This window comes from Strongylocentrotus purpuratus, unplaced genomic scaffold (assembly GCF_000002235.5).
Source record: "Strongylocentrotus purpuratus isolate Spur 01 unplaced genomic scaffold, Spur_5.0 spur5_scaffold_6, whole genome shotgun sequence".
NCBI lineage: Eukaryota > Metazoa > Echinodermata > Echinoidea > Camarodonta > Strongylocentrotidae > Strongylocentrotus > Strongylocentrotus purpuratus.
In genome coordinates this window covers 12,957,459-13,029,547 of record NW_022145612.1, presented here as the reverse complement: position 1 = coordinate 13,029,547, position 72,089 = coordinate 12,957,459, and the positions used below count along the sequence as shown (strand labels likewise).

Below are 72,089 nucleotides of genomic sequence, written 5' to 3'. Positions count from 1 at the left end.
TGTGATCCACAGTCTGTCACCTTACTCATTAGATCAACTGTATGAAAACTCCAAATTTGTTTTGTTTGCAATTTTGTTAATATAGAAAATATGCCGAATTCAACGCCAAGATAAGGAGGGGTAGAAGGGAAATCTGCCGATTTCGGGTATTTCGAGTCGATTTTTCTTATTCCTGTGCCAGGTATCTTTATGCTCCAATTTATAGAAGAAAAAAAAAGGAGCTTACTTCTTGTAATCGACCGAGAAGAAAAAGAAAAAAACATTGCATCTGTTACCATAAATCAATAATCATGAAGATTTTACGTAACTTTAGAAATTAAGATTACTTGGAAAGATTACTTCATGCATCATTTTTGAGTTATAACTAAATTAGCTAAAGGTAACGATCTGTTCTCTCAGGCATAACAAAGGATAGATTTACATTTCATCATACAGTTCGTGGTTATCGAGGTCATGTGTTTTTAAAAGCTATACGTCATTAAAGAAATTAACGGTCTGAGCAATAGGTTGATGAAAAATATCTTCGATGCCATCTTAGCTATATAGACACTGACGTAATCTGACATTTTACTCTTGGTATTCTGGCCCATCACAATCAAATATGACGTGATGACATAAATTATGATATCAGAATAGATAATGTCGCCAATTAACCATGTAAGTATCTATGCTCGGTTCCAATTTAGGAAATTAAATTCATTTTCAAAGCATAGATTCCGGATAAATGGAAAGGTCAATAAGGTCGTTAACATGATGCAATAATGTGCGTTAGAGTTGTTTCCTTCCGGTTTATAATCATAACAATTATTAAATCTGAGTATTATACAAGCTGGTTCTATGTTTAAAAAAGAAAAAAAAAAACTAACTTAACATTATCCATGCGACTTTCTCATGATTTCACATCACTTAGAAATAACGAATTAGATAAGAAATGAAAATGTTGGTGCTGGCAAATAGCGGCAAAAATAGAGAATACAGTTAAAGGAATCATATGGAAAGAGAGAAAAGGGTGTGGGTAGCTTTATGAATAACTGTCGTCATAGTAAAAATTTGGCACTATTTAATATCATAATCATGCGATAAGTTTTTCACACTATCTTCACACTATACTCAATTATAAAATGTACAATACATTCTATATTGTAATACATAACGTATTCATAAATTTAACATTGCGGGGGAGAGTGAAGGAGAAGGGGGTGGATGTGAGGGAGAGTGTAAAAGAGAGACAGAGAGACAGAGAGATAGAAGGAGATAGAGGAATACTAAAATAATGAGATCTCCCAATCCCCCTTTTATTTAAAGGAATCGTTTAACAATGTTAAATCTGAGATACACGGACCTACACTGTACATGTTACCAGTGTCTGTGATATGGTGTAATATTGAAGCCCTAAAAAAAATCGCGCTTCAAAATGATCAAGAAGTGCCTCAAGAAAGTAAAAATCTTTGAGTGACCGGTTTTACCATACTCGTTTTCCTCAATAGACTGTAGTGTTATGAAAACCGTCCGGCGAACGGTTTTTCAAAATTTGTAATTTCCAATCATTAATATCTTGATTACCTGTATATCAGAGACGACATCTTGTTTATATGTTACTCGCGTCACACCATGTGAGCGATCAGGTTCCTGAATGACCTAAATGTTTATAATTATCATTGCAGCATGAGCTAAATCAAGAATTATTTCTAAAGGATCTAAGACAAAGTTACCGGATCCCTTTAAGGGGTTCAATGTAGGACAGCTTTGTTGTCTAATTATGAATTTACTATAATAATTGTATATTTAATACGAACCGCAAGCTTTGTTCAAAGGAATGTTCCAGATACAAAGGCCACATCAATTGACCTTCTACTTACCGGTCAACAAACCCAGGTGCGACAAACCAACTTACCCTAAAATATTCAGGGGAATTTTATTTATATATGACTGATTATACATGCTCAAAGAATTTACCCCTGTCATCCAATATCACTCAAGTTTTCGATCTTAAAATATGCCACAGGCAAGCCGGTCCGTTCTTCCGGCATGACTCATAGACTTATTCACAACACATTTTTTCCCTTTTGGGGCTTTTCTTACTACGACTTGGTTTGATTTTGTGTTGTTTGCCCCCGTGGAAAACGATAAGTTGAATTTCGCCTTCGGTTGTTTGAACTACTTACTGAATGCAAGTGAAACCGCCAATATTTATAGATTGTCAACGAACTTGTCAGACAGGAGAAGCAGAAACCACCGTCGGATTATACCCCTCAAAAACTCCTTTGTTATTCAGGTTAGGGAAGAGAACCTCCATTCTTCTCACCGACATGCGAGAGCATTCTTTTTGGTAGCGAACAAAAGATACTTACATGCTCGAGTGATTTATCTGGTTTTAATATTTGTTTTTCGTCTGCATCCTATTGTAAACGAGCTGTCAATAAGAGTGCTCATTTGGTATTATTAGTGTTTATTTCGAAATAGCTTTTGTCATTGAGTAGATTTGTAGCATTGTTCATTGTATTTTTAGTGGTCTATTCTACATGAACAGAACATGATGTCATTGGAATGTTGGACAATAACGAGAGCGGTAAATCACAAGAAATGTTGTCAAAAACGAAGTAAAAACGTAGTAGATGAACCAATTTACAAACAAATCAATTTCAGAAATCCTGGCTACGTGAGGACATGTGGCAGGAATCGGGATGTTTGATCTAAACTATATGGAATACTTTCCGTTTCTCTCGCTCCCTCCCTCCCTCCCTCTCTTGTTCTCTCTGTCTCTTCTTCTCTCGATTAAAAAGGTATCCTCTCCTTGCATTTTATTCTTTTCAGAAAGATAAATAATTTTTCGGAAAATAATAATATATGCATTGTTGGATAACGGCTCATTTTGATGGCCCCTAAACATGCCGCTTAACACGAATTGTTTTGTTTAAACATATTTGTGGCTTACACCTAGTAAATAAAGATCGATTGATCGATCGGTAATTGGAATGAGGTCAGACAAAATCTTAGAACCCTTTGAAATATTTCAGCCCCCCCCCCCCCCCAAAAAAAAAAAAAAAAAAAAAAAATATATATATATATATATATATAATTATATATATATATTCTGATGCCTCCCTGGATGTGAAAATGGACATTGATGATCAGGATGATGCTTTCAAGTGTGCAATAATTTATTGTATATCTATGAAAAGGGCACTCTTGAATTATGTTCGACTTACACTTCCACATCATATCCAGGGATTCAGACCTTATCACATATGACATCTCAATAGACTTCCATTCCTCTATCGATACTGAAGAGTCCTGATCAATAACAGCTGGTTAGAAGAGTTTGGAAAATCCTCTCAATCATAACCGTTCATTTCAACATAAAGCTAACTGTTAAAGCGAGCTATGCGACACAGGGTGAAAAGGATTTTTGAGCTATTAATGTGATCAGAACAACTTTTTGCATTATTTTATCCTTTAACTCCCATGCGTGGGTAATTTGTCTTTAAATTTGTGTTCTTTTTTTGCTTTCGAGTGGTAGGACTTTGCCATATTTAAGGCTAAAAAGAAAAGTTTTGCGTCAGCGCGGCGGGGGGGGGGGGGGGGGGGAGGTGGTCTTTCAAAATGTTATTTGCTGCCCATCGTTTATAATGTCAGACGTAATTTAAAACCTTTATTGGTTCATATACACAAGCGGCACGAGCTACCAAGGGCCTGGTGGCCTGGGGAACACACCGTACATTTCAGGTGCCTCTATCACATTTTCTTTGAAAAATATAATACGATGTATAAGCTATGCTAAAAGATTATGAAGGTTTTTTTTTCCATAGACATTTTAAATTTTTGCCCAACAAAAATGTTGACCCCCTTGCCATTCCCCCGTTAAAGATTTTGTATACGCCGCTACTAGCTGTACACTGATACATAAAGGTCACGCACAGGTTCAACTTCAAGACGTATTTTCTTTTCAAAGACGAAATTGACTTGAACATGGTATGCGTCACGGCTACAGTTCACCCCCTTCCTCAATTGATAACAAATATTCAGGCATAATTCAACCACTCTGGGTGCCTCAAATTAAATTTATTTTCCTTCTTATGAGTATTGTTACTTGCCCCCTTCCTGGAGTCTCTTTGACAGCTTCATCATCAAGGGGCATATGTAGATGATCATCATGTGCATCATCGTTGTTATAGGAATTTCTCATGTCATTATGGTTGTGGTTCGGGAAAGATTCAATGACGCTGAACGAAAATATTATAAGGTGCAACAGCAGTGGCGTATCCAGAGGGATGGACTCCCGGTGGGGTCACTCCCCTGCAAAGAGTGACACGTATGACCGTTACCACCAATGCATATAACCCCCTTTTGCGGTCAATTTCAAGGACATTTTGTGAAATTTAACCCCCTTTTTTACGTCAAAACAAGGACAAAATCGTACTTTGGAATACCCCTATTTATAAGATTGTAAGGACACTTTCGCAAATTTACCCCTATTTTACCATATTTCAAGGACAAGACTCGGCTCCGAGAATTTTTCTTCCCGGTTTTCTCTTTTCCCTTCCCGGTTTTCTCTTTTCCCTTCCCGGTTTTCTCTTTTCCCTTTTCCTGACGGTCCTGACCCCTTTTTATCAATTTCGGGGACACCTGTGCCCCCCTATTTTCTTTATTTCGAGGAATATTTTGTCCGCGGACATTGCTTGAAATTGACCCCTTTTTCCGCGATTTTGGTAACGGTCATGCGGTCCGGAAGTCACATTGAGTGACCCCACCGGGGATGGACTGTGGGGTGAACATCTGACCAGAGGGGGGGGGGGAGTATGTGTCTGGGCAACGCCCTTCCCGGTCCTTAGACCAGTTTCAAGATGTAGGATTTTCCTTGGGTCAAATTTGGGGTTAACCCAGCTTCACTCTACACTCGAATTGCTAATGTGCCAACCATACAGGTAAAACTCGTAAGCACTTATATTTAATACATTGGGTATAGAAAAACTATCAAAAGAAACTGTTGAAATGTCAGGAAATGTTATCCCTCACATAGTTTTTATTGATCCAAAAATATTTTTTGTTCATCCAATAAAAGTCTATGGAAATATTGCCACTGAAAATGTTAGACAGACAAAGAAATATGCTGGTCACCCTCTAGTTTATACAGCTTTCAAAGAAAGGAACTCTGTGCCCTCTAACAAGCAAACGTCAAGCAAAACATAAGCAACACATTATCTCCAAAATGTACTCTGCATGGTATGTGTAGGTGAACATAACTTTCTCTGTTGAGATTAAAATTATTATTTAAACTATAACTCAATCCGGATTGGTTGGACAGAAGTCCTTAATTCACGCAGAGCTGATCCGCCGTTGACTAACGACTCCCTATGATCTCCATGTCTCCTCTCCGATTCTCGCAGATTGTTCTGATTTTCATTTCCCGTTAATTTGAAATGGTGATGAACCCTGCCTGCAAGGAAATTGAATTGATGATCATGATAATAAAAAAGCAGGAACTCGGTCGTAATCCAAGTTGCTGTTTCAAAAACGTATTATCCAAAAGAACAGATTAAATGAAGAATATTTTTTTTAAATGGGGGTTTTCATGATTCTTTTGTGACGTAAATTATAAGTTGATGTCGTAAACTAAGGATGAGTACTTTTAAAAAGATGTACTTGACAGAAAGTCAAAGAAAATTTTACAAAATAATCCTATTGATTTTTTTCCTTAAAAAACAAGCACCTGTATGAAAATTCACTGACATTCGACAGAAGTTTAGTGTGTAGGAATTTATGATCATAATAGGTCAAAATTCTTCTCCTTATCGATTTCTGTTCATTTTTGTGGGCAATTTAGCCGAGTCTTCATATTGATGACTCATGCCAACTTCATGACTCATTCGGTAATGTTTAACCCAATATTAAGATATTGAAGTGGGGAAAAAATATAGACAAAATGTTAATGATGTCTGGTTATCACACCGCAAGAATGGATTTAAAAAAAATCAATTGTGACTGAAATTAATTATTGTAACACGATGTGTGAGCTCTTTATTTGTAAAATAAATTATCTTCCAATTTGCAAGCTATACAAAATAAAGATGTATCCATGAGCCAGGGAACGTTCTGACATGATCAGTGGTTATGTTTTGATCAAATTGTCTTCTGACTTTCCTCCTTTCTTGATCGTGTTCATTTCTATTACATACCATCCATCGGTCTCTTTTTCACACAATTCAAAATTACGTCTCAATTCAGGAATGCCTATCTTGATATTTTGTTCATCATTTTGAAAAGGATTACAGGTTTTGTGATTTTAGTCGCCATGACTACGTCGACGTAATCATCATGCCACATAATATGAGATTCAGGTGTTTTTGCACATTCCAGGACCAAACCAAAATCCCCTAGAATTCAGACAACAAGGAGAACGTTGACAGCACAAATCCCCTTCTTCTTTTACCTTATTTGTTTTTCTTCTTCTGCATCGGATCTTGAATCTTGCGAATTAAATATGGAACAACACGTTTACGGACAAAAAATACGCATTGTACTTGTGCCTTTGTAAAAGGAGAAGGCGTGGGTAGCTATAGAGTATCATAACCCTAGGTCATTTGCTTCTTTGTAATTACATACCTCCAAATGAGTGGGATGGGATATTTTATACTTATTTCGTCTGGATGAGTGGGATAGTTATTGATATTCCCGTCAATTGTGATTATCTCCTTCAAACTCTTATGCTGGAATACATATGAGGTAACCATTACTAAGGTCTAACACTACATTTGTTTGTTTATATGCGACATGTGAGGAAAGAAAACAAAAACAAATATAAAAACGAAACGATAGCATAAAGAAACGAATGAGGGAAATGAAAACGAAGATCTGAAATCTCCATTAATTTAGGAGCCACACAAGATAAATGATTCTTGGCATAAATTCCAGGGTCATTTACTGCCGTAGGTACAGGCGCACTTGAGCATGCCCCCCCCCCCCCCCCTCCTCCTTGAACTCCAAAATAAGGAAAGAGGTTTAATAAGGAAATGGAAATAAAAACAAACCAAGAGGGGAGAGGAACATGAAAAAAAGCCGATCGTATCCCTTGCTCCACCAATGGTCTCATTAATTCGCATTTACCCATCTAGTAAGACACCTGCTACCCCCCCCCCCCCCCCCCCCCCCCCAATGATACCAAAGCCTATCCAATGGCTAGGCCCACGCTACACCACTTGACTCAATGTCAATGACATCGTTCTGTGTTATTGATAAATGCAATATACTGTGTTACTGGGTGGGCAGGTGGGAGTATGTTCTATTTAAGTATATGGGTTAATCCTTTGAATTTAACTGGGTTATGACCACATAGTCGGTGTGAAATATAGCGTAATGTTCCTTTCTTACTTCAGTTCGGTATTTGAAGTTTGTTGTAAAAAAAGTTGATACATTATTGGGAGATAACCTTTGAGAAAATGTAGGACTTTGTTAGCAAATAACGTAAACATATCTAGTAATATTCTTTCTCTATTTTTAGCACATACAGTATAATAATATGACTTGACAATTTAATGTGAATACAATAAACGGCTATTAAAGTGAGAACTGTAAATACATGTACATGTAAGTTCATAAATCACAAAATGAGCGTGGAATGTTCATTCATCGAAGCATACTGAGCAAGGGCTCATCTGTACTGTACTTCATGACTGTAATGGAAGAAAACACGCGCTCTTTAAATATCATCGCTGTAGATTTTCAAATGTCGTATAGATTAAAGTCAAATACCCAATTACTTGAACAATGTGATGAAAAGGTTACCACGGTCATTGAAATAATTATTATAGTACTTGAACATGCCGATAGGTTGGCTTTAACACAACACCACCATTAAAGCCCCTCTGAAGTATGTTTATAGTCGAATATTGATGAAAGAATACACAATTTAGGTTTTCTGTGTACAATAATGAAATTAATGTATTCTTTTATCAATATTTGTCATTTGTTTGGGGGGATCTTTGCAGAAGTGTGTCTTAAATGACATCATCTTTCACATCATGATAAAATTTAATTAAAATTTTGCCATCATATTTTCGGCGAATTTGGGGCTCCTAACACTTTAGAGGGGTTTGCATCATAAATTTAATTGAGTTAAATTGTTTTTCTCTCTGGTCACTGTTCATATCTATATCATAATATGATGTTTCAGCCATACAGCCACGGCGAACCACAATTGAAATGTCTGTTATTTACTGTCATACTAGTAACCGTCCACAGTAGCAAGGAGTTACTCATCACATCGGCTTACACTAACCCCGTGTTTAGAAAAGTGCAGGAGTTTAGAGTGTACGTTAAAGATAAACTTGTTAGTTCTGGAAATGATAGAAACTCATTTCTCACAGAATCCAACTTAATTTACATTGAATGTTCAATAATACAAATAAATGACTTGTGCAAAACGATTTTGGTAGAAAATGTATAGGGGCTGGGTACAGAGCATGGAAAGAAAAGGAAATCAATGTAGGCCCGACACCAAGTGCTTAACACAGATCACTACTATGTGCAAATGAGAGCTGTGGTTTTTATTGAAGATGATTTCCAGCAGGTTTTTGAGAGTTTGTTTTTATTTTACTGGTTCAAACAATCAATCTACTGCAGGTTGGCAAGCAAGAATTAATTACAGCCATGTTCGAATTTTCACACTGTCATGATTGAAGTCAACATCGTCTTAGCGTCCCCCTCTCTAGAAATGCAGTGTTCACCCAAGGAAGCATAAATGTGTAACTCCCTGGTTCACCTAAATTGTCTCCCTCTCGATTTTTTTTTTAGAAAAAAACACAAGTTTTACAACCTGTCTAGAATGGTCATCTGTCTACAGTGGCCAGTTTTCCTGTTTCCAATGGTTCGAATACATTTGTGTGATTGAAAAGAAGAAAGGAGTAATCGAGATGATGCTTATGATCATACCTTAAAAGTACTACCCATTTGCAGGCCTAAGAAAAATGAAAAGGTTAAATTCCACCACCGGAATTTGAAAGACAATACTATTTTAGAACTTCCCTCAAAACGAAAGGGCTTGAAAATGTCTTTTTGTGGGAAAATAACTTGCAATCCTTTTAGTAAACAGTCTGATATTCAAACCCTTAATTGCACCGAATGGTGTACGTTTTTTTTTTTTTTTTTTTTTGGGGGGGGGGGAATAACTTGCAATCCTTTTAGTAAACAGTCTGATTTTCAAACCCTTAATTGCACCGATTGGTGTACGTTTTGTGCTGCGCAAAGATTCAATCAGTTTAATTTTGGCCATTACAAGAAGTGGGTTAATGATGGAGACACGTGCTAATGTATCCTTTACAGCACATTTTATGTATGTTTAATAGTGCCAAAGAAAAAAATGGAAGTCAGTCAGTCACTGATAGCGTCTGACCATGAATTACTCTAGGAAGTAAACGAGTTTCCTTGCATAATTTGAATACTAGGAGTACGCGATATATTCATAATTCTTGCAAAGTTATAGAGGTGTCGTGGTCGAGTGGATACGTCATCGGACTGTCGATCACAAGGATCGCGGTTCTATTCCCGCCGTGGCACTTATGTCCTCTGGCAAGACATTGATCTATAATTTCCACACTCAACCCAGGTGATGGAAATGGGTACCTGGCAGGAATTAATTATTTGAAATGGCAGAGGGCCGTAATGGCCGCCTTGCTAAAGCCAGGGTAATAATCGGGCAGCGCCAGGAGCGTCACGAATGGCGGACATATTATAAGAAGCCGTTATTATTATTATTACAGAAATCTATGTTGGCTGCAAATGAAACATAGTACCTTCAACCTAGAGCACGAGCACACCATTCAAAATGATATCACCTGACTGGAATTTATATTGTTTCTACACAGGCTTGCGTCTCTCCATTAATTATTTGACCACGCCCTTTTAATTATGTTCAAGATATCTGACATTGTATGGACAGCGACTCACCACGGTGCATCGTATGGAAGATTTCTAGCTCTGTTCAATATCGCGATGAAAAGTAGAACAAATTATGTGAGAAGTTGATGTTATTACGTCATAAAATGTCATTAGAAAAAAATGCTTTGTTCACAAACAAATATCAGACCTGCATCTCCATGCCAGGTGTCCATATTCCGTGATTAGAGAGGCGGAAACATGTAAAGACGGAAACTGATATCTAATGTCACGTACAGAGGAAAAAGGTGGGATCAATTTATGATTACATCACCTGAAGGTAGTCATTAAAACATCCTGTTACCGGGTAGTAGGAAGTCTTATGTGCAATATAGTCGTGTAATGAAGGACAAGGCACTTAAAGTACTGTGTCTTCTAATTAAAGGACAATTAGTGTATTCTATAAACATGATAGAGAAGCTTTCAAAAACGAAATGCGTGCAGCTGAAAACACATGACCCCCCCCCCCTCCCTCCACCCATTCTATTTCCCCCTCTCCCTCTCTCTCCATTTTTCTCTATATCCATTTTTCTTTCTTTTTCTCTCTCTCTTCCCCCATCTCTTTCTCTCTCTCTCTATTTCTCTCTCTCTCTCTCACTCTCTCTCTCTTCCCTCTCTCTCTCTCTCTCTCTCTCTCTCTCCCCCCCCCCCCCTCTCTCTCTCTCTTTACTTTTGATTTCAATCACAAAGTGATATTTAGCTCTCCTTGTTGGTCAACTTTCTATCTTTTCTCTTGCTTCGGCATGTGTAAACTCCATCATCTAGAAGTTTGTTGGTGTCTAATTCAATTTTTATTTTCTCTGAATCGTATGTCTTCGGGTTCATATTTTCTTTAATTTTTGGTTACCATGGGAAAAGAATAATATCTTCTTAATCTTCTTCATGCTATCTTGTTTCGGTTACATTATTCTTTAACGTGATCGAAATCCGGGTCACAAAACCACCGGATTCATGATTTATGAAATATTTGCAATTAAAAGATAATCAGATATTAAATAATTGTTTTCCCTTTCCGTGATACTAAGGAGAAATCCTGTTCATTTATCATTAATCAAGAAGCGAAACTCTCTTCTTTAAATGCTACGAGCTACCAAATTTATAATTCGCGTATGCTATACATGTATTAGTTATTTCTAGAACCATTGTGTAGTGTGTAGGAATTCATCATCCACGACACAAAAATGCAGACAAATACAATTAAAATAAAAATGATAAATAAAGGCAATTTCTAAACTATTTCAATCTTTGGCAAACCCGTTTGATATAATTTACCATTCAAGAAAAGTGAATTACTATACCATTATGAAAACACCAAATAGTCAATATGTTGTCATATAACTATATCTCAACGATTCTACTAACAGCATTATAATATATCGAGCAATTTACAAGCTTCTGTTCATCTGCATGAGCTATGTTCCACCCAAGGTTGCTTTTCCAGTTTAAACAAAAACAAAAACAAAAAAACAAAAAAATAATTTCTACGCGGCAAACCGACAAATTTTTAAATTAATATTTAAATATTCTTCCGGCAGAAGTCACGCGAAAATTTCGTCATGCGGTTTGAACAGCACATCGTTTATGGAGGGGAATAATAGTTGTGAAGATAACGAAAACAAAAGGAGATAAAAATGCCTTTGTTTCAACTCTATTGGTTTTGTTTAATTGTATGATGTTATTGACCTTTTCGAAATTAGATTACGTCATATCTAAAGGTTTACCAATACTATACCAACTTACTTTTGGAGAACCCAAAAGCTAATACGGCATGTACTAGACGGGTAAAGGGGAGGGGGTGAAACGGCCAGGCTCTGCACCCCTCCCCTCCCCTGAGAATTTTTAAACTACCACTATTTGGACATTTATCCCATGATGTCAACCAGATGGTTGTTCAGGTTCATGCTTTGTTATGCTGTGTCATGTTCAGGTTGTGTATGTGTTCCCCTTTTGTTTTGTTGTGTTTTGTTCTAGACTCGTATGCCTACAAGTAAATAACGCGACATTATTAAATTGTTTTAATTTTTTTCTTCAAAATTTTCCATAATTTAATGCATTTGCAATTCACTAATTTGTTATATTTTACTATTCTATGCTATTTATTTTTGTAAAATCACATAGATCTTAATTTTTCAAATCCCTTTTCCCAGCATCCATGTGACTTCAAATCTTACTGTTGTAAGTTTTTATCTTGATTTTGTCTTTGACGAATAAAATAATGATAATAATATTAACAATAATGCTCTTTTCGTATTTCCTATGTCGTATGTTTGATTGGAGATATTCCATTCCAGATTATTGACGGATTGTTTATATCGTTTAATGGGTCAATGCTGTCATATATAGTATCAAAATGCAGAAACTGGAAATTTTATATTCATAGCCGGTTGAAACTCTTGAAGTATACTGTCCTATGCATATAATAAATGAACATTAATTTCGTGGTCTGATCTCTGCCATGACATGATATTCAGGTGGTATCAAAATGGATTGTGTTCGTACAACAACGTATGTAGAATTTTGTCTCCTTGGTACAACCAATGAGTTAGAATTTCGGTCTAACTCCTTGGTACATACAACAGATCGAGGGCATAGGCTAGTTATTCTCCAACGTGTCTAAAGAGGGCGTATTACTGAAAAGTCCAACACTCATTGAGCTGGCATATTTATATTTAAAACAAAATATGGAATCCTAATATCAAAGTTAAGCATTACATTATGATTGATTAGTTATGTTCTGTTCTACGTGACTCGAAATTGAGTATAAAGGACAAATCACTATGTAAATGTTTAGGTAATTGCGTCAAATCCCATTTGACATTCTAGTAGCTAGAAATTAGTCTTCATGTGTGTGTGTGTATGTATTGTAGTTTCCATGAATATAGTAAGCATAGCATACTTTTATTGGTTTTATTTAATCCAACAGGACAGATATATATTGGGGTCATGGCCATGAGGATAACCTCTACTATAAAAGTTTTCTATGAAAATGCTTTATTTCCAGGGATACAGACGGCTCCTATACTTATCGAAGACTTTTCCTTTTTATAAAAAGAAAAATGTTATTAAGAAAGAAACCTGGTGAAGGGTTTTGGCAAGAAAATGCAAGTGCGCAATATTATTGACCACAAAAACGCAATTCCTCAAAGACATTATTTATATTTCCGTTCTTAATTGAGTTGAAACGATGAACCTAGAAAGAGTAGGTCGCTTGCTGGAACCGAGTATTCCTCGTAATCGCTTCTGAGTAAAAAAAAATAAATAAAAAAATAAAAAAAAACATTTAGATCTATTGTTATTTTTCTTGAATCCCTGTTGTGGTAATGTCTTAAGTGATTTCAAGAAAATGATTTTAGGAATAATCATGGGAGAGTTTAATCGTTGAAGTATAGTCAAGTTGGTACACTTTGTTAAATAATTTTTAAAAATCATCTGATTTTACGCGAATATCAATAGATATACGTAGTATATTCCATATTTCAAGCTCTTTGGCTCGGTACATGCGATACTCTTTCCATACATCCGAATATATTTAAAGTTTAAAACTTTCAAAAAAATCATAGCTTTCTTATATCTTGGTCAGATTTAATTGAGATTTTCATCAGTTTACTTCACTTATTTTTCTGTTGATCATGTAGCATGTAAGTATTGGTGTATACTGCAAAGTTCTGGAGTCATCAAAATCATAATAAATTTGGCCCAGTCTTGGTAAAGTAACAAGCACTGTACACAGAAAGATGTATATGGGACTTCACAAATGGTGTCGGGGCTAGTAGTACTAGTACTAACCTTGATTTCCTAATCTTTCGTACGAACCTTTGTGACCGCTCCATTGCTGGTATTCATCCAAAGTATGCATACGCCTTTTTGAAGTGCCTCGATACGAGCTACTTGATTCACCTGTTATAATTGAGTGTATCTCAATAGTTAGATTGCAAATTACATAAATCAGTTATTGCTGTATACTGTAGAACAAAAAATACAGCTTTTCCTATTCGTCGCTGGAGCATGTGTCGTGCAACCAATGACGTAAGTTATCAGACGGATCCATGTCAGTGAAAAACGCAAGTGGGACCGTTGGCACGTAATTAAATGCCTTGTTACGGGTCCCCTGAATGTGTCCTATTCATTAGATGCCCATGTCTCATATGTATGCCTCCACATCACGGACTGATCACGTGTCCGTCATGGCCTTTATCTTAAAAGATTCATTACATAATTTGCTTAACTCTGCTCTTGAACGTATTGCAACCTGATTCACGTTTTTATGTAATTTTTGAAACATAACTTCTGCCGAAATGTTTACACCCTTTATAGCGTTTTGATGGGGTTTTTGCAATGAAGAGGCGCGAATAGATTGCATATCGTTCGTAAGAAGTAAACAAAAACCTAAAGAGAGGTTACCTGCTGTTGATTTATTATTTTCCGAAAAAGGGAATTTCTTCTAAACTAGAAGCATCCCATGCAAACTTGCAGCTTTTATGGTAAGGTATTGAAGTTATTGAATTCCTGATGAATATCTTAAAACATTACTCAGATAGAGCCAGATTTTTCTATATTTTTGGGGTGTGTGTGGAAGGAACAAAAATTGGGACCTGTAAAAAAAATACAAAACGAGTTGGCCCAAACGAGACCAGAAAGAGGAATGTCCATAACTGCCTTCCGCTTCATAATGAATTTTGAGTAAAATTATGGTTCGCCCTCTCTCGTCGGTAAACGGACACAGAGCGATGTAAACCTGTTATGGAAAAATGCCCCCCCCCCCCCCCCACTTCCCTTTCTTCCTATCGACATTAACATGTATCGTAGAGGCAAATGCAACATTCTGAAGACAGGATTCGGTGACCATGGCGACCGCTTTATAGTGCCTTACCACTGTACGAACTCATGAAAGGTCTTTTTTTTTAGAACTTAAAAGCCGATTATTACGTCAAGATGTGGAATCTTGTAGATGTTAGATGTTAATAATGCAATATATTTAATTTTATCTTCCATCACATTTTCATTCTCACTCCCTCTCTCTCTCTCTCTCTCTCTCTCTCTCCCTCTCTCTCTCTCTCTCTCTCTCTCTCTCACTGTATTTCTCTCTTGCTCTCGCTCTTTTTTTCTCTCTCTCTTAGAGTCAGTCTCCTTCATCTTTTTAATCTCCTTGTGTTCCGAATTTTAAATTCTGACACTCTCTTGCTTTTTTCCTTTACCCCTTCGTTACAATAATTTTGTCTAAGAATCGGTTGTGTAAATCATTCATATATTAATAGTATATTTTCACCCTCTTCACTTACCACCTCTCCCTATCTCTTCATCTCTCTCTCTCTCTCTCTCTGTCTCTCTTTCTCCGTCTCTTCCTCCCCAACCTCTCTTTCCATCTCATCTTTTTAGTTTTTACCATCTCCGAATAAGGCCAAATAACAACAATGAAGTATTTCTCGTATTCGGCCGCCTCCTTTTTGACCGCTGCCTCCTTTTTGTTTTACTATTAACTATTCAGAAGAAGAAAAACAAATCAATAAAAGCCACAAACACAAAAAAGCCTGTGATATACATTTTGTTTAAATAGCTTCTAAAGTGATACAAATCATTTGTTGTCATAAATCGCATAAGTATACTCATATAGCACAATACCTGTGAATAAATAGGCTTATTAGTAGCATAGCAGCCATCTTGGAAAAGAATTGCAAAAAAAAAAAGCAAAATAGTAAATAGTAAATGTCCTGCCTCCTCCTTTAAAAAAAAAATACAGACAAGAAACACGTATTTTTGTTATTGGCCTAAAGCTATATTACATGTAGCTATTAATTAAATCACAACATTTCTTTAATATATTTGCATTGTGTAAAAACATTTACACACTAGGACATGATCATACCATATTCGTGATGACAAAGGAAAGTATTTTGTTATGTGGAAGCTATCGGGGCTAAGAAGAAGACAAAAAACTGAAGGAATAAAGGAAGTGAAATAGAAGAAAGAGTTCGCTGTAATATTCTAGCGATCTACTGTATTCTCATCTATTTATAACGTAGGGAGGGTAATGAATTATCCATAAAGGGAACACGGGTCCCAAACGCTTCTTTCTTTTATTTTGTCTGCATGTCGGCTATATCACATATCACATGTCGAACTTGTTTTCATTACCTAATGTACGTCATTCTCCTGTTCACTTACAATGTGTAATGCGTCCCTTTACATTAACTTAATTTCCTTTCAATGCCAAAATAAGACTGTCGTGTCTTAAGACTTGCCATAAATGTCAAATATAAGTATTTGCAATACTCGTGAAAATTTAAGGAACTAAAGTCAATTTGTGAGTTGAAACTTTATATTTCTTTGATTAAAAATGCAAAGTTTTGGGAAATTTTGAAAATGAATGGATAGTAATTCTTTAAAATTGTGATATATTTGGATACCCCTGTGGATAAATTATAAGCACTAGAAAATAATTTTCAAATAAAACTTTGTATTACCGTTAACTTATCATACGTTGGTTTCGTGGAAAAACGACTATTGAATTTGTACATATACATGTATATCAATTATATATGTAGAGAGACAGAATGATTAGTATACTATAAGATACATACCCCAACTTCATAACATTTTATTGAAAGGAAGACGGTAGTATATTTTAATTCCAGAAATAGCGTTGAAAAAATTTTGTCGTTGTTTCGTAGGGAAAATATCAGTAGAGTCTAACAAAAAATTGCTAATATAATATCATGAAGGAAATTATGTAATCGTTACCCCTATGAGCGGTCAAAATCCGTTGATATTCAACTTAATTAGATATTTTCAGCATTCCCCGCATCACTGCAGGTTTTAATGAGATGTAGGACATAATATCAGAATTGGGATTTGATGTCCATATTTCACATTTGCACTTCGCAAATAAAAGTGTACATTTGGATTATCCCATTTTGAATAAAAATGTGTCTCTGTTTGAAATAAAATAGGTAAACGAAGTACAACCATCGTCTTGAATATATAAACAAGATAAAACTAACAGTCAACAAGACATGAATAAATCTCTAGGGATTGTTTTTAATACTATAGAACCTAACGGTATCCTGAGGCTTCACTATTAAAAATGGACCGTCAATGTCAGCAGATAAAACAGAAATTGTCAGGCTCCCTCTAGCGCTACTATCAATCATCTTTTTCTTGTACCTGTTTACGAATCTTTTTATAGCATGACAGCAATTTAGTACGAAAACAAAATCATCGTAGGCCCTCAAGTGCTTATCTTCTGCTTTCGGTTTGATGAGACGATCTGCGTCTCAGATATTCTATAAATGAGAGGGGAAAAAAGAATATACACTTTTCCACTTCACAGTGGCGTAGCGTATTGAAGGGAGCGCAGACATCACGGGAGGGGGTGCATCGATGTTATCATGATGATTAAATGAGAGTTAACGAGACCGCCGAGTGGATGGAGGATATGGGAGGTGGTCCTACAGTCAGTCTACTTTCACGACCCTCTTCCCCTCTCCTTTGACAGCCTTCGTTTTGTTTCACCATGCCCCGTTCCTACGCAACTGTTCCTCCCATAAATATCTTCTGTCAATATTAAATCACCATAATCATGGTTTCACTATCACCAAATTATATATAAGTATATATTGCAATCCCATTTTCAACTAAGGGAAGGCAGTTCTAGCGCTAATCACTCATACTGTGTGGCATAACAAATATTTATATATAATTTTTTTTAATGTAAAAGCTAAGCTAAATTGAAAGTTGGAATGTCAGGGAGGGGTACTGTCTGTACTGACCAGAGTTTATACATTTGCAAAATTATTCTAGAAATGAGTTCTCCTGTTCTGTGATACTTTGCATACCGCGCCAATCAATACACCAACGAACGCTAAAATCCAGCAGATACAGAGAATATTGCAATCGCTATGTTGCCGTGTTCTTCTTTTGATTTGAACCGGCGAAGATCTTTGCAATTTCTTTGGAAGCTCTGGTAATTTAGGCGGCTTTGAGTCACACTGGCAGAGTTGTTGATTCGGTTGATTTTGAAAGACAAAGCAATGTTTTCCCGAAAGGGGACGCACTGGGAAGGATGTCCGTTTTCCCCCATCCGGGGACTTCGTTGTTGCAGGTATTGTTACAGGTACTGTGCCACCTCCCCCACCATTGTCCTCATTGTCAGTTTCATTCTCCTCGTCGCTCTCATCATTATCGATATCATCATCTCCTTCTCCATCGTCATCGTCATCATCGCTGTTGCCTCCAACATGAACATTGGTTCTCATAGTTGTTCTATACGGTGTCACATTTTCTGAAGAGGTGAAACTGACAGAAACAGTACTACTTTGTCCCGTCTTCATATCAGTATCGGGGATACTAGCGCCATCTACGTTGAAACTGTTTTCCGACTCGCCCTCCTCCGATTCCTCCTGCGCTGTCCCTCCGGGCATGTCATAATATCCTGGGGAGACGTTTGGAAACAAATGGAGAAGACAATGTAACTTTTTCTTTGACGAAGTTTGTGACAAAAAAACTACCTTGGCCAATGAAAGTCAGTGAGAAAACATCGCCATGTTCTGTCATTTCCTAACAGTGCTTTGATCGTGCCAAGGGTGAGATTGATAGAGAATCATATTTTTATTGATAGGAAATTAGATTGATTATTTCTTATAACATAATTAGTTTTGATTGGAAGGTAGTTCAAGGCTAGCACCTGCTGCTGAGTAGTTATAATGGTGCTAGGAGCATCGAGGCTTCATGCATATTGGTTTATCTTTTTTTACTCATCATGTCCTCCTTTGTCACACATTTGTTTATTCTTTTGTATTATTTAATGTACATTATTTTGTATTTACATGTTTTGATCTATTACTGAAATGTGGAAAAATAAATGAAATGAAATGAAAATGTGACAAGTTTCCCAATTCGAATAAAAATGCTGTGAATTTATAGACCATTGTTTTTAAGATGTGATCATCGACAGAGCGAAATCATTTGGTTAGCGGAATTACAAATGTAGGCCTACATGTACATGTTTGTGGAAAAGGAAATAATGATACCAGAGTCAAAACCAAGTGTCCTAAACTATTTCGCTTTACAATTCGACGAAAGGTGATTTGTGTCTGTTGCATTCATACACCAAGTAAATTGGCGCATGTTAGTCCCTTTAATTTTCAAGTTGCCATATCCGATAAAAGTGGGAGGGGCAAATTCACATTGTCAAAAGACATCTTTCTTGAGATGAATTCTGCATCATGAATATTTTAAGAATTACGATTCACATGCGTGACATTATTGTGAGGCGGGATAGCTCAGTTGGTAGAGTAGTGTCATGGTCTCGTAATCCGGTGACCCGGGTTCGAAACCAAGGCGATGCGCTATATAGTGCCCTTTGGTAAGGCATTAATCCTCATTACCAGGTCTCTCGGAGAGGACCTAAAGCCGTCGGTCCTCTGTTTTCTTACTAGCACGCATTTATGCTTTCTTAGCAGTCATGTAAAATAACCACCACTGCACACATTTGTCACTAATATGATTTGTTTTTAATATTACCTGTTGAACCTTGATTGTACCATGTCACAACGGTGAGAATATTTTTGTCCTCTTCACTCGATTCTTCACTGCTACTGGTGTCGGCTGCGGAAATAAAGAGATTGGAAATCATATTCACCTTTTCAGCACATTAATTGACATCCAAAATGAAAGGGGGGAGTTGACAAGTTGTTGCGGTTGTTGGATTTGAAATGATTCAATTTTAGAGAGGGGGGTCTGTCCACTTGTTTCTGTTTATCGACTCCATTACCCATGCCATCAATGTATCATCAGCAGATGGCATCCGATAGGCTTATTGTACATACCTTTCAATTAATCAGGATTATGGTCAGTACGCGTGACCTTTTGATAACAAATACAAAGGAAAATTGATATTAAGTAATATGAGCCGAGAAACGGGTATGCTTGATCAGATTATATATTAAATTTGACAAGATATTATGAAATGAGATGGGTTTGAATTCATTCTTACTTGATTAAATTTCACATCTAGCATGTATTTATCAAAAGTATTGCATCTTTCATTTTAATAAAGAACTTTATCAAATTTGCACATACAGTGTACCTGATGTATATAGAACTTTCTACTGCAGTGCGTATCCTAGTTGAATTGGGTGTGCTCATGAGGAGGGATCATGTTTCCCTTTATCGAGTGCACTAAGATTACTGGAGACAGACAGTCATTTATTAATGGGTTGGTTTGATCCTCAAGTAGCTTTTCGACGATGTATTGGATAATGGATGAGCGTTACTCCCTGATAAAAACAATTTATCTCGTTTGGGTTGACTCAACTCGACGTTGCTATTTCAACTTGGTGCCACAAGTTTGTTTTTTGTGACTAAGAATATGTTTGAAAGGAACATCCCATATAACGGAAAACCCTGAATCATAAAACCAATTACACAAATCCTATATACCTACATACTCACGTGTACATTAAATGTACCACCTTCACTCGCCTATATAAATTGAAATCTTATTCAGTGAGAATTGTTTTCTTAAAATGTTAACAAAAAAAGAAGGATATTAAGAAGATCAGTCTTGAGTTACTCAAAAAGCTTTTTACAAAAGTTTTAAACTTTATGAAATAATCTTAAAAACAGTATTTTATGGTGTGCTCGTGATGATAATGCTTTGCCTTTGATTAAAAAAGATAAGTCATATTGTATTCCACATAATCTTTCCAAAAATTCTGTAGGACATGTTTGAGAAAATACTATCACCAAAAAAATTGTTTAACGACAAACTGCAACTAACTAAACATACACAAGGGAAAGGAATCGATCTCTAAATGAGACAAGGTGCACATTTCTTTCAATTATCAAGTGGAATCGACCAATGCTAGGGGGAAAAATTGAGAGAGCGAGCCAAGGATTTGACATTCACGTCTAGTGCATGTGCAATCAAATCAAACTACCAAGGTTTTTTCAACTTTTGTTCACAAAGCTAATTTAAAAATCTTACCTTGAAGTTCAGTAATTAGAAGCAGTAGATTGTAACAAATGGCAACGATGAGCGTGATAGCTCCATTAGTTGATGATGAGACCTTCATCATGTGTTTGTCTCCAGAACTTGGATTGAGAAAGGTGCAAAGCTAATGCATCCAGTCATCATAGGTCATTATCACAGGTCATGGTACGGTGGCTGCTTTGAAGGTGAGGGCGACAGGTAACAGTTTCAGACGGTTCTGGCAAGAGTTATGAAGTGAAACTGAGAGACGAGAGCTCATCAAACATTGGCTACCTTCACGATGAATCAATCACCAATCGAAAGTTACTTCCTCTCAACCTGGAAATAGAGAAACATGAGCATGATCATGATGATAAAAAAGAAATGTTTTCATCTGAGGACAAATCCTACATGCTAGCTCGGTTTTACGCAATCGGACACACATGCGGTCGGCAGAACATAAAAATGGAAACATGCCATTTCATTGTGGCGATCTTTATCAAGATTATGGAGGAAGAGGACGTATATCCCCCACATGGTATATATATCAAGAATTAGATGTTGTGGGTATGTTCTGAATGGTACAAACTGATGAAACATCCCGGATAACGACAATTCAGGCTTGTCTGTACTGAATTTGCATAATGTGAAAAATAATAATGGTCAGTGTGAATATTTCACCTCTTGCTTTGTTAACACTTCAAGACAATGCACTTTTTAGAAAAAAGGGTGTATATTGTCTAAAACCGGACTGTGGATCACAAGGTTCGCGGTTCGAGTCCTGCCGTGACACTACTTGTCCTTTGGCAAGACATTAATCTTCATTTGCCACTCTCCACCCATGTGAAGTAAAATGGGAAGCCGTTAGGAAGAAAATCATTGAATGCTTTAGCGCCTTATTATTGCACCTCAGCTACAGCCGGGGTATTATGCGCAGTATAGTAAATTCATATACATGTGTAGTAGCTGCGGTATATAAATTGACCTATTTTTTTAATAATTATTGTCTTGTTTTCAGTGATATCTCAGAAATTGAAAATAATGACCGAAAATCAGATGAATTTATTGTGATGTAATAAAGAAATATTACACCAAAAGAAACCCAGCGCACATAAAGGCCAAATATCTTTACTATCTCCCTCTTTTCTTCTTCACCCCCCCCCCCCCCCGCAGCATTCATCTTGTTTGATTGAAAAGTCCCATAGAACTTCTTTCTTTCTTACCCCGCCTTCTTCCTTTAATGTAAATCAGTCTAATATGCCAACATTTCATACAATATCACAACTCGAAACGGGGAGGAGACGAATTTCATGAACATGAACAAGTCAATAATTAATTTATTTTTTTCTAAAGTTTACAGAATTCACGAAGATTGGGTGAGTGGGCGTACAGTCTTGCCATTTAATTAACAAGCTAAATGCATGGGGATCTTGTTTAGTTGTAAGTTAACGAAAAAGAGAGAGAAAGAGAGAGAGAGAGAGAGAGAAATCAGCCGACTGTCACAATTATTTGCGATTGATAATCATACATGCACTCGATTAGGCCTCGTTATTATCCCCCACTTTAACCAAAAAGTATTATACATTATTTTTAAATACTACTTTCAAGCCAACTAGGGGCCAATATAATGATTTGTTTTTTAAAACAAGAAGCGTTATGCTTTCTAAATAATGTGCATATTCATCGGAGAAGGGTGAATGGCCATCTGGCTCATGTCGTGATGTTCATTATGAATTGATTGAATGGAATGTCTTACCCCCTCCCGCCATAAATAGAGCAGAAATTAAATTTCTTCGTATTTTTTTATCTTCTAATGATACTTGATTACAAGTTTTTGCAAATCAACATGCTTTGTAATGAAGCAGACAAGTCACAGCGGTTTCATAAGCTTCTTTTGAAAATTGTTTTTTATCATGACAATTGTGTAAATACGGGATAACTTTTATATTAGGCAAACTTTGTCTGCCAATCACCCCCCCCCCCCGCAACATTATATTTTAGGGGCGATTTCGCCAGGCTGCTGTGTTTTCTTGCCCCGCAATAGATTTTCCCGTTTTTATTAAAAAAATAAGAAATAAAAATCCAATCAATGTCAGCATTTCCTACCTGAACAAGATATGACGGTTGCTCTACGGTTAGTAATTTCGGCTACAGCCCCTAGCACCCCCCCCCCCGCCCCATACACATATGCTTTGCAATATATGTACTCGTATTAAGTATGTGGGGGCGACGCCCGTTTGCATGTTTTTCAATTACTGAAAATGAGTTATTTATTTTATGTTGTAGAAACGTGACGAAAGCCATTGTCAAAAGCATTTAATCACAATTAATATATACATGTTATGTACAAGAAAACAAAGAATGTGATTATGCAGGAGTTGTGAATTGTGGCCTATGTTCCATGTTAATCCATGTCATCATCAATCTGCTGAATACCGAAGAATGTGTAATCAGCAAGGAGGCGTTTGTGGCTTTTTCCACTTTGAGACTTCATCAGTTCGTAGAGGCTGAACTTACTCAATGCTCAATATTAACAAAATAGTTACAATTGCTCTTGATAAGTAATTTTCTTATTTGCTCCCTTCTAGAAAAGGAATTAAATGATATATTTCAAAATTCTGAATACTTGGAAAAAGTCTTTCAGCATTCTGTACGCAAAACGTGACTTACGACTACTGTATGTACGCCAATAGAATTATGTATGCATGGACTTGACCTACCGTTATGTTTCTTATGAAACGGGAAATTGTGGAAAACAGCTCATTTGGTTGTCATGTCGACTGCAATTTCATTCAAACACGTGCCCACGCATATATATTGTGATGTCACCAGAAGCTGGTTTGCGGCTATATCTCACGCATCTCTTATGATTGTATACCGCCCATAACGCATGACCCGGATATAGTGGTAATCTTGACTGTTGACGGATGACTGACTGACTCGCTTTCAGATCACGATAGGTCAGAGTGGTCAGGGATGCTTCACAAAATGATATCATACTGGTCACTTGTGTGGATTTATTTTGGCAGAAAGGAAAAAGAACACGGACAAGAGAAACAAGAACAAGAAAAAGAACAAGACAGGACAAAGAAGTAGAAGAAGAAGAAATGCAAAATAAGGAGGGGAAGAAGATGAAGACGAAGATCAGTGATATAAGTACTATTCCTGGTAGTAGTGGTAGTAGTAGTAGTAGTAGTAGTAGTATTAGTAGTAGTAGTAGTAGTAGTAGTAGTAGTAGTAGTAGTAGTAGTAGTAGTAGTAGTAGTTGTAGTAGTAGTAGTAGTAGTAGTAGTAGTAGTAGTAGTAGTAGTAGTAGTAGTGGTAGTGGTAGTAGTAGTAGTAGTAGTAGTAGTAGTAGTAGTAGTGGTAGTGGTAGTGGTAGTAGTAGTAGTAGTGGTAGTAGTAGTAGTAGTAGTAGTAGTAGTAGTAGTAGTAGTAGTAGTATTAGTAGTAGTAGTAGTAGTAGTAGTAGTAGTAGTAGTAGTAGTAGTATTAGTAGTAGTAGTAGTAGTAGTAGTAGTAGTAGTATTAGTAGTAGTAGTAGTAGTAGTAGTAGTAGTGGTAGTGGTATTGCAGAGGGCAATATTGATTAATCAGATAGACCCCCTTACTTGGACATAACTTGGAATAATCTCAAATCTCATTAGGTTTATTGAAAAACATGTTGAAGATACTATGTCCCTTTTGCAGCCAACCTCAAATTCTGTAGAACTTTGCAGGAATTATGTATATGTCATGTATGTCCTATCTGTGAATTTAAACGTTAGCAGTGTCCTTATATTCAAATTATGCAAGGAAATTCGTTTACTTGCCAGACTTCACTGTCAGACACTATCGAGTGACTGACTGGCTTTTTTCTTCTTTGGTAATAACATACATAAAATGAGCTGTGAAGGGTACATGAGCATATACATCAATAACCCACTTTTTGTAATGGCTAAAATTAAACTGATTGCACAAAACGTACGACCATTCGGTAAAATGGTCTGAAAATCGGACTATTACTTATTGACTTGGTAGCACTTAAGTTGATTCGACAACTAATAGTGATTATTATCTCAATCAAAGATATTTCAAGCCCCCCTCCCCCTTTATTTTTTTTGTTAGGGAAGTTCTAAATTAGTATTATCTTTCAAATTCCGTTGGAATTTAACCTTTTCATTTTTTGGCCTGCAAATTCGACATAGGCCTACATGTAGTACCTGTAAGAGCCCAGTTGGAATTATAGAAGTAGGTCGCCCTAATGCATGCGTTCTTGGCAAGGATGAAGACAAAATGAGAAAAGGAAGATGAAAGATGAAATAGAGCAAGAAATGTGACGGAAAGCTGAAACATTAATGTAGAGATATGGACTGAGAAATAGAAAATAACAGGACCGCCTTTGATACTACTTTTCTATAAATGGGTAATGTAGATGGCATGAGAAGTTCACGCGAACATAGATATTTTGTTCACTTTGTTTTTATTTGCTGCTGAAGTTTTATCTCTCAATATCTTTAATTGTATACAGACTTAATGTCTGAGCTTTAACTGATGATTTATACATTCATTTTGACTGTCTGTGTTTATACCGTGCCGGTGCCAAGTATCGCATCTTTGGAAAGAAAGGGTGCGGAGAAAGAGATAAAATGAAAGAGACGAGAGATATAGTTAAAGATAAACAGATGATAAATACGCTTACTATTAAAGGAATCCGATAACTTTGTCTCAGATTCTGAAACAAAATCCTGGATTTAGCTTATGCTGCAATGATAATTATAAACCTTTAGGTCAGTCAGGAACCCCATGACTTTTTACAAGCCGATCTGAATATCAAGATATTTATGATTGGAAATTGAAACTAAATTTTGCGTTTGCCTAACGGTTTTCAAAACACTACAGTCTATTGGGGGAAATGAGTATGGTAAAACCGGTCACTCAAAGATTTTTTACCTTTTTGATGCACTTCTTGATCATTTTGAAGCGCGATTTTTGTAGGGCTTCAATATTACACCATATCACAGACACTGACAACACATAGGGCCATGCATCTTAACATTTAACATTGTTAAACGCTGCCTTTAAAGAAAAGGTGAACATCGTGATTTTCATTGTGGTCTTTATTTTTTTCTTCTTTCGGGGCGTTGTCTCTGTATAGATGTTATTTTTTAACAAAAGATAATCTCCAAAGTTCTATGAAATTACGAAACCGACTACGTACGGCTCCTTCTGTCTCTTAAACCTTGCGTTAAGATCTGGCCACTAGATATGCTATTTTTCTTTGCCATGGAAACATGAGTCTAACCTTATATGATAAACTTCAAAAGATTCGATATGCACCATCATCGTTCTCCAATGACACAAGTATGACAATGACTTGTCACTGGTGAATGGTCGTAACAAAACTCACATGAAGGTGCATATTTGCTATACAATGCTTACTCTTGTCAAAGGGAAGATGTTTGATACGATTTGACAATTTTCTTCAAATATTTACTTCCTAAACATCATAGATATAAGAGCATTTGGTTGCTCTTTAGAAATATAACAAAACAATTTATGTTCATTGTTTGATTAAATGCTTAACAGCGAAACGAATCATTTTCAACCTTCCTCTTAGAGCAACGATTTGCAGTTTTGTAAATGATCTGGTTTGACTACATGATAAATGCCTGTCTAAAGAATAACTTATGCTATCCGTTATGTCGCATTAAAGCTCATAATTAACATTGCCCATCTGCGCTTCCTGCAAGAAGGGATTAGCATAGTTCCCTCGACAATCAAAACAGGGTTAAGTACGAAATCATTTGAGTCTGCCCTTTCTTGAATTAGGTTAATTCCCCCAAATATAATCAATGGCCCACTTATTTTACAAGCATTATGCTTTCTCCTCCGAGCTAGCTAGAAAAGAGACTGTTGGCTAAGATAATAGTTTATATTTTGGATCCAAGCCTGCCCATTATTTCCTCGGTAATATGTAGTAATATCCTGCTATAATGAGAAAAGCAATGCGGCTAATGTCATATTTCATCCCAATAATGTCAAATTGGAAAGCAGCAGCAGCTGCCCCCTCAAACAAAAAGGCGGATGCACTATACTTTCTACAAGCAAAATCTTTAATTACAGTCATCATTAAAAAAAAAAATATCCATTAAATCGTTCTTTAAAAAAATTCTAATAACGAACCTAGCTACAGGTCACAATTAGGTGAGAGATTTGTTCGCCTAGTTTCCTTTAACCCTTTTAATCGCTTTTTTGTTGTTTTTGATTAGCTTTAAGGTAGGCCTAATTCAGTCAAATATGGCTATGTTTGCCAATTTTTTTTATATCTCGCATCAATATACCTTTTCATCATTTCAAGTTTTGTGAGTTTTTAAAAATAAAATAAAAATTGACTTGACGCCTGGAAGCAAATTCTCGTTGGCGGTTGCTGTTCAATTAACAGTTTATTCATCTTTCCTGCCAGTCCCTCCCTCACATCTAACACGGATATCCCTTGATATACATGCACTACTTAACCTGCCCACTCAACTAAACTCAGAAATCCCTATCCCACAAATACATATTTGAAAGGGAGGGAATTACAATCCTATATGCTAATCTGGATTAATTCACCAAGTAGTCTGGAAAATGTTTACTTTCTAAATCAGAAAGACGCTTGGTCTCAATCCAGCGAGTATTAAACTTGGACTTAACGATTTGAGAGACACATTACCGGGATAGACCAGAGAGTCAGCAATACAATCAGTAAATTTATAAAAACTGTAAAAGCCTGCAGCAATCGTTTGAAATGGGGTAAGAACACTGCAACTACTGCGTTTGTCGTATAGTAATGAACATATTATTCTTCCCAATCCGTCGATTACCTATTCAGCACTTTGGATCCTCGGGAAAAGGCACTTTATAAATCCAATTATTATTATCATCAATACAGTGTATTATCATTGTAATTATTGTTATTATTATTATCATTATGACTACTAATATCATTATTAGTATTGGTAGTAGTAGTGGCAGTAGCAGTAGTAGTAGTAGTAGTAGTAGTAGTAGCAGTAGTAGTAGTAGTAGTAGTAGTAGTAGTAGTAGTAGTAGTAGTTGTAGTAGTAGTAGTAGTAGTAGTAGTAGTAGTAGTAGTAGTAGTAGTAGAAGTAGTTGTAGTAGTAGTAGTAGTAGTAGTAGTAGTAGTAGTAGCAGCAGCAGCAGCAGCAGCAGCAGTAGTAGTAGTAGTAGTAGCAGCAGCAGCAGCAGTAGTAGTAATAGTAGTATTATCATTATCATTGTTATTATTATCATTATTACTATTTTAAGTATTAGTAGTAACATTAATATCATTAATATTATTTTTATAATTATAAGTGATCAATCTACATGAGCACTTCATTGCAGTTTCCCAATGGTCACTTTTTTGTTGGTTAATTTTCTCTTTTATAGGACAGTGACCTAAAAATGGTCCAATCACTTCTGGAAAGTCCCTTAAAGCTAGGGGCACGTTGAGTTAAGAAACGGATCACAGCTTCTGCACTATAAGTGGATCAATCTGGATTATCTCCCTCACGTTATTTCATATTTGAAAAGAGGAATATGGGTCATACTTATTGTTAACATGTAAAACCCTCCCTCGTGGTTTATACATAGCGTCATGTTCCGTCAAGGGGCAACATGTAGTATAAGTTCCCAAGACACGATTCTAAAACATTAAAGACAAAGGTCGCAAAAGGGTTATCCTATTACTAAAAAGTTCGTCTATACCAATAAATTCTCTCTGCGTTTTGAATTGTAGCTGCTCTATAACTAACAACTTTTTTTTGTTAAAGGACTACATTAAATCAGCTGTGTGCATTGTCTTAAAATCTAGATAATGGGAAAAAACGAAAGAAGGAATTTTGAACTATAGCCAGTTTGTTTAGAAGGTACTTAACCTATACAAATCGAATCAGGCCCATAAGGAGATTAATGACATAATGTGTTCATGTTGGCCGTCAAATAATGTAGCTGTTCAGCAATTTGATTAACTCGTTAGCCAGATTACCTGTTGCGTTTCTGCATCAACAAGGAATGCTCAAACATGGCAGAACATGACAAGGTGATCACGATGAAAAAGAAATCCTCGGGAACTTCGCCAGAAAATTGTTAAATTAAAAGGTATTCCCCATGTCTGGAGACTCATTCTTTTTGTTAATCTTTGCCAGCGTTACCCTGCATGAGGTATTCACTTGTGTTACCATGACAAAGTCAAGGAACACGCTCACCAGGTGTTCGGAGTTTAGATTGTCTGCCAAAAAACATGATCTGAACATTAAATGTGGAATATTATAAATTTGTGCATGTATGCTTTTGCTGGCGATGCACCTTTGCTTTCGCACGTTTTAACGATGACAAGCAGTCAGGCAACACAATGTACAATCATGTTATTGTCTTGATCCCCCCCCCCCCCCCCCCTTTGTTGCTAATACTTGTCTCTCTCTCATGTTTTGATATCATTTTTTTTCAGCGTTATTTTAATTACAGTTACAGCGGTTTAATATACGATTATCATTAACAAAAATACATTAATAAATTCAGATTATACTAACCTTATCTCACAAGAAGGTATATCAAAATAAAAATCATGGCTGTAAGCAATGACAATCCCACATGCACATTACACACAAATCATGGTCATCGTAGTAGGTAAACAGATGAAATCACGAACAACAAAACTCACCTCTCTGACGTGTATTCTCCTGTACAAAACTTTTCAAACTATGAAGGTGCTCAACTCAAGATGGGCTGTTCGACGTCTCTCTGCACTTTGTGGATTCAATATTTTAAAAATAACCTGAAGTAGCGCATCCGATTGACCTGATTTCAAACCACATCTAAAAATGCAACTCGATCGGGAATATTTAACATGGAACATCCATGATCCTTTGACTTTTAATCAAACCATCCATAATGCCTGGTTCTTAATCTTGTAGACGCTGCTTCGAATCTATTGTAGAATATATACTTTGAACTTTGGGGGTATCACTGAAGGACTGAAGAGGCAGGAGAGTCTGGTCTTGTTAGTCACATCCGCCGCCTGATATATGCCGCTGGTTTTGACTTTTACTCGCTGAAGGTTGCCAAAGTCATTATTACCTCAACTTTCCGAAATCGAACAAAGTTTGGCTCATCCCAAGCTATTTCCGTAATCTTCTTAATAAACATCCTTGTTTCATTATTACTATTCATCTGTCATTCAGACGACAGTTGCTCTCTCTCTCTCTCTCTCTCTCTCTTTCTCTCTCTCCCATTTTCTCTCTTTTTCATAATGGACATATAGTCGGTACTCTATCCATTATCTTGTTTTCAGAACTTTACATTATGTACAGTAGTTGTACAAATTAAAATTCAACCAAGTAACATATAATATCCATGTAAATCCAGGTGTCTTGGTAATAGAGAATTAATGCATCAACAAAGGCACCAAGGAAAAGGTATCAACCCCATAACCTCACCATTTTAAACACCTTTTACCCCTGCGCTATCTGGGTTATGTATTCAAACTTTTAAAAAAGGACGTGTATTCCTTGTTGTGTATCCTTGACCTTCCTTGTTTCTCCTCATTTCCCGTTGGTGAAGACCAATCGAGATTAGATCAGTAGGGGTAGGACTGGCGACGTGATGATGTAAGTTCATCAATCAATCGTGGCATCAAGATAAACAAGACAACAACAAGAGGACAACAAAAACAAGGTCATGTGTGTAGAACTATGTCTTAGCAAAAACCACTCGGGACATATTTTATTGAAGGCCTACATGCGTAATGACTCCCTGGTATCATCTTCTTACAAACGGCAAAATGAAAAAGCTTGCATTAGTGATAGTTATTGTTTTCACGAAGTGACGGTAGTGAGGAAAATCGTAACGCAAAGTGAATGCGATTTTTTGTCACTACCGTCACTTCGTAAAAACAGCGACGAATATATTCAATACCCCATGATGTTCTATTTCATTGAGTTCTAGATGGACTCGGAAAGGCGTTCCATGAGCACTTTATTAGGTGAACAGTTATAAGAACTGCATATCTAAAATATGTTCCCTCTTTCGGGGCCTTCTCCAATTCCATGGATGTCCTAGGTGAACCCTGCCTTGGACTGTCTGTTCTGTCTGCATATTCAATTTAAAAATCTATGTTTTTAAACTTGTTCATGAGGACAGTTACCTTTCATTTGGTCGAATAATGTAAATGAAATATCGACAGTGACTACATGTTGAGTATGGAATAGCACCCCCTCTCTCCCTCTCCCTCTCTCTCTCTCTCTCTCTCTCTCTCTCTCTCTCTCTTGCTCTCCCTTTTTCTCCAAATTGTGTTGGGATGAGTGTTTATATGTATTTCTTTCCTTCGTACTCTTTTATCAATTTTTTTTTTTTTTTTGGTTTGGTTTATTGAGAAATCACATCAAACAAGCAGCTCGCAGGCTGAAAATGTTCAATTTACAAACAAGTTAAAAATATAGAGAGATATAACATATACAAAACTCAAATACATATTGTAAGTCATTGTAAGATGAAATCGAAATCGCAAAACAAAGTTATAGAGTAATGTAATAATATACTTTCATGTTGAAGAACCAAGACGGTGGGGAGGAGAGAATGGAGAAGAAAAAAGGAAGTTGTTTGACCGAAAGAGTTGAGAAAGTATTTAACAATTGCTAAACAAACATTTCTATTACAAAAAATGAAATTAAGCATTAAAAAAACCTTATTGGATGGGATGAAATTAAACCGTAAAAGTCAAAATGACTTTGCAGTTCCCCTTGCGCTTATCAATCACCAATGTTTCTAATGCAGACCGTTGGGGCGACAATGAAATGGAGCTTAAGACATAGGATCTCCATAATTTTCTATCATCAGCTGTTCTAGTTTGCTGCTCAAATAACATTCCCGTCCATCTCAAATAGATGACGTCTTTATTCATATTTGCTTGTCTCGCGGCACGTATACTAAGATGGAATTGCTTTTCATTTCTTATAAAAGCTGAGAGAGCGCAGGAGTCCATGGGCGGTGTAAAGAGTCTGAAGTGGTGGGACAACACCTAAAGGCATAATTGAACACTGCCAAATCTGAGATGCATGGCCCTCCGTGTTTCAGTATTATGGTGTAATATTGAAGCCCTAAACAAATTGCGCTTCAAAATGATCATTAAGTGCTTTAAAAAAGTAAAAAGTCTTTGAGTGACCGGTTTACCATACTCATTTTCCCCAGTAGACTGTAGTGTTAAAAAAAACCGTTGAGAAAACGGTTTTTGAAATTTCGAATTCCAATCATAAATATCTTGATAATCAAACATGCGATTAGCTTGTAAAAGTCATGGGAATTATTTCTGACCTAAAGGTTTATAATCATGGTTGAAGCATGAGCTAAAGCCAGGATTTTGTTTAGAATCAGAGGCAAAGTTGCCCAATCCATTTAAGCTTAGATTTCGAAAGGGCAAAGTGTACGGGGTACAAGAACATAAGCTATTAGAAGGACTTAGTTTGCAAAAAAAAGAACAAGAGAAAGAAAATCATGAGGGAATTCCCACTGCCACGAAATAAAATTGTTGATGACTGTTTAATCCCCGAAAAAACTTGATACCAATGAGAACCGTCCCTTGATGCAGCACCTGCCGGAACCTGTCACATTATGGAACCCTTAAGACAGTACAGTACCTATAGCAACATTCAGTATTGCTCATTAAGGCAATTATTGGGAGCTTTGAAATCCAAACTAGGGTGACGTGAACCTGACGAACTTGTATTGATAATGTTTTTGCTCGGAGCATAGCCAGTGAGGGTACTACTGTTTCAACAGACAAACAGACATTATGAGCGTCTAGGTTTCGCTACATAACTATTTCAAACGATAATTTGTTTAAGTGTTGCGTCTAACCCAATCCGCAATAATCCAGCTGAAATAAGTCTAATGAAACATAATTATAAACTGTAGAGAAACAACAACTTAAAATTAAAACTATTGGGCGAAGTTTTATTTGCTTAATTCCATGTATAATCAGTAAAAAATGTGGCGGGGACCTTGATTTTTTTTTTTTTTTTTTTTAATACACCTGATATTAAAATGATAAAACATTTAGAAATGACTCAGTTTTTATTCGACACGCAATTCTCGATAACAACGATGCACGTAAATATAATGTCAAACGTTGATATCCAGCCGTTGTGTTATGAATGACTCCTGCCCTCGGAAGTGAACAAGCAGTTACCATGGCATTGAACAATGGAAATGATATGACAAACAACCTTCATCTACTTTTCCCTCACATGGCCTTCATTGTGGCAATTTGGCGAAAAAAAGAGAAATTACGACAATTATGAAGGAAACCCCAACCTTTCCCGATCACAATTTGTTTCGAAAAAACATTTGTGTTTATGATTATGACGAATCTTCTCTTTCCCTGAGGAGAAGTCGTGTGTTCAAACCTTCTGGCATCTAGATGGCAAATGTCTTCACAATAGCAATTCATATCACTATCGATCTACTGAATATGCCAATCATTTCTTTTGTTCTGTTCCTTTCTTGGTTTTGCTTCAAATTAATCATTCTTTTATTCTTTTTCTTTTCTTCTCGTCTCTTCTGTTTCTCTTTTTCTTATTAGTGCTTATATTTCACCATATCAGATTCCGTATTTGTTCCCCCTCGTATTCCTCTTTTCATCATCTTAATCCATATTTTGTCTGATAATTCTCCCTCTTCCTCTATCTTTCTTATTGATATGCGTCTTTGTCTGGGTGTTTGTTTCTTGTTTTATCTGATGAACAGCCTTGATCATGACCATCCGGAAAGCTGATTCTAATCTTGAACATATTAAGCAGACAAGATAGTTAACAACTAGACCGCCTCACAGTTTTTTAATTGAATTTGTCTACTGCTCAGGAAATAATATGCTGTTGCTATTTTCTTACTTTCATTTTTACAGGGCAAACGTATTTTTCGAAAGCCGTCAGAGTCATCAGACCTCTTTGATTTCAATCAATATGCGAAATTCATTTGAATCTAAACTGATACATATAATTATGTTGATTAATTGTTAATTAAACTGGTAAAATTATTATTAAAAGTATGGGCCGCTATGAATCATCCCTTCCGTTCGTTCATGTAGCGCATGTCACGTTTCACACAGTGATCTACCTAAGCTGCTTTGTTTATCATTATTGTGAGGGCGGCTTACATTAAGGGGAACCCCCGACTGAGAGAACGATTATCATGTCACGCAATCAGCATCCAGTATGTCATTTACCTAATCATCCTTATTTAGCTTGATATTTCAGACATGGAGAGAACACTAACATTCCCTTAAAATGATGACAAATATGACCTTTCGATAAGATTTGATGTGGATGTCAAACAAACTTCAGTAAAACGCATCGCAGACTCACTTCACATAATTGCTTTCAGAGTACGCATTAGAATGATGCTTCTATTTCCTCCACAACACAAGACAGGGACCATGAAATTGAACCACTGCGTAAATATGGCAATCACATAGTGAAGAGGGGAAAACATGGTCGTTTCGGGTATCTCGAGAATTTAAAGGGAGGAGCTTTATCAGTTTATTGTCTTTGGATAGAATCGAACGTGAATTAGAATACATTTTGTTGCAAATAAAGAAATTACCCCAATATAGACCTTACTGATGATAATCATCGCTGTCTTCTTCGAGTTTTCACTATTCATCTAAGCCATAATGGAGGTATTACGTCAGGGTTATTTCATTATCTTCTATCTGAGGTATACTATAGTCTGTCAATAGTAGCACCGTTTAGGATCATGTTCGACATAAAGGTCAATGAGAGCTCGGGGAAAAGCCATTTACCGTGATTTTAACTGGATGGAAAGATTACTTTCATACTTCAATCTTAGACAGACACGAAACGTTTGCCAGGCCCCTTCCCTAGAAGTGGTTGATTGGATGATTGGGCGTGACCATGGCGACGAGAGTCTCGAACTAACTTCGCGCGAACTATAACTTCCTGTTCATTTTCGCACAAATTTGGCCTCGTTTTCAGGCGCGAGTCAGGCCTACATGTATATACTCTTTCTTCTCTCCTCCCTTCTTCTTCTTCTTCTTCTTCTTCTTCTTCTTCTTCTTCTTCTTCTCTTCTCCTTTATTCTCCATCTTCCTCGATCCTCCCATTTCTCTCCCTCCCTCCATCCCACTCCCTCTCCCTCTCTTTCTTTCTTTTTCCTTCTTTCCCCTCTCACCCCCTCTCTCTCTCTCTCTCGTTCTCTTCCTCATTATCATGTATGTTCTACTCATATTCCTTCTTCTTCTGCTGCTCTCTTCTCCATCTCCTCCCCATCCTCATGTTTCCATTTGGACCCATTCTCTCTTCCTACGTTCACACACAACACACATACACACACGCACGCAACACACACACACCCACACACACACACGCACCCGCATACACACACACACATACGAATTGCCATGGAACAGAAATGAGTTATGGTGGTCAAACACATATCTTTAGTTTTCAGTATCAAATAAACTTTTTAATAATTCTCGCGAAGCAATTTATTACAAAATAGGAATCAATCGTTAACGTTATGCGAATTTATATATATATTTATAAAGATATTTTACATGTATATTTAGAAGCAATGAAAGTATCTAATTTCTAATAGCGCGATATTTTACCATACCTTTTCGACAATATAAACTGAATTTAGATTCATATTTGATTTAACTATCCATTAGCACAATATTAGTTATAGGCTCGTACAGTCTGTTTTGGGCCAAAAGGACATTCATTCTGTGTTCAAGTAGCCTATATGACTTAACGCTCTTCTGCCTCCAAGAAAAGACTATGCATTGATTTGCTACAATGATCCTTTTGTCAGTGCAGTTTGATAAGAAAAATGCAACAAGCGAATAACATGTAATGCCATTGCATTACAGTTTAGTGTTGGTTTAGTGTCGGCTGTTGGTTTTTTCTAATTTATACCCCGTATTTTTCTGCTCAGCTGTCGTTCATTGAGTTGGCGGTTCTTTCAATATCCAATGTACTCTCATTGAATTACACAATCAATTATTATCTGGCCAGTACTGACTGATTGATTGATTTGATAGAATTTCTAGTTTTATACCCTAAAACCCATTGTATACTTCAGCAAAAGATGCATCACCTGCACCGGCATGAACTAATGGCCCCTTCACACATAGTGCGCCATTTAAATGTATTTATTACCTACGCTAATAATAGCCTATGAAAGGAATTTACTACACGCCCCTTTGGATCCAATGCATTGTCATTTCTTCAGTTTGCATTCAGTTGTTTTAGCAGTGCCCCCTCCCCCTCCCCCTCCCCCAATTGACGCGTCAATAATAGTTATTGTATACCGACGGAGTCTTACGTCATGGCCCGGTCACGCACGGCCCGCGCGTTGAAAATCGGAAAAAGTCGTGGAACCGACTTTTGTCAGGATTTGGGGGAAGCTAGCGAGCTGACACCGAATGCATAGCGTGTTGCTAGCGCGTTGCGCGTATACAGGGCGTGTGCTCCTCGTATGTCTGACGTTGGTCTAGCGCGCTCTGTGCGTGTCTGGCGTCTTTCGGCGTGTACATTCATGCGTCAAGCTCCGCGCATATTTTTTTGTGCATGCACAAATAAATAAAAAAAGACGCACACAGCGAATAACGTCGAATGCAAAGCGTTGGTCTAGCGCACTCGACGAACGAGTAACACACTATCAAAAATTGCAAATTTTCAATTTTCAATGCGCAGGGCGTGCTTTCCCCGTGCGTCCTCCGTGCGTCCCCTATGTATGCTCGCCCCATTAACAATTCAAGTATCTTCTGCAACGAAATAAACTAATGTGATATACATGAATGCGTCAATGTACCCATTGCACAGCAAAAGGATATCCAATGCATTCTGAAGGTCAGAACGTGTAGGTCTATAGGCCATTTATTTTGTCATGTTTTTTTTATGTCACAGGTACCAATAGGTACATGTAGATCATAATTTTCTCGTCAGAAAGAGAGACAATGTATAATTCATTTTCCCTGAGGCCTTTTAACGTTTCTCTTACCCGAAGAACATCAAATTTGTATCATTCTCTATAAATAGAGTAGTGAATTAGTTTATGGATTGATCTAAGAATCTGTTCATTTTCAGAATACAGTCATTGACTTATTTTGTAGGAACGGCCGGATTTACCTTAACATCAAAGTCATGCAAGTAGTAGTAGTACAAGTAGAAGTAGTAATTTGTGTAGTAGCGGTTGTAGAACAGGTATATTAATAGCAGTTATAGTAATGGTAATAGCGGAACTATTACTAGTACTACTAGTAGTGGTAGTAGTAGAAGTAGTTGTAGTAGTACTAGTAGTAGTAGTAGTAGTAGTAGTAGTCGTCGTAGTGAGAAAAGTAGGTATATTTTTATTAGTAGTAGTAGTAGGAGTAGTATTAGAAGTAGAAGTAGTAATATGAATGATGTTAGCGGTGGTGTTGGTGACTGGTGTTGGTTTGAGTGTTTACAGCGGAAGTATAAGCAAGTGTGGCTGTTGTTGTCGTTGTTGCTATAGTAGTAGAGTGGTAACTTTAGTAGCACTATTGTATAATCATTATCATCATTAGAAATAGTAGAAGTAGCAGTAGTAGTAGTAGTAGTAGTAGTAGTAATAGTAGTAGTAGTGGTAGTAGTAGTAGTAGTAGTAGTAGTAGTAGTAGTAGTAGAGTAGTAGTAGTAGTAGTCGGTCTGTAGAAGTAGGTTAGCAATATAAGCGAAAATTGCAGATGCATAATCGCAACTACTGTAATTGTAATAACTAGTGATTAGAAGTAGTAGTAGAAGTATAACATAAGTAGAAGAAATATAAATACAAATAGAAGTAGTAGTAAATAACTACTAGTAGTAGAATTCTTAGTAGCAGTAGTAGTAATAATTGTAGAGTAGTATTATTACCGGGTATTATTAACAGTAGATAAGACCACCAGCAGCAGCTGTGATAGTGGTGGCAGTGGTATTGGTTTGTTGTGGTGATGGTCGTCGTCATTACGGTAGCATTATTATTAATAATAGTAGTCACAGTAGTAGAAGTTGTAGTTCTAGTATAAGTACTACTCCTAGTAGTAGTGGTGGTAGTAGTAGTAGTAGTAGTAGTAGTAGTAGTAGAGTACCAGTAAAAATAATAAAAGAACAAGAACAATAATAAATAGAATTAGATGTAGCAGTAGTAGCTCTAGTATAAGTAGTACTAGTAGAAAGAAACAGTAGTAGTAGTAGTGGTGGTAGTTTTATCATTATAGTATTATCGATATATACTACTATCAGTAGCACTATAGTTTCACTTGCAGCAGCGGAATTGTAGAAATAATAATAGTACTAGTAGTGGAGATGGTGGTAGTGGAGGTGGTGGTAGTAGATGTAGTAGTAGTAGTAGTAGTAGTAGTAGTAGTAGTAGTAGTAGTAGTAGTAGCAGCGCGTACGCAGGATTTTTTCAGGGGGGGGGTTTTAACATTTATAAATCGGTCCGAAAATTTCGCAACGACTCAGCCAGCCGCTGAATAAGCGGGGGGGGGGGGGGGGGGGGGGGGGGGTAAGAGGACACATTTTTTTTTTTTTTTGGTCCCAAAAAAATCGCAACGACTCAGCCGACCGCTGAATAAGCGGGGGGGGGGGGGGGGGGGGGTAAGAGGACACTTTTTTTTTTTTTTTGGTCTCGAAATTTGGAAATTTGACATTTTGCTCCGTTGGGGGGGGTAAGGTCACCTTTTTTAGGTCGGCCATGGGAATAATTATTTTTTTTTTTTTTTTTTTAATAATTAAAAAAAAAAAAAAAAAAAAAAAATCCAAAAGGGGTTTTAGGTTTTTTTCAGGGTTTACACACAAAAAATTTCCAAAGGGGGGGGTTTAACCCCCCCCCCTGCGTACGCGCCTGAGTAGTAGTATTAGCAGCACTAGTAGAAGTCGTAGTAGTAGTATGTAGCAGTAGTAGCACCTGAAGTAGTACTAGGAAGAAAAGAGCCATGAACTTGATCGCACTGAATAGAGCAATCTAGCCGCATTCTTAAAAAATATAATATTCATGCTTAATGTTCATGTTTATGTGTATATGCTTAATACGAAGAAGAAAAAAAACAACAATAGTAGTAGTAGTAGTAGTAAGAGGTACAGTAATATTACGCAGCTGTGCATTTTGTTTATGCATATGTGTATGTTAATGATATTAAATAAAATAATACTGAATCAACCATAAGCAACAATAACATTGGATACACATTAGGATCTAGCCCCGGGGGATACTACGATTTGGTTTGGACGGGGGTGTGCCGCTCAAGCGTCGAAACCCCTACCCATTAATAGGGGACATTTTGGGTCATGTTTCTCGAAAGGGCTCACCATTCCACAATTTTGCAAATTTTGAAAGAAGGACCCATTTTCCCGGACCAGTGATCTTTTTGTCATACAATTAATTATCATAACGAGAACCATAATGAATTAACACTAATCTTAGACAACATTAAGCCTAAATATATTACTCATTGCGGATGTAGTATCGAAAATAATATCACTAGTGTTACTATATTTTTTAAACCCTAATAACGATTGCAAATTAAAAACTGTGGCTAAAATTAAATGAGATACCGACAGCAATCATGGTACTTATTGGTTTTTCACGAGATACACTTAATTTGCAAGTTATATATTTAATAAAAAAATATCAGTATGTTTCAAACATGTAAGTGTTGGTGACTTCAACCGTGTGTTAAATGATACAAACATATTTAATTTGCATTAGATCTCTAGTACTGTATTTTTTTTCTTCTTCATATCTCATGTATGTATAGGTATCGCTCATAGAGGTTAGATATTTGAGAACGTAAAGTGATGTGTGTGTTGAACTTAATAATCTTTTAGTGAATATCCGCATTGTCAACACAGTTTGTGCTACGAACAATCCAGAACCTGCCCCTTTAAAGAAGATGAATATAGCATTATGAACTATTCATACCATGGATGCCATAGGTGCCATTATCAACACTTATTTTCATTAATTTTTAATTCCTGATCATAAGGCATGCCCCGTTCGGAGAATAGTCGTACTTTTGATACGCGACCATGCGACTCTGAAATCAACTATGTTTTTTTCTTCTTCTGAAGAGCCATGTACTGAAACTGTTGCTTGTAGATTAACATAATGTAATTTAACAACATTCCTGCCTAAAGCGTTTTGATTACGACATCATTACGTAGAATAAAAAGCGTACATGTAATCAATAGACGTGATAAAAGAGAATCTAGGTATCAAATATTGGTGTTGAGCATGATAAAGATTGCAGTCTTAAAAAATCGTGTACATAGATTGATATCGGAAGCTAGACACTGGAGATTACGCCAGTATTTACATACTGGTAAAATATTATTTTTTGTACAGTTATACTCTTCATTCAAATCATGATTAACGCCATGTCAAAAGACAAACACAGTTAAAAAGAAACAGGCACATTACAAATACCCTGTCAAAATGAACATCAAAGTGGTATAAACAGTTCGTTGAAATGCATCATTTTAAACAGAATAAAACAATTGCCCCAATACATTACTTATTTAACAAAGCACAAGCGTGCTTTTAAAAGTAGATGAAAATGCCAGTGGAATTCTTTCCTGCCATGCTATGATAACATTATGTTTTGCTTTATGGAAGTCCAGTATATTTTAAGAGGAGACAATAAAAGCAGTGGCTCTACATTTACATACCAGCAAATTGACTTTTGTTACAGGTGCACTAAATGATTTTCCAGTCAGACAATATGTTGCTGTAGAGAGGTTGTTTCATATTTAGTGTCCATGTCATGAGCTGTTTGTCGCAACGATACTACTATTCGAAAATGGAGATTTCAAAGTGCATGCATGTCGTTTGACCTATAGTAAATAATTCGTTTTTTCCACTACTACTCATTGTTGCAGAGAAGATCGCGTCAGGTCAGTCCTAATAACGGACATATCCTGAAATAACTTGAAATTTCTAGACAGACCAGCGAAAGATTCGTGCTAAGACTGGACAACTACTCGAAGGATAGACCTTTAGTACTATATCATGAACGCTACTGCATGTGTAGATAAAGATTAGAAGACGACATATATCATTATTTCGTTAAATGTTATGAGAGAAGAGCTTCGTACACAGGCTTCAGTCGACAAATGGAACAAACAGAGAATTGCCACAGTCGATTTGTTGTCGCACTCAGATAGTATAATCTACTCCGAATATACTCAATACATTGTGACTGTCCAGGACTTTGATCCATGGCAACTGTAAAGTTTAGAAGTAGCACAGATTCGTGCTAAATATGAAACCACGTATTCGAGAAGAAAAAAAAGTTAAGAGTTTTTATTTAGCTGTCTACTAGTGGGAGGTGGTGATCGTCCTGGTGCGTGATTTATAATGGATGACGTCGTTGTTGCCGAGGGAGCTATGGAACTCCGCCCCGACGGGAAACTTTGATGCTTTTCTTCTCACATTGTTTGACGTATTGGTCTCTGGTCGAGCCAGGATGATGTAACACTTGGGAACAAACATGAACCCGAGAATCATTGCATTGGAAAGCCACGTGGTGATCATCTGCAGCAACGACTGCAGACTGCCATTGATAGAAAAGTAAAGGGGAAGGGAAACGATCCAAATCACAATGTAGAACATCATGGTGACCGTGATGTAACGAGTCTCGTGAAAGTTCTCGGGGATTTTCTTGCCCTGAACGAAAGGACAAAGCAAATGATAGCAATAAGCGCAATGTAGCTGTACATGACAATAAAACAATACAGGTTACTCTCGCAGACGATATAGACCTTGGTTGTAGAGAGATTGTATTCGACTTGAACACGAGAGGGCGCTAAAGAAAGGTAAGCTGTCACCACGGCAACCTGTATGACCCAGAGGAGGATGAAGAGCACGACCTGGGCAGATGTATTACGTAACACGCGCTTGACAAGAGATTCATTTCGCCATGATGAGGTATCGAAGACAGCCAAGATTCGTCTCGTTTTGACTAAAAACAAAGCCAAGATGGCAGCGTTGAGGACGCTATGTAGGGCGATACGAAAGTTGCAGGTCCAGTTTGTCGGCGTGCCCACGTAGAGGACGGGTTCCACGAATCCCAGCATGAGGAGACAGAGAAGACAGTAGCTGAGTGGACGATTTGAAGCACGGACTACTGCTGTATCATGGTGGTGAATAAAGATTCCTAATGATACCAAGGTACAGATCACGCCGATGCCGCAAATGACCAAGCAGACAATAGCAACAGGATCTTGCCATACCAGCACGTCAGTGAATTTGGGCAGACAGGCTGTCCGGTCATCGTTCGACCATTCGCCTTCAGGACATTGGATGCAGTGTGTTCGACCTGTCATAAAAATATGGGGAAAACGAAGGTTAAACATTTATCACTTGATATATGTCACACCTCACATACGGGAATTATGTAGAAATTAATCAACGTTAAGTCTGAATCATAATTTTGTTTTTCATTTAAATAAGTGGTTTAGTACTGATAGTGCAACTCGAGGAAACTATCCAGACCATGATGGGAGAAGTTCATTATTTAAACAATAGAGTGTGAATAGGGATATTTTTAAAATCGTCAAAGGGATCTCCATCTTACCAAGAACAAGCACCGCATATGCACACTTTGGCGTGCACTTTTGGTCCAAAGTCTTAAATTTATCTCTATTCATTTTATGGAATATTATTTCATTTCAAGAGCCATGCCTGTCATGTGATAGTGCTATAATGATATTCTTCCACACAATACGCTCACTTTAACCATGACTTAGATAACTAAAGTTGCTATAAATTTTGATGACGCTATTCTAAAGGGGGGTCGTACATGTATGAGCCTTTGTAGGTTGAATCATGATTTGTGCCAATCGCCAATCGCCAATCGTTCCAACATATTGATTGCCTACATTTATTGTCGAATTCACAATGTGGCAGGGAGAATGATGCCTTTAATAATTCCCTTTCCTTTGAACTTAATAGTTTTCAAAATCATATATTATTCAGAATCTACTATATACCTGTCTGGTTTGTGATGGAGCCGACCGGACAAGCCTCACAGTCAAAACAACAGGGAGGTGAGCCCTCTCTCGTCGACTTGACATATCCAGGTTGGCAAGCCGCTCGGCACACTCCCTCTGGGGGCTGTGGGGGAGAATATTTAAAAATAGGGAAATGGGAAGGAGATACACATTAGAAAGGTATTATGTTTGAAGGAATGAAGACTAGATAAATGAAAAGGGAAACAGAAATTTATTTTGTTTGGAAATGAAGCAAGAGGAAGTATTTATTTGTAATTTCATTTCATTTATATTCATTTTCGACCCATGGGATGGGTGAGCCCTTTTAAACAAGTTAAAGTTTCAAAGGGGTCCTAAAACAGTTAAAATTCTACATTTTCAAAAAAAAAGACATATAGGAAATTCCTAAAAGTACAATATAATTTTTATGACATATGACAAAATGACCTTTTTCATTTAAATTTATAATTTCGCTTGGACTTCGCTCAAGCTTCCTATCATTTCCCTATGTTTATTTATATCATGTATATCATAATACAATCGTCATGTTCAAGGTGTCACTATCTGCAGTCTCTGGCTATCATCCATTATTCCTCCGTCTCTCTCTCTCTCTCTCTCTCTCTCTCTCTCTTGTTTACCATTCATGTATAACATTCAATGATCGAGGACACGGATGGGGTGACAGTTTGTTTTCATTGGGAAACACATACGGGAAATGATAGAGCTTATTTGATGTTTCACGAAAGTGACAGAAGAAGATTAGAGAACATGATCATCCCTCGGAAAGACTTTCACTGAGAATCAATCAGTAGGCTAGATTGTTTACAGTCTGCACTCACTGAACAAAAAAGAAAACCAGGCTGTTCTCACTGCTTTAGTCCGACTCTATAGTTACTGCCAAACCGGGCGGTTCTTATTGCCAAATAAACAAGTTGTTCTCCGCATAATTATTATCAGCGATTGATCATGCTAGCTTCAAGTATAGACAAAGACATCTGGTATGACTATAATTGGTCGATTTTTAATTACAAAAAATACAGTATAAACCGCTGTATTTTACCGGGATTTCATGAAATATCATATGATTAATCGAAAAGATTTTTGTTCTTGTTTATAAAGGCATGATTAATCAAAAAAAAAACGTATTGTTTTGTAATTATCATTCTATAGGGTCATTATCATTAGTATTATTATTAGAAGTAGTAGAAGTAGTAGTAGTAGTAGTTTGTTTTTTGTTTAATTTTTTAACACGATTTCATACAAGTTCTATATGTACAGGAACTGTCCAAATATATCCTATAGTAAGGGCAACATTGCTAGGAAAACGTTTTTCGAATATCCTTCAATCCACAACAAATATGTACATTGGATTGATGAGGCATGCAGGGTGGACCGATCATGGATGCTGATAAAGTGAGGTGGTGCCTGTTTTGTGACGCTGCGGGACTCTCCATGGTATACGGACTTGGTCAGAGAAGCTCAATATTGACATTTCTGGAGCATTCTCTTTTGTCTCTCCAGCTAAGCTTCTTTCTGCCATTTCCTATCATCGGGCACATCTAATTCTTGCTGAGAGGGTCTACATAAAAGGCCGAGGTGGAGGTCGTACTGCCACTTACTTAAATGAAATCCTTGATGTTGGGGAAAGATATTGGAATCTGTTTGAAATAAATGATGGGGAAATGACGTCGGTTGTTCAGAAACTCTCTGTTGATGTGTTATTTTGACCATACCGATCTTATGCTACACCATTTACAATTTCAATTTTTCTTGAATGTATGTATTTCGTATGTACTCGACTTGTGTGCACTTTTCAAAAGATACCTATTATTTCAATACTAAACGCATTTCATTCATTTAAATTACATAATATACATATATTTATTCATACATGATTTTGGCTTAGTTTGTTCTACTCGACCCTGTTGCAAAAAAATATATATATAAATATGCATCAGAATGTTGTTCATTAACAATCGAATAGAGGTTAGGATATACGAAAAGGCATACTTGTTTTCAACTCGTCTCTTCGCTCGTTAAGTCTCGTCCCAGTATAATTATGTGCCGAACCCTCGATAAGCTTATTGATAATGAACTAGTCGTCTTCTTCCAATATAATTATCGCAGGAAACGGGACTGTTGCCGCCAGCCCCCCCCCCACCACCTGATGCTATATCAGTCTTCTTCAATCACCCATTCTCAGTCGAATTTTTCTGTTTACAAGAAAGTATCTCGTATCTCTTTTGCGCGCCAGTCCATCAGTGTAATAGCAGTAGCGGGAATAAATTGCCTGTTTTATGAGGCCGTAGACCTGCTGCATCCAAAAACGAATAATTTTCTCTGAAAGGCCAGTCGGTGAAGATGAAAGATTTTTATTTTAACTGGGAAGGAGATGGGAAATGCAAATGACTCGTAGAGCGATGCACCTGGTTACAAACTCGAGAGAATATATCGGTGTTTACGACCTAATTCCAAAACGCCGGCCCATTTTTTCATAGTCTTTCTTATTTCGAAACGCAGTACCCCCCTTTTTCTGAGAAATACAGAATGGGGAAAATACGGGAAGGTAAACAAACTATTTTTTTTTTAAACAGGAGGAGTACACCCTGTAGATGGGGATAGGAGATAATAAAACAAAATAACAGCAAGGGACTCGGATAAGCTAGGATAGGCCCCGTAACGATGACATGAGATGAGATGACTGATCACTTTCTTTTCTTTCTCAGAAAGCCAAGATGGCAAATAAGGAACCCAGGGGGTATACGCAAACAAGGGGTATAATTGAAAAGTAGCATATTTGGAGTCTTGAAAACAAAACAGGGAATGGTTGCGATTGATCGCGAGTTACCTTTTTCTTTAGTACAGGGTTGCGATTGATTTCAGGCTACGTACGATTTGCATCACTGGCATGACATACGGCCCTGACAAACATTCAACTTTTTTAATTATCTATTTCACTTTCGCTTACAATTTTGTAAAGGTTTTTTAAAGACTTGTACATATTTCTTTCATGGTGAAGCATAATAGTGCATGCAAGGTCATAAAGATCTATTGACCATCCATCAAATAATTGCAGAATTATTTTTTTCTTCAAAGAACACAATCTTATATCTTACATTCCTTATACAAAGCAATACAGAAGTAATACTTTAATGTATTTACACAAAACATTCTCACTGTGATTCTTACCAATTTGCTATGCATTAATGATGATGTGTGAATGTATTTCATATTCATATAGTATTTGACATACTCATCAGCTTTTTCATTATACAAGGTTAGGCCTACACAATACTAAATTAGAGTGGTCTTTTAGTGTATGGACAAATAACATGATATGCCCTCCTATAATGCAGTGAACCCATAACTTTGTCAAAACATATCAATTTAGCGAAAAAGTTGAAAAAATAACACATTGCGATTACCCACATGATCATCTCCTGGACTTCAAACTAGGATACTCCATCTTTTTCTGGGATAAAAATTGTTCTAATTTCCCCATATTTCATTTTACCTCGATACCTTCCGGCATAGAACGTGTCTCGTACACCTACAGTAGATTGATAGTATCCCATCGCCGATTATTATCCCTTTAGTACACTTGCTCTCTATAGTATAAGCGCATATTTATCACGATAGCCCTTCGCAGACCATTTCGTCATGTATACACGCTCTTAATACGTTTTTTAATAAGTTGTATATATCTATTGCTGAAAACCATCGGAGGCAACTAATCTCATGAGCGTGCCAGTAGATCCTATTTTTAATCTATCCCCTAACAGCGATATATCTTTGCACTTTTAATCTGAATTTATATTACCTTTAAGTAGTATTGTAAATTGGCAAGGTCGCCTTGTCGACCCCTTACGTAGATAACAGCCTAAATAACAAATATGATTTTACACCGTCTGTCTTTCTGCCTCGTTTACCCCCCCCCCCCCCCCCCCCCATCTCTCTATATATTTCTCTCTTTCTCGTCGCTGACTTTATATCACTTGAATTAAGTCGATGTTCTCTCCTTTGGCTGAATAAAATTACATTTTTATTCAACTTTTTTCCTTATAGATTTTGACAGATTTCATACAATATCAGAATTGTTTATAGCATACAACCTAAAAGATATATGATTCTTGTTATAATGACGTTGAAAATGATTGAATTGAAAAGACTTTGTGAAAAGATCTCGCATCTCGCTGGTGCACATTTCACGTTCATTCCGCTGACCTTGAATTATTGCTAGAAATTGTTATTATGGAGTTTATCATTTGGTTCTTATTTGAAATAAATTTAGGAAAGACGGAAAACGAACAAGTCAAAACAAGTCAGCGGTTGCTTGCTGATAAACAATCTCAAATATTGAACCTGGGAAGCCTCTTACCTGTCCCCCGTTGATGTCGTGGTGCCAGTCGATAAGTGTTCGATCCAACGTCAAAGCGCCCTCCCCGTTGGGTTGCACGTCAAACCGACCTATCTCAACGAAGCGCACTGTCTGCTCTTCAGTACTTGCTGATGAGGAAACATTATCGGATCGGGTGGCGCTCCCAGGTGGCACGGATGTCGCTCCCTGACGCTGCCAGTGAACGATGCAGAAGTTCGCCGCCATCTCTCCATTTTCGTTGAACGTATGATATGGAGAAGTGTCCTTGGAGCCCGAGAGCTTCGTGAAGTTAACCTGGTTGAGGTAATTGATGAGTTGCCAGGGTTCTAGGTCGTTTAGATCCGGACATCTGCCTTCTGCTAGTAGTCCTCCAGGGGTTGTGCATTCTTCTATGCTTCTCAGTGTATAGGCGGCTGTGTAGACGGCTAAGTAGACGTGGTAGAGACTGAATGACCGGGAGTACCCTCTGACACTCTCCAGGTCCATAAGGTCGTGCGATGCGCATTTGGCGGCAATGGTTTTATTTGGATCCGAAAAGCTGCAGTGGAAGTTCGTCTCCCAGATCTCTCTCAACCATGTATCATTCTGAAATCTATGGTCTGTAGGATTTAGAGAAGCCAGATACGGGACGAAGCCGGGTATTTCATGGGTTTGAAGTACTACACCCAATACATTTCCAAGAATTCCATAGTTCCTGCTAGAAATCGCCGTTGAAGTTGCCCAAACATCGCTTGCGATCCAAGTAAACTCTATAAAGTAAAGATAGGAGAAATGGAAATTAGCTTAAAACGGTTTGTTGCTCGCAGATTGCAATTTTCATTTTAAGAAAATGTGATTACTTTTATTTTATTATTATTTCTCTATTTCACGGTGAACAGGCAATAAGGTCTGTAAAATACTACAGAAGTCAAGTTATTCATCAACATAATCATTCCATCTCATTGCATCAACCTATACTGACATTCATTGACATGATGACAAAGCAAATGCCCATTATTAACTGTGCATCAACATGTTTGTAAACAGTGTTCTGTAAGGAAAAAAATATATATGACAAAAGATCAGAGATTCATTTAGAATGTTCTAAAATCCATTAGACAGGGTTCAATAATGGCGACTCGTACACATCTCTTCTCTGCAAACACATTGAGAATAATTATCAATTTTGGATTTCTTACATTCTATTTCATGATTATGATAACTAAAGCAGATGGATAAAGAAGGAAAGCATCACCAAAATGAATAACCTCTTCATGATATCCGCAGACGATTTTTCAACTTCGGAATAGCCTCCATAATCGAATTAGATATGCAATATCGGCGATCGGTTCGGTAAGCGGTGGTCGTTAAGTGGCTGGGTGAAGCGCAATCATGACCCATTTCAAACATAATACCAAGCTTAAGAAAATAGTTTGTTTCTACTAACATAAAAACAAAATGTCATTCAAGCAATGCAAGACCTAGTTTGGTTGCAGTTTTTTCTTCTTCCTTCTTGCTCTCCAGAAGGTAGAGGAGCAAGGCTTTTCGCGTCATTGGTAAGAGAGACATAATAGGCGCTTTGAATGATATCCCCCTACCCAGAGAGGGTATGGGCGGAAAGGTTGCACTCAGCGTTGGCACTGTGCCCTGGGAATGTTGGGATGCTGCTGGCTATGAGCTTTTATCACGATTGACATCTCGGGTAGGGGATCTCACTTTAAAAAAGAAAATCTTCTCCGACCTGATGCTCATATGGTACAGTGTATATGTCATAATACTCTTCGTCAACGACAGCTTCGTCAACGACATCTTCGTGTTACCACAATGATTTTTCAGTTTGATTTACAGGGTATATTGTAATATCCTTTAGTTTGGAAGGTTCGTTAATACTTTTTGTGTGTGTAAATGGAACGCTCGTTTAGAGAGTGTTACTCCCCACCCCACCCCGAGTCCCTCCACGGCGCCGCCCTTGTTCCTAAATGCCATATCACTCTCTTAAATCTCCTGCCTAACCTGCTGCACTTTATCAGTTCTTGTTTCTATCCCAAGAGATACCATCTTCATAAAGCATCGAGAAACGTTAACTGACATGAAGGCTGTCACAAAAAAAATAAAGACATTTTGCTTGAACTTAAAAACACTAGAACTAGAGGTATTTTGGTCTATACACACACACACACACACACACACACCCACATGGACCGTTTATTTTGTTTTGATATGTTTGCTTTTCGGAAATAAAGGTTAAAAAAAACGATGGCAAATTATTCAAAATGGAATGGTATATATATCAGAATTTGACAGGTCCATAATTATTTAAAATGGACCTGTCTGTTATTCGTTATCTTAAAAACAAACTAGATTATATAGGTAAATAGATGTGTTGGATAAACGATGGTTTTAATTTCCTGTATTTCATCAGGTTTCATGAACGCTCTGATTATATCCTTCAGAGAAATGGATTTGGAAATATTAGATTATCTGGCTTAAAATCAAGCCACCTACTCTTAACCGCATATTATAGTAACACTTGGGATATTCTACGGTCGAATCGTGTGTCTTGGCGATCCACCCACGTCATGCAAATGGTAATTAAACATGAAATTTAAGATACTGATGGCTATAACTTCATAACAACTTTCATAACAATGGTTGTTCAGTCAAAAAGAATTATATAGAATAGATTAGATATTCGTTACTTCAGGAGTCTCTAGTAATAGCAACCACAACGATCAAACCGACATCTTCTTACTTACCAACGAAATCGATCTACATTTTTTATAAACTGCCTAGTTTTTCACCTTTCCGCGAATAAAAACCGCAGAGTATATCAAACCTAAATGTCAGCGTTTAATATCAATTGCACAGGGACAGAAAAAAGAGAAATAATTGGAAAGCATCAAGGATTAGAACGATATCATCAGCGATGAAAGCATGAAATTTTAACTAAAAAAATACAAGCAGTATGCTAGGGAAAAGTAAGATGATAAGGGTTGTAACAGATAATTTTCTGTCGGTGAATGAATTTATAGATTATTGGCAAGTCGCAATGTATATATATATTTTTTTTGCCTATTAAAAATAATTTTCGGGTAACTTATCAACAAACTCGATCTCACATCCCATTAATAATGGTGTAACGACGCACCTAAGAAGGGGCATAGGCGGGGTAATTTTGTAGGGTTTCCATGTTATAAAAAAAATATAAGTTTCAGCGAAAATTTTGTTAGTCACTGTTTTTGCAGTAAATCAAAAGACCGGACAATAGGGGATAAAAAATGAACTGTTAGTGGTCTTATCGAGTTTTAATTAATGAAATACATGTTTCGATTTCCCAATTGATCGGCTGCGTTAGACCATCAATGCAGGCGCTAGAGCACTGTCCATTTTTCAAACTTGCGTCCTCATAAGTTTGTCAGGAATAACATCTTATTGTAATAAACAGTTATCTTTGTTTCAGGTTTTAATCTATCATCCACTTCTCCCCAAAATAACTCCTACTTCCATTTATCTGGTGATGCCTTTGCTAATATGGCCTATAGTTACCTCTTATATCTTAAGGAACTTGGATGTACGTCATTTCGCAATAACCAATAAGGAAAGAGTTAATTAACAACCTATTCCGGTACAAGAAGGAGATAAACAAGAGCAATTATGAGGTTTTGATGCTTTGGAGTTTTTCTTCCGCCGAATGAAAGCCTTTGCCTATCTGGAGTTCCTGGAAACGAAGCAAACTAAGTAATCCAGATTTATCTCTGTATTATTTTGACCGTCAGAAGAAAAGAAAACAAGAACTTAAAGCATTTTAAACCTTGGCCTTATGCAAGACAGTGACGTGCACGACAGTTACATCCGGGCACTTTTAAAATATCTTCTCCTTCGTGTAATTATACATCTTGTTGTTGCTCAGAATCCTTAATCTAGAAATAAAATAATAATGAACTCGCATGAAGGAAGTATTGAAGATACACTTTAAAAAGATATTACACATATACAGTTTGAAAAGAGACGCACGGTACGATAGATATTCATTAAAACGGTAATCCTGTTTTGAATAAAGAAGAGGTTCAATTTAACCATGACTGTTAAGAATACATTACATGTATCAGGGCGCTTTGAGAAAATATTATATTTATACTAGTTAAAAGCCAAGATCCAGATGAAATAAATTAATCACAAGCCTTTATCCCTCTACATAAATGCTAATCAAAACAATTTGCCTGAGCGGAATAACTACAAATAATACACCTAATCTAGCAATGGAGTTCCACAATGATCCCTTATAGCATTTGAGTGAATCCGATCGTTTTAAATCCCACTATATTTAGACATGACAAAAACAAAAAAAGTCAGTTTCATGACCGAAATGTATCGGAGAGATTGTGAATTCGTAATAATGTTGCGCGTAACGGGAGAATCTACCAATTTCTCATATGAAGGTAAAGTCCATATACAATTTATATCCACTGCCAATGCCAAACCCATTTCAACGTTTTATTAAGATTTTATGAGTTCTCAATGGCATGGTGACAGTATACTTACTGGTAGCCATTAAAGAGAACGGGATGGATGAATACTGGCAACTGAAAGAGGGACTCAAAAGGTATTAGTCTTTTTCTGCAATGAAGTGCGTATCCGACCAGTTTCCTCACATCCTTCTCGATGTTCAGCGAAAATAATTTTCATCAAATAACCATTTCACCTTGAATGTTTCTGCTATACTGATATCTAGCTGACAGTTGTATACATAACCTCAAAACATATCACAAGTATTGGTTAACGCTAGCGGCGCAGCATGAGTCTCGTCATGTCGATTTTTTGCTGTCATTAGGCAAATCTTTTTCAAACTAGATGAAATATATAAAACGCTAACCTACCAAGCAGAGAGGGGGAGTAACTGGATTTGGTAACATTATCTTTCCATTTTCCCTCCTCCCTCTCATTTTCTTCCTTTTATTCGTTTTCTTCGTCGATTTCATTTTCGCAAATTTATGCGTTGGAGCACGTGCCCCCCCCCCCCCTCCTATTACCCCTTCTAAGCTACACCATTGGTTATAATAATGGGTTGGAACAAATAACACTTGATTGTATATCCATAAGCTACCTCTAGCTGTTAATCATTACAGAGTAGGCAAACAATATATCTGAAGTTACGAAAGAAACTGATATGAAGTGAATGTTAGCCCTACACATCGAGCTCGGATAGCCGTTTCTAGAGGATGATGTAAATCGCTTTTGATCAATAAGGACATCAATTCAAAAGAACATATTTGTTAAGGTTTCATGAACCTCCAATTCTATTACGGGCCTCCGACATGTTATTATTTCATCGAGTCTGCATACAGGGCAGGTGGTGTAGCTATTTATTCCTGGTTGTTACCCGTCTCCTATCTGTATTCATAGTCTCCACTCATTATCGATTCCCTGTTTCATCAATGTCAAGAATTAATATAGAACTGACTGATCACATCGTATACAACCTGTCGTCGCTCAACATTTTATTGAAACCCCTTGCCGTAGGCGTTTCTCGGTGAACTGTCTTATCTGGTGATACTGTGCGTCCCCCCAAAAATGTAAATTGTGTGTTACAATATGGTGAATGACCTCATGCATAAGTAATCCAATTCCGTGGCGTCAAAATATTAGCATGTAAACGACTGCCTGCTAGAAAAATTGAATTTAATTCCAACAAATATTTTAATCTCATTTTGCGTGAAAGAATAATTATAATTATGTTAGTCACTTTTTATGCAGTGCAGCAAGAATACAAATTAAATCGTCACGAAATTGTACAGACTGTGGTTAAAGGTGGTATTTCACTGAGCGGCGAATGCTTACGAACGTTGCGAAGTTTGGATTCGCCAACTTTACAGACGAATGTTGGCACCTCTGCGACATTTAGCGACGTTTAGCGATGTTTAGCGATAATTACATGTACATGAAGCAACATTTGAGCGAACGTTTTTGAAAGTGTTTGCGAAAGGCAGTTGGCGACTATTAGCGACCATAAGCAAATGTAAGTGCCACTATTTTTGTATGTTTATGACTTTTGCTAAGGCCTGTTACTCGATGGGTCGATTTTTATATAGGAACCATATGGTCACGTGGTCGCTGGCATTGGCGAGTCAAAAAAAACTTTAGCGACACCGTCTTACAAACGTTTGCGAAGGCATACGACTGTTTTGCAAAGGCTTACAACTGTTTTACAAACGCTTGCAACTATTTGCGGAAAAATAAATTCGCAAAGAAATTGTGAAAATTTACGACGAGATAAACTGTTTGCGACAATGAAAACTGTTAGCGAATTTCTTGTAACCTTTTACGAACCCCCAACTCGCTACGTTCGCAAGCATTCGCCGCTCAGTGAGATACACTTAGCGAATTTGGATTCGCCATTTTTTCCTGACGAATTTTGGCGGAAATCTGCGACTTTTAGTGATGTTTAGCGACAATTAGCAACCTTTGAGCGAATGTTTGCGAAAGTGTTTGCGAAAGGCAGTTGGCGACTCTCACTGAGCAGCGAATGCTTGCGAACGTTGCGAATTTGGATTCGCCAACTTTTCTGACGAATGTTGGCGAAAATCAGCGACATTAAGTGACGTTTAGCGACAATTAGCAACATTTGAGCGAATGTCTCCGAAAGTGTTTGCGAAAGGCAGTTGGCGACCATTAGCGACTGTAAACAAATGTTAGCGACAACTTTTGAGAAGATTAGCAACTATTTGCCAATCCTTTGCCACTATTTGTGAACGTTTGAGACCTTTTGCTAACTACTGGCACTCTATGGGTCGATTTTATAAAGGAACCATATGGTAACGTGGTCGCTAGCTTTGGCGAAACACAGAGAACTGACGAAAACAAAGAGCAAAACCGTTTAACAACCGTTTGCAAAGGCTTACGACTGTTTTGCAAACGCTAACGACTGTTTTGCAAACGCCTGCAACTGTTTGCGGAAAAATAAATTCGCAAAGAAATTTTGAACATGTTCAAAATTTCTTTGCGACAAGAAAAACTGTTTACAACAAAGAAAACTGTTTGCGATCTTTCTTGCAACCTTTTACAACATTTTACGAACTCTGGCGAAACCCCACATTCGCTACGTTCGCAAGCATTCGCCGCTCAGTGAGATAGGCCCTTTCCATAAGCACATGTTAGTGGCAGTTTTTGCGAAGATTAGCAACTATTTGCCAACCCTAGTTTTGCCACTATTTGTGAATGTTTGGGACCTTTTGCTAAACTCCTGTTACTCGATGGGTCGATTTTATATAGAAACCATATGGTCATGTGGTCGCTAGCATTGGCGAATAAAAAGAACCTCAGCGACACCGTCTTACAACCGTTTGCAAAGGCTTACGACTGTTTTGCAAACGCTTGTAACTGTTTGCAGAAAAATAAATTCGCTACAAGAAAAACTGTTTGCGACAATGTAAACTGTTCGCGAATTGTATTGCAACCTTTTACAAACCCTGGCGAAACTCCAAATTCGTTACGTTTTCGCCGCTCAGTGAGATACCCCTTTTATACCCGTCTCCGCGAAGCCTAAGTCTGATAAAGGAACGACTTAAAAATGTCATGGCGCCATCAGCAAAGTCTGATAAAATGTATCTCCTATACTGGTCCATGGGACATGATTTTTTTCTTTCTTCAATGGACACCAATCCAAATTTCCTTTAACGATACGTACAGCTTGGTATATATATGAATCAAAGTAATGTTGAGAAGATAATATTTTTCGAGATTGATCTTTTCCATGCGACTTTAAAATAATGAATGGTAGCCTATTTGATATGGGAGCTATTGTCTTTACACTAGTTTCCAGGCATCGTTTCCCCTCTATTACTCGTGAGCAGGATAACCGTTCTTCATTTGTCAATATACTTTCCTACGAACCGAAAAATCATTTACCCAACCCAATAGTTGCAGTGTTCAAACTAATCTTGAGTTTTGTAAATTAGATAAACACAGGGTGCGTGTGTTGGTGGGTGTGGGTTGTGGATGTTTGGTGCGTGAGTTTGTTTTTGTGTGGTTATTCTACCTTATCTAATTAAAGATAATCATGTTACTCTATAGACACACTTCCTAAAGTAACAGTTTTCTTTTCAAACTTGTAAACCATAGTGACCAATGAAACGCAATCGAGATTATTTTTGCTTTCCTCAAAGTGAAATCCTATAGTGTAACATATCGATGTATCCAAGACACAAAGCAACCTGCTTCTTATCAATTTCCTGTTTCATTGTAGAACATGCTTCTACTATATTTTATAAAGTAAAGCATGTGGTGTCTTGTTTTTAGTTAATCCATCTAATGTGATTTCAAATGAGTCTGGAAATCTATCGGGAAAAACGACGCCTATTCGATGAACCTAGAAGAACATAGCCTTAGGAATAGGATAAGGAGAATGAGCGACGGCAAATGATGATGATGATGATAATGTATTAGAAAAAAGGGGAAAATAAACGAGGGCAAAGGGATGAAACGTAAAGAAACAGTAGCTTAACAATTACAGATACATGAAAGGCCATCAAATAATTGAATAGAAGAGATGAATCAAACTAAAAAGGTATCTCTCTCTCTGGATTTGAGCTTCATTTTCAAATGTAGTCCATACATCTAGTACGCGGAAGAGGCCGTGTACATGTATATCCAACATCAACAACTATTTTGGCTGATCTCCCTCTTTCTCCATTTCATTTATGACGTTAGCTAAATTGAAGGCAAACGAACTCGATTGAACACCAGCAGAGTCGATTTGATATTCTGTGCGTCAAAAAATAAAGGATTGGGCTGCATCTTTAGTATCTGCAATAGATAGGGGTACCGATTTCTGGGACCATTACAATGGAAACGATACTACAGATGAAGTGCTTCTTCGGAAGCAGGAAAGACGGTGGCCTTGCAATCTGTCAAGTACTTGACAAATGTAATACCATAAGCAACTACGTACTGTGAAACTGGTGAAACACTTTAGTTAAAATAGAGTTGATGTTTTGGATGTTTGCGACAAACAGAGTTAAAGATAATACGTACTTATAATTTTTACTTTTATTACTCCCTGCTTTTCTATTAGTTTTCTACCTCCAGATTTGTTCAAATCCAGACGCCTTTTCACATTGTCCGTCTCAGTTTATATATATATTATCTTGATTATTTGTTTTAGTGTAGTTTATGTCCTCTGCGGCAAACAAGAGAATTAAGAAAATACGTACTTCATAATTATGTGTAATATTTTTTAATTTTTCATGTTTATTTAATTGTATAATTTTTACGTTTATTACTCCCTGCTTTTATATCAGTTTTCTACCTCCAAATTTGTTCAAATCCAGACGCCTTTTCACATTGTCCGTCTCAGTTTATATATATTATCTTGATTATTTGTTTTAGTGTAGTTTATGTACTCACAAACTAATGCTCTTTACCGAATGCTGAAATGTAAGTTATACTCTTAATAAATTGTGTGATAGTTTATTCTCATTAATCTGAGAACGTGACATTTGTATAGCAGTCCCTAGCCTACAATCCTACTATGAGAAAATATCATATAAAGTGTTGATGGTGGCACATTATTCTCCTTTTTTTGTTACCTGGATAGTGCCTTGTTTTTTTGTTGTTGTAATGCTCCATGATAGGAACCAATGAAACTGGATGAAGTTCAGATGGTTTCTGAATGGATCCCAAATACACGAGTAATACATGATAGCTTGGCTTTGAGCAAAGAATCATACATTGGTGACATGACTGATACCCCAATCACACCGCCAAACCAACCGATAAGCGACACAATTTTGTCCATTTGATGTAATATTAATGTTACTAGTTTGGTCGATGATCGGTCGTCGGTTTCGTATAGGTGTGACCAGGGTAAGGTACATGAATGTTGATGACACGCGTAGAATTCGAACACTGTGCACATTTTGATTTTTCTCCTTTGAAAAACACTTTGAAACACTTTAAAATTGCCTAACATCAAATTGAAGCATATAAAACAGGATCGCAACTACTTTCGAAAAATATAAGTCGAAGTCGACAAGTCCGCCTCTGATGTTTTTTTGTTAAACGCCTGCCGACGAAGTTTCACCGATTTTTTGCAGTGTAAAAGCACACTTCGGTAAGATACCAATTTTCGATCACGTGTCTCTTCTCGCTTCCGTGCTAACACATGCAGGGCACCGACGAGTCGTGCATGCGCACTACTCACCCCAAAATCGGTATGAGCAAATTTCGACGGTTCCCTAATACGGGTTTGTTCCAGTAGTGTATAGTAGACCAACAAAATCGACGATATTTATTGATGTTTCGAAAGTAGTTACGATGGTGTTCTACCTTTTTCACATTCTATTTCATTTCATTTCATTTCATTTATTTTGCTTTGAGATGCTTGTCATTGCAAGTCCTATTTGCGATGTAGCACCCCAACCCTAGTGATATGCGTTATTAAGAGTTAAAGTAAATTATTCATAGTTGGAAACCGCTGTATCTTTAGAGTGTTATACGGCTCTAGCTGACCCCTTTTTGTTATTGGTTCGGTTCCATAATTATCTTTCTAATATGCCAAATGCACATCCTTGACCGGGGAATATGCCCCTTAGGGCAACATCCATTTTTTAAATTAATTGAAAGGTAAAGATGGGGAGATAGAAAATATGAACCTGTGTCGAGTTTACGGGCGAAATTATTTATTCATATTCTTGACATGATTTAATTGCCCTCTTAAATTAAATAACTTTGGGCAAAGACGGGGTACATCAATAAAAATGTCTTATGATTCCATACGTGCAATTATCAAGTGATTTTATGATATGAACCCCCCCCCCCCCTCCCCCTTCACACGCACAAGTTCTAAAACTTTGGTCTCGAAAAATTAAATCGTATATTCAGTGTAAACTCTTTGTTTTTCAGTAATCACAATAGATTTAATAACCACGTAATAATTCAATGCTACCATATATATTTTTAACAAATATCATTTGGTTCGAATAATAGTGGTATACTACTGTAACCTCTCTTCAACATGTTCAATTGAAGTTATACAAATACTGGTGGAAAACACGATGTTACTAAATACGACAACCTGCAAGCTATGTTCCACATGTGATTACTATAAATAAAAAACTAAAATAGAACTAAGAGCGACAAAATACTATCGTCCGTACAAAATACCCAAAGCAAATCATTTATCGATGAGCAGTTGTATATTGCCTGTTCAGCACTTGAAAAGTATATCGATTATTTGCAGGGGTTATACTCAGGCTACCTGGTGTTTTTTTTTGTGCGATTCAGATTCCGACTTGTAAATGTCAATTATGATAAAGAAGATTACGTTTCGTCCTGAAAATGTATTGGGTGAAGCGGTAGCCACAGCTTTCAATTTCATGACCCAGTTATCGAATTTGATTATGTGATTCAGAAGATATCAAAAGGATAAAGGAGAAAGAATATCCAACTATGATTTCATCGGGGGCATGGTAGTATTGCACAGTTGTTGATAAGGTGGTTTGCCTGGTATCTCACTGAGCGGCGAATGCTTGCGAACGTAGCGAATTGGGGGTTTTGCAAGGGTTCGTAAAAGGTTGCAAGAAAGTCCGCAAACAGTTTTTCTTGTCGCAAAGAAATTTTTAACATGTTTAAAATTTGTTTGCAGATTATTTTTCCGCGAACAGTTGCAAGCGTTTGCAAAACAGTCTTCGCAAAAACTGTCGCGAACATTTGCTTACAGTCGCAAGTAGTCGCCAACTGCCTTTCGCAAGCACTTTCGCAAACATTCGCTCAAATGTTGTTAATTGTCGCTAAACATCGTTTAAAGTCGCTAAATGTCGCAGAGGCGAACCCTTTTTTTCGTCAACATTCGTTAGAAAAGTTGGCGAATCCAAAATTCGCAACGCCCAATAAGTTTACAAGAAGACTTTTGCCCTACTGTCCATGAGGCGTCACCTGCCTGACGTAGGAATGCGTCAACCTAGTCCTAGCAACTACAGTCAATATCCTTTTCCCCTTGGGGCTTCCATCCCTCCAAGGAGTTGGCGAGTGTAGTCGTTTGACTGACCCCATAGATTCAAATAGTTTTTTGTTTGGCCTTTTAAATGTGAATATTATATTTTTATTAAAGGGAATTAAAAACGAACAGTGCATCCATTGCTTTATTTGGCTGGCGTTTCCACTATTTTCCTCTCAAATGGCTTGAACGGCGCATTTTATTACGCAATAAAAATGAGTAATCTGTGCGACCTTTGCAGGTTTGTCATAATATAATTAGGCCTTTACGACATGTCGGCAATAGTTATTCTCGCGCTTTATAACAAAAATATATGTGCGTTTATATTATATGTCTGTCTGTCTGTCTGCCTATATCTCTCTTATTTTCTTTGTCACCGCATCCGTCTTATCTCATCGTCATATCCTTCTGCTTACGTTGTAATTCTTGCAGCTTTAAATTTAAATTGCACCGACTGATTTAAGCACATGATATACAATAATCTCTCTTTAATTGCGAATGGGATATATAAACATCGTTGCATTGGTAAGTGAAGTCAAGAAAAAATTAAAACACCTATCTGGAAAACTATTAAAAGTCCAAATAATTGAAAAGAATATAAATAGAATATAATTGTGTTAAATTATTAAGTAGTGAAATGAATCACGTCTGTATAGTCGAACGTCTAATAGCCAGAAGAACAACCATTAGCTTGTTTCTCATAAAAAAGTTCTGACGTCTGTAAAAGAATTAGCAATCAGGCCAATATTCATTGCAATTGCAATGTAGAATACCTGAACATGGTATGTCTTTAAATATACATTATTCACGTGTTTGGAATCGGAGCATATTTATCGGCAAGCATAGTTTCTCGAATAGCCATGATAAGTTGCTTCAATCATTATTTTGATTTTTTTTTAACGTTTTCGCCATTGCATATCCGCCATGATGGGAATAAAATAATGAAATCAGATTGAAACCCCTGCAGTCGATCACAGTGTCTGCCCACCCCGAAAATCGACAGAGTAACACGTTACCGATATTAACCTGTTCCTATTACCACTTTGCTTATTTTCTGGCAATCGTTATTGTTGCCGTTATCCATGTGCTAATTCTGTGTGACTCGTTCCCTTCAAAAGGCTGCAGCATGGTAATTAAATGATGTGTACACACTACAAAATTCATGATTAAAACACAACAAAGTTTTGTACAAAGACAGTAAACCCATTAACTTGGAGTTGACTATAATGTAAACCAAATTAAACATCAAGTGACCGTCCGTGTATTGGATTTACGCACCAAAGAACATCGGATGAGCATGGTGGATCATTACATCGAACAGACCATGTCCATGCTTAATTATGTTCACGTGATAAATTAGTTGTCCCAATCCCTCCGCTCTATGCCCATGTTGCTCCTGAGAAAGTTCCGACATATCACGATTATTAAAACAGGCGCTTTTACATTTGAAGAGTTAATACCACGTGCAGCGTGGCCAGTCTGTCTCGACCCAATTCCATTTTTCACGAGTTTAAATCAGGGCATGGAATTCAAACTGTTGTGAATCCATACTTCAAATAAACACGCGGTAAAAAAACATCGCACGAAAGGCACGAAGTATAATAAAAGGTTAATTCGGATAATTGTCATTGCAGACATCGCGGCATGAACGCTAAGTGCCAACTTGAGAACATGGACACGTTTCAAAGTTCGTCCTCATAAAACGAAGATGAACGATCCGAGCTATATCTTACCACAACGCCCGCATCGTTGGGCCTTCCCGTTGTAGTTGACATTTGACTCATTTGAACAAAACTGATGAATACGATTTATTAGAAAGCTAATTTTAATTTCTTTGCCATAAATCTCAGACTAAGCAATTGGCAGTTGATTTTGTTGTACATTTTCATCGCGACTGACGCGAAAGACAAAATGTAGTGCTACGTTAACGAAATAAAGCTGGTCATTCAAAATAATTCGTATGTGGGAATAAAAAACAAAATCATCATGGATTATAAAATCTTGTATCCTTAATTAGTTCCTTGAATTCAAAAAGTAAATCATTTTTGGAAGCCTGCCTTTGTTATTCTTTCAATTTCAATTCTTCACCTTAAAAAAAACATATTTAAAGTTGTTCTTGGGTCTGATTTTATAGGGAAAAATGTCTGAACGAAATAAGACCCCTTATCGCCCTCATTGTGAGAATCTTTGAACTGGTTTACAAGGTTGTTGTTAAAGTAGGTAAAGGCATTCAGTGTAATGTATATGGACAGTCACAGAATATATTCAATAAACACATTAACGTGTATATTCAACACTATCCGTTCGGTTTCATTTCATTTCATATATGCACAATGGTTCATCATGCAAGAACCGGCTAATCAAATCACTTACAAAATTACAAGGTTTTGATTCTCGTTTACATGCGTTCGGCCTTTAATTAGTTTACAGTCTGAGGGGGTTTTACAATGCATTGCTCATTGGTCCATAAAAAACAAGATCTAACACAGAACAACCCAGACCTAGGATGACTTATAGAGCACGATCCAATGGAGTGGAATTGATAAAATACAAACCTTTTGCATTAGGACACCGTGTATAGATCAGAATGAATATTGAATACCCCGCGAAGTGCTGATAAATGAGGCATTGTAGGGCACTCTATCAGAATATTGCCTATTTCAAAGAGCATCCACATACGAGCGAGGAGGATAACCACGTAATGGCAAATGTAATACATATACATGTCATTCTTATGTACATTGTTCTATTAATAATAGAAACAATAAAAATGAAAATTTCGAAATTCCTTGCAAAAAAAGGAAAACACGTCACACTACAATGGAGGAAAAGACATAATGAAATACAATATGTATAATGATCTTTTGTTGAAAACGCAGACTATGTGAACGATCTTCAAATTCAAGGGGGTAAACAATAAATTTATTCTAAAAAACAGCGAAATTACCTGTAGTAGTGCTCTAAAAAGGAGGCTCAATATAACATGTTTCAAGATAGGAAGACGGATTCAAAGAATTTCACGATAAGACATAATTGTTAAAAAAAAAAAAAAAACATAAGAGAGAAAGGGTAGTTAAAGAATGAAATGGAAAGAACGAACTAAAGATGATTTTTCTTGTTTAAATCACTGATCAGTGAGATAGGCCTTTCATGCACTGTCAATCATGCTTAGTAAATTTTGAAGAGCCCCTCGTTTATTAGACCGTGACCACGATTGAGCAAGAATGGCCTCGCGGTAATAAATCATTTATATTACATCATGCATGCTTCAATTCAAGATCATCGGAACATGACACTTCAATTTCTTTTGATCTAAGTTCAATTTTTTTTTATTTGAAATTGTAGAGTAGGCGTTACGAAATTAATGTCAAAGATTGATGAATGGGCCAGCTTTGTACGAAATATACGCATTATGTGCATTGTGCAATACAATTTTCATAATATAATTGATCAAATCTTATATTGTTCTAACCATCAGCGCCAACAAATGTAAATTTAACCAATCACTGAATAGATAGCCGTACATTCCCAATTAAGCCAAATAAAGATATACTCAACACGAACATCAAACAGCAGTCTTGTTGATGCTGTTTTAAAACAGGGGCTCTATCACAACCACATTTCAACGGATTTGGTTACAAGAACAGTATCAAGCCATGACACATTAACTTACTTCCAAAGAGGATAACATGATACCACAACTTTTAGAAGGATAACAAAGAAAAGCACTAGATAAAAAATAAAAAACTCTCAAGGACTTTAATTTATCGAAGGAGGTACTGTATCAACCAAAATACTTTTTCACCGATTTATTAAGAATAGTAAATATCACAAAGATGACACATTAACTTACTTCTAAAGAGGATAACATAATACCACAACTTTTTGAAGGATTACAAAGAAAAGCACTAGATAAAATTACAAAACTCTCAAGGACTTTTTTTTCTCAAAGGAGGTACTGTACATTTAGCTCATTTTAGAAATCTAGCCATGTAATTGGTCGAAATTGGAGTCGTGATTTTAGCCATGCCCGCCTACCAGTCAAAAGTGTTTCGGAAAGTGCCCTCATACCAGCCTATCGGTCAATAGTGTTTTTAAAAATGCCCTCATGCTGCGATCCTCATTGGTTTACGTGTTAAAGTTGTCTTAGTGCGAACGCGGAAACCATACTGTACGATGCTTTTTGCCTGCGATTCCCAAATGATTGAAACTTTCAGTCATTTTTCCAGCGAAGATTAACAGACAGTGTCTCAGATTTGCTGTGATGTTTTAACCAATCTTTACTCAATAAAAGGATAAGGTAAGAATTCTAGTCGCATCTCATGGTCATGGCAGGATGTGCGCACGTTCCCTTGAGCCTAACAATACAGCCAGGTCTCTCGAAGCAGTCGATATCTCATTACATTACCTTTTTTACCGATTCATTCAGAAGAGTAAATATCTATGTTATTCATTTTTCTCATTAAAAAAAAAACTTGTATCTATTTTTCATTTGTGTATTATGTAATCAGTTCTCATACTTTATGGGCCTGCACAAAATAAACCACATAGGATGCATCATAATACAGTAACAGGTTAACGAGATGGTACAAGGCAAACTGATCAGTTACTACGAATGAAACATAACACTTTCGAATGATACACGCATTTTACCTAGGTATAATCATCACATTTGTTCAATATATAATTAGAAAACTTAATTTGCGTTGCGAGGAGCCATGATGTTTCTATATGTGTAAAGAGACGAATCAATAATGCAGCTATAAACGAAGTAAATCATTCATGTTCAAAAAGACGTTGCCTATTAACCTTTCGGACTGGCATCCCTTGAAGTTTTCCAGTATTCATTTTAAACGTATAGTATAAGATTTTTTATTTTTAATGAATAATGATTCGTGGACACAATTCGTCGCTGTTTTCACGAAGTGACGGTAGTGAAAAAAAATTGCATTCACTTTGCGTTACGATTTTCCTCACTACCGTCACTTCGTGAAAACAAGGACGAATTGTACCATCATTGCCTTCCGTTTTAACGATAGTGTGGAGTAGTCTAATAATCGTATCATAATAATATGAAAAAGCATTTCGGATAGGATATTGTCATAAAAGATATTATTGATAGCAATATCAGGTTTACGGATATCGTAATGGCGAAGCAAGGTGTGAAAACAATCAAGGAAATCTATAATTCCATGATGTTCAATTTTTCTGAGTTTTCCCTCCCTTTTATATCATCACCTTTTCATCCTAAAAACAGAGGTCTGATTATTTACAATTTATCGTGGGCAAAAAATACTGATTTTCGAATATTGATTTTCTTGCAATTGAATACAGTCATGATTGACGTAATCAGTTGTACAGTGGCTCTAGACATTACGCAAATGTTTATTCTTTCGAGCGATAATAATGCTCATGTTTTCAGTATTAAATCTTTAACTTGGCATATAGATAGCATCTATTCTGGGGCAATCCGGAACACCTGGTCGGTATGCCCTCGCATCCGCACTTCATTTAGATTTGAAAGAGTAATCAGTTTGATTTCATCCAGAAAGTGCGTCTATCAGTGATAATTATATACGATTAAAAATGCATTCGGTATTCAGAGAAGTTGTTCGTAAAAGCGATGGCATTGTCACCAAGTTGCTTTATGAGTCAGAGGGAATGATGACAGGTCTCCAGTCAGGCAGTTGCAAACTGCTGACAAGTTCAGTACGTCATGGCATAGATTTGTCGAGTTCATGGGGACGTAGACTGTACGTACCCTACGGACAATCACGCTTGTACCCAGGACCTGGAGATTTATGTCTATCCTAAGGATGCGCCCTGTCTGGGATTTGATTACCACTACTTCTCTTCTTTTTTCCCGATTCGGCTATCTCCAATTTCACGGCACTTTGTTATTTCAAACAACGCTCATGCTTCTCATTATGTCAACACGTAACTTCATTATGCTACTTTATAGATTGGTCGTATTCAGGTTATGAAGAAAAAAAATCCACCGAACAAGGGATATGTTCGAACTCAAATGTGTACATGCGTCTTAGATTATTCACCTGGGAATATTGAACAGGCCTTCAAACTCAAGATGACCAATCGGTCCTTTGGAGAAAAAAAACTCCTTAGAAATAAAAATCTACCCGTGCAACGAACTCTTCCCACAGCCCAAAACACACTCCAAGACGCAAATACACACGCACCTCCATAGATCAAGACACACTCTCCCGATACCAATCTTTATGTTCAAATCTCTCACTCTCCGTCCGTCTCCGTTTTTTCAATTTAACCATGATTGCATAAAAGTAGAACATTCTACCCTTAACTATACCAAACTTTACCAATTGATACATTTTATTGATCTACCTTAATCACATTTGATATATCAAAGGATGGTTTCACGATAACCAGGAACGGCTTCGAAAAGCTAAGCCGTAAAATATTGGCGGGGTCTTCCAAGACTAAGAGCTTCCTCAATATTATTCAATATGACACTAGGATGTTTATATATCCGCGACATTAATGCTTCTGCCTATGAAAAGTGAATGTTATCTCTAGACGTACTTTACGCGAAGTATCGGTTACTTTCTTTTGAAATCGGAAATGAACCACGGGCAGTTCGAGAAAAGAAAACATGTGTCACATAACAAGAATAGATTGGTTGGATACAGCTTCGTAAACTATTGTCGGACAATGTTTAAGCGGAAATATATTACGAATCAACCTTTGTCGAAAATTATAAAGGCTGTGCATCAGGCAAAAAGGGATTATTCATCTTTGATCAGCTATGGGGAGATTTTATTTTTCGAATAAAAATAGCAATAAAGATGCATACAAAATGAAACTATTTTCACTCTCAGAAGCAAAAGTTCAACTTTAAATGTTCACTATAGTTCACGTATTCTCGTTATATTTGGATTTGATTTGTTTTGTTTTGTTATTTTTTAGTAATAACAATTGAAGGTCAACTTTCCCGATGCAATATTGCACTACCAGATGAGCTGCTACATTTTGGGGGCTTAAATTGAAAACTGCAATTTGCATGTGCAAGGTATTATGACTGTATTATGAGCGTACATGAAATGTGGTTTTGATAACCTTCGGCACGACACAAACAAAAACGGCAACATTTCAGTGAATTTAATGTTAAAAGGACAACCTTCCAGCACTTTTCCACGACCCATTTCTATTTCCATAGCAACCCTTTCGGCCGAACAAGCTTCTTGTTTCCCTGTTTTCTATAGCTATCATTTTTGCACATGATTTCAAACCCAATGACGAGTTCGAAAATGATTTTCATGGTCATGACGTTAGTCTTTTTTGTCAATCAACACCGCGCTGATAAATTGCGCTCAAAATTGAGAAGTACATGTAAAGTAACAAGTCTTGTACATGTACTTTGTATTATGTATTCATGGTTTATTGTTTATTTATGTTGGCTTTTCCTTGGGTTTTTTTAACGGGTAGATGGGAAGTTATCGAGCTGAAGTCAGTGAAAAGGCCTTCATCTTATTTAACATTTTACTATGTTTTCAGTTGTCTACATGGATTCCAAACAATGAAAACGAGGCAAAATTTGGAAACGCAACAATTTACAACCATCAAAATCAAATCAATTCAATCATATTTATTAAGGCATGGTTAATGAAACGAGTAGTAATCTTGTTGCTTGCTCACAAATTCCGTTGCGGTTCCGATCGCTCCCTTTAACACAGACTCGTGAGTAAATCGAATCACTAGGTGGCAAAAACACCCATAGCCTCTACAAGCATGACAATAGTGTGTAGATAAAACATGGCGACGGGCTGTCCAATATTACACTCTAGAAGAAACAATTTAGGGTCCTTACAAGTTGTATCAACATCGAGTTTCTAGGCTGTGTGTTTTCAACGTGCTTTATTGAATTGTTTGTGTTCCCCCTCACTTTGTTGATTCTATCAGTTACGCATGCTCTTCGTGTGCTTCTTTTCCTCAAAATAGCCTTATTCCACTTCTTTTCTACAAATATTGCATATTTAACTTCCACCTTATTTATTTCCTGCTTTTCCTATTACATTCCCTTCGCCTGGGATTCTTAACCATTGTAGTTGCCAGTATTAATAACAACTTGCCATCTACTTAAGATTAAGATACTTGCAGCAATACAGGCAGCGATTGCATGGTGGTCTGCACGTCGATAGCAAAACTGAGGCGTTCATGTGCATTATTTTCAAGAAAAGACAAGTAGATTGGCGCAATGCCTCATTGGTGGATCAGTGGTATTGTAACCTGGAGGTCCCGGGTTCGAAACCAAGTCGGTGCGCTGGTGCCCTTTGGTAAGGCATTAATCCTCATTGCCAAGTCCTTCGATATAAACTTGAACCTAAACCTAAATATGTAGGTCTCTTCATTACTTACTGACAATCATATGCAGTCATTTTTGCAGTCTGATAAAACGAACAATCCAAAAGAAAGAAAACTATATAGTTTGGGATAATTGACAATAATTAGTATCGTTGTAATAAAATGATATACGATTTAACAAAGAGACAATACGAGTCTAGTATGCCCTTGTGACTTGGTTAGCATTTCAAGTGTGACTTCTACTTCTAAAGAATGTAAATGTGAAGCATCATTGCAATGCTATTCGATATGGCCATCATTTCAATGTATGTTTGTATTTCACCGTCGCTTGTATCGTATTCGTAATGTGTCTGTTTAACACTCGTAAAGACATCAAGGCCAAATGGCCGAGCAATTTGTATTTTTGTTCGGAACTCAAATTGGTGATGCCGTCAACATTTAAGGACATTATAAAGGCAATATTTCTAGCCCACGGACCCTACAAAATTATGATCGTTTGTATAAAAAAAACAATAAGCTATCCAGTCATTATATCACACGATTACAAATAGGAAATAATCATTAAAAACAATTATATGTATTTAAAACAAATGTAATACGGTACTATTTTCTCGGAACAACACACAGCCGTTAAACAGATGTTCTTCAGCTAGATACGATAAAATATCTATATCTGAACCTCATTTTACCACTGCCACCACCAATCGAAGATGTGACATGTCTAAAGTCAATGACCCTTCGGGGGCTTGTGGTGATGAAAGTGTTAACCACGACGAGGGCCTGGCGGGAAAAAAATCCTCATAAATTTACATACAACATCTTGTGTGTTCCTAACCTATAGAGGTGGTATTTCAAAGGCACTTGAAATTATGCTTCACTCCTTGCAGTTTAGTGATTGATCCGCTGACTTGTACAAATCCCTTGTGTTTAGAAGACTTCTCCTTTTGAATGAAAATTGCAATTGCAATCTGCCATTAGCATTAATCTCGAATAGGATTTACACGATTTGAAAGGCAGATTAAAAAGCGGGTCACATGAAGAGGGATTTTCTAGATGTGGGAAGGGTGTAACTAGAAGTCGTTTAATTCTAATCTCATCTCACCTTAAGGGAGACGATTATGTTGCTTTCCTTTTTTATTACAAAAACAATTATAAGGTATCCATGACTATGGTAGTCGCGAAAGCGTATAATGGGGTACATTTCAATTCAGCTTGTTCTCCGAATAGCTTGTCATGATTTTGTGTTGGGAGTAGTTGGCCTCTAATCACCCAGTAGTATATCAGACAACATCGACTATTAATAAGGAGAGAGATGATGAATTACCTAATGCCACATGAATCATGAAGAATGTATAATTGCACGAAACTTTTAGCTCTTCAAATTCACATCCGAAGCATCTAATTCATAACGCATCACTTTACATCGCGTGCTTATTAAACAATTCAAACGGCAGAGCCGTACTTTCTACTATTAATCATTTTCCAGACAGGCTTGTTTGCATTTGCGTGATGCGCTACTTCAGAAACGCTACACCTGGGGCACAATGCTTTCTGCATATAGATTCCAGGGAGCTCCTCAAGAGGAAGATGGGCCCGTTCATTTTTGTTTCTGCTGAAAAATAAATGCTCTTTATCCCCTTCAGTCTGCCACTAAATCTAAATCTATGTTGACTTGCTTGATGGGAAAAGTTCAGCAAACTTATTATCAGATTGAAACCTTACCATCAATGGTAGCCAGTTCCCAGTGTAAGAAAAAGAGAGGATCCCCCGGCCATTCGTATATCATCTGTGTAGCTTGCAGTGATTTTGATCACGTAGTTAAAGAAGAAATTGATAGGCGGATAATAAATGCCCGTATGTGTGTTAGATTTAATCATAACCATATTAATGTTGCACTCGATAACTATTTCATCAGCAATTGGCTCTGTAACATTGTAAGATTAATTTCAAAATGTGTTGTTAGTGGTTAATTTACAATATTACAGCCGACGGACCCTTTGAGATGGGCTATAAACTCAATCTGGAAACGTTTTTCTCATTATTCAGTTGAGTATCCGTCGGAAAAACTTCCTCCCTCGTTATGAGAATGAAGTATAAAAGGAAACATGCAAACTACCGGGGTGAACACAGTCATCAGCTGCTCCTCAAACAATATAGAAACATCAATCAGGTTGCAGGTTTTTAAATGAGTCATAAATTGATATTTGATTGCATTTTCTCGTTTCTTTTCGAAGGCCGTCCCTGAACCTCAAATTTGACGATATAAACCCCTCGGGAGCTGTGATTGGTGAGAACGTAGACCGATTATATTGTAATCGGGTAATATCTTTGATTCGTTATCTCATACAGTTACTTGGAAGTGCAGTAAATCATATCATCCGCGCCACGATTCTTGTATAGACAAAATTTAACATTCTTTTTGTCTATAGAGGCGCCATTGAATTAGAAATCTGAATTTTAGGGAACTATTAATGTCTGAAACTATTATGATTTGAGAGGCACTCATTGGAGAAGTAATTGCAACAAAGTTGTTTGAATTTCTTACAAATTTTAGTTGGTAGCTTGGTTGAGGGTATAGTTCATAATGTGTTGATTTCTCCATTAATTTAAACATAAATATTGACATTTTTATAGAAGTAGCAAATTGAAAATCGAATCGTATTGGTAGGATAAAAATGATTTTATAGTGTTTAAGATGTGTTTGAATAACTAATACAGGCCTCTTATGATTTTCATAACAGCCACGTTTTCATGCCCGTGGCGCTCAAATATTAGCATCTCGTTTGTAGCCTAACCGCCAATTTGTATCACTCATGAAATTGTATCCTCTCTAGGTATCGGGTTCCCGATTATTTCACCGCTGGCTTTCCTTAAGGATGCACGACGGAAACTTGCTCCATCCCCCAATCGAGTGGCGAAAAAAAAAAGAGAAAACGAGAAAGGTAACTTGAAAAGATGCCGAAAGTAAAACCATCCACACACTCTTCCTAATAGCCTAGCTAATCCGCATTCCACCCTCCTTATAAGACCGCCTTCCCCTTCCTCCCATTATATCATTGACACCCCTCCCCTCCCCTCCCCTTCCAATGTCAACTCCCTAGCTACGCCATTGTACCACTATTCGAGAATGGGATTATTTTTTTTTGTCTTAGAAAAGGATATTTGAACCTGGCTAGAGTGAACCAAGTACCCCTATTTAAAGTTCAGTATTTCGGCAAGATATAATCGATAATATTACATTTTTGTAAAGCCCGGTAAAGCATTAGTTTGACCAGCGGAATCATTGTATAGGGGAGCTTAGTCACGAATACAACAATATTTTGATCACGAATACCAATGTTCTATAACTATGATCACTAGCAAACATTTCCTCGACTGAGATCGGTTTGAAGGGGTATGTCAATTTACTCCTCTAAGATCCCGGCTAAAAATGGTATAAATCGAAAAATAACTTGCCGAAAAAGATCGAGCGATTACGGTTAACGTAAATTACAGGGTTATAGATTTCTGACAAATTTGTTCACAATTTCTAAAATCGCTAGCATTATAATAGCTTGACTTTTTAAAGTCCTTATTTTTGTTTTGTGTTGCTGTAAATTTGTATCTGCTGTTTTCTGACTCTTTCTGTTCTCATTGGCTTTCATTAATAAAGCTTTCATTTACATTCATCAGGACATGTAATGATTGATTTATTATTCCTTTGGTTTGATATATTTTAGATTGTCTAAAATTATGATACCAAACGAAATAACAATTGCATGAGTATCTTGTTAACCTTCAGAAGATGCGCTTTGACACACCCCCCCCCCCCGCCCCGCATCCCCACCCTCGTCGAAATTGAGTAATACAAGGAGTCTCAAGACTTGTCCCTTGGCCGTGTAAACCTCGGTCACTTGGGCTGTGAGGTGCATTGTTTGTTTTCAATTTTCGTTTAAGTGCCTTCATGACCTTGCATTTAAAGGCCTGCACTTGAAAGTTATCCTTAGGCAAGAATTCCCAAATGCATGGCGTACATGTTATCTTATAGAGAATTGAAAAATCATGCAGCTGTTTACAGAAGAGGGTAAGAATATTAAAATATGACAATGAAACAAATTTGATGTTGGAATTTGACGGATGTAAAACGCCGACGATGGTCAGTAAGCTCTACAAATAAATTCCATAATAATTAGTTTTAATCTTCTTGTAGTCTTAGTAAATTTCTGCAAAGTAAGTACTATCAGCGACATAAGAATTCATAAGATACATATTTAGGAAAACTATTACTCTCTCTCTCTCTCTCTCTCTCTCTCTCTCTCTCTCTCTCTTTCTCTCTGTTTAAAAATGACATTCTTCGTCATGATTGCGTCAATCGGAAATCGAGAAAAAGTAAACCACGATGTATCAAACTGTGCTATCTACGTGGTGGTATATAAATATAAAGCTCTCGTCACATTATCCGTGCTTCAATGCTTTAACATTCTGATTTTGAAA

General features: G+C 37.0%; 2 protein-coding genes across 2 annotated transcripts; both read right to left on the bottom strand.

Annotated features, from left to right (window-relative positions):
• Positions 1-15,457: 15,457 nt before the first annotated feature.
• On the bottom strand, positions 15,458-30,014 carry LOC105440131 (nucleolin-like). Its single transcript, XM_030973322.1, has 4 exons — positions 29,583-30,014; positions 20,915-21,238; positions 19,450-19,533; positions 15,458-18,358 (listed from the first exon to the last, which is right to left on the bottom strand). Exons 2-4 carry the CDS (start codon positions 21,003-21,005, stop codon positions 17,724-17,726), a joined length of 810 nt encoding a protein of 269 aa, XP_030829182.1. The 5' UTR covers positions 21,006-21,238; positions 29,583-30,014; the 3' UTR covers positions 15,458-17,723.
• Positions 30,015-39,001: 8,987 nt separating this feature from the next.
• On the bottom strand, positions 39,002-48,123 carry LOC575352 (extracellular calcium-sensing receptor). The gene is given in 4 exon segments (XM_030973580.1): positions 39,002-41,604; positions 41,607-42,257; positions 42,931-43,054; positions 47,309-48,123. Coding segments are annotated over 4 exon segments (1,608 nt in total). The 5' UTR covers positions 47,795-48,123; the 3' UTR covers positions 39,002-41,257.
• Between the last annotated feature and the right edge of the window lie 23,966 nt (positions 48,124-72,089).

Bases quoted from the DNA above. Each gene is read 5' to 3' on its own strand.
- LOC105440131 (XM_030973322.1), bottom strand. From the start codon at position 21,005: ATGATGAAGGTCTCATCATCAACTAATGGAGCTATCACGCTCATCGTT. The intron at 19,534-20,914 runs GTAAGATTTTTA...TTATTTCCGCAG, and splicing joins TCTAATTACTGAACTTCAAG to CCGACACCAGTAGCAGTGAA. The intron at 18,359-19,449 runs GTAATATTAAAA...ACGTCTCCCCAG, and splicing joins GTACAATCAAGGTTCAACAG to GATATTATGACATGCCCGGA.